We start from the raw sequence: 71,736 nt of genomic DNA, 5'->3' as shown, positions 1-71,736 counted from the left end.
GTGCTGACATCAAAGACTCACAGCATCACCTCAAGGTTTCCTGACACTTTCACCAGCGACTACAAGGGGATTTTCTGTCGGGTGTTTTCGAATGCAATGTTTCCAAAAAAATCGCAGCAGTTTCGTTATGCACCTTTATTTCAGACAATATTAGTCCATATCATAAAAAGAAGAAAATGTAAACAAGTGCTTTACGTTGCGCCCAGAGAAATCAGTGCTGCACATTGAATTTGTTACACAAATTTCCAACAAGTGACACAATTTTGAAGCAGGTGTAGATTTAATGTGTGTTTCTCTTTATTGGTAAAATAAAGTTTCGGTGTGGAGTTAACGCTCATTAATGGATGTCTAAAATGACAAAACCTACATTTCCACCGAACACTGTTCGGTTATTTCTTCAACCCAAGAAATGAGAAAATTTTAACCAAATAGTTGGTCTGAAATTACAACCAAGTTTGTTTTACATATGAGACCAGAACAAGTAAAAAAAAAAATTCCACATAAACATCAAGAGCTACATAACAACATGACCAGTCTTTACTGGACTTATTTTACTTGAAATAAGAAATGGCAAAACTGATTTTTTTATTTTTTTATTTTAGGTTTTATGTTATGATTTCACTTAGGGACACTCATGAAATTGGAGGATTTTTTTTTCTTTAAATGAGTAGTTTTAAATAGCTAAGTGTATCTAGTTTTATTTAATTTTGGGAGGCAAATGACAGCTGATATTATGTATGTCTTTTGCATTTTCTGCCAATTTTTAATTGTCATAATTTTTACCAATCCTAATTTTATTTTCTGTTTTATCATTTATCTACCTTTGCTGTTGGGGTTGTTGTGAATGTCCTGGGTAAATAAACTTTGATCTGACTTCAGCTAAAAATAGGCTCCACCCCTTTTATTGAAAGAAGAACTCATAAGAGTGGGTATAGCATGGTGAGAAATATTTGTCAGAGCTTTGGCTGCTGATTTTATACTGACAGTTTGCAGCAGGGAGAAATTTTGAAACATGGCATGCAAAAAATTCAGCTGCTTAAAAAAACGTGCGTAGGCATCTCATTGCACGTTACCTTTGTAAATCCGGATTTGCGGTGAATTGGGTTCAGCTGCACGTGCATTTCAAGTGACTCAATTGCCCCTAAATACATGTAAATACCCGGAAGGCTACCATCATGTGTCTGAATAGTAACAGCCCCTGCTTGTAGTCTGTTTCCGACTGCTAATAATAATATGGCACACTATGTCACCTTACAGAAAATAAAGCAATAACATTCAAAGCAAAGTTCTTACCTTCGAAGGCAAAAAAAAATTAAAAAATTTAGAGAGTGAAATTTTACTCTGAGGCGTTGCTCAAAGTGAAAATGCTTGTTTGAATTGACGAGTTTTCAACCAGAATTTAAAAAGAGACTCCATAGTTTCAAGAAATCATGTGTTGAACCAGGCTAACATTTATTGTGTACATTTTTCATCACTTATAAGTTTCACATTTACAAAACTGTCATTTTTTTTCCTATTCACAGAAGAGCATTCACTTACAGGTGGTGCAGTCGGCATCTCTGATCATTAAATTAAATTGCAATTTCATTTCTGTTGGCTCAGCTGCAGGGTTAGAGATATGAATCCGGGAAATGTATGAATGACAGACATATTCCTGACCGTCAGCCGTTTCCTGCTGACATGCTCTGGATTAAAAGAATCCCAGCATAATGACAACTTGAACCAGCATTGGTAATGAATGGCTTCTTTAGTTCCCCTCCACAATGCTGGGCCCAGGTCTGCACAGAGCTGCAGGGTGATCACTCTGGGCAACCTGAAGCAGACCGATCTTTGAAAATTAGGTCCCTCTGAATCATTCCGGTGATATCCTCCATCAGAGTCAAAGCTGCCATCGTTCCATAATTATATGTAGTTTTGCAATATATGTGTGGTTGTGATTGTCTACACCTTATCCAAAACTGGCCTATTTGCAGTTACCGTGTGCGATTTATGTCTGTGTTTTCTTTGAGCTTCAGACTGAATAGCATTGGTTGTAATAACTGGGGCTTTAGGGGTCATATGTATAAACTCATAAATTTTCTGTGTTGAATTAGTCGAATAACGTGGCTTTTGTCAAACTTGCTGGTGGCAGTAAGTCAACCACTACTTTGACAGTCAGGTTGTTTTTCTTCTCAATTTTGATCTTTCTAATAGTTCATTGTTCTCTATTGCCAATGAATTGCATGTGTTTGTTTTTTGTTGTCTTTTAGATGTACAAGTAATCTATTCATAAAAAGAATGTTTGAAGTAATACAACAGAAGCCCCCGCTAGCAAGTCAAACCGAACTGGGCTGTTCTTAACTCAGCAGATCTTACACAATAAAAATCACATTTAATATAACAGTAATAAGATTCAACTGATAAGAAACACATGGAGTTTTGGTACAAAGTCTATAATATCCCTCTGGTTTTTAACCCCATAGATTTCTTGGTTTCTTCTTGAATCTTTAAGAATCTGCACTATCTTGTTTTCTTGTCACATCCTAAACCCCTTTGTTTACTGCATACAAAGCAAAAGCATCTACATGATGAAAAGTGAGTTATCATTGGTTTTCAATAAGGTGCCGGAATGAAAGGCTCTGCCTCGGCCCTTTTCTCTCCCACACTGCTACGTTGCGACATGCCACTCTGTCCAGCTGCCCTGGTGCACTAGGCAATGAAAGAAAAGATACCTACGAGGTGAATAAAAAGGGTAATACCCACTTCAAACACCTCTTCCCACTAATCCCTACATGCTCTCAAACTTCACACAGCGAAAGTGTATAGCGCTGACACCTGAATGCTTACGCTACCCACTCAGAAAGCCTTTCCAAAACAGACTTCACTACTGAGGAGTAACTAGAGGCTTGAGGGAGAGGAGATTATTCATTCAGGGGGAAAAAAGGAAGTATCTGTCGGCACTTTGGCCCAGCGTGTGATTCTCCACAGACACGAGTGCTTTGAAAAACCAACTTCCCGTACAGACGGATGCAATTGTTGCTTACCGTCATCTGATGCTTGGTGTTGGCTGCATACAATGCAGCTTTGCACCGCTCAGTGCTTGGAAGGCTGTGTAGGCATCCACTTACACGTGTCAATTTGCAATACGAGCAAATATTCCTTTAAAGTGCTTTTAGCATTTATTTAATAAATCATCATCTCGGCGTAGCAAGAAATGGACAATACTACACACTATTAGGGCCCTCAGAAAACTCAGGATAAAAATACCAAGCCTATTTTACAGTGCAACAATAATTGTTTCATCTACTAAAGTCTTACAACCATTTGTGAAAATTAATATTTTATTACAGTGTAAAAGAAATTGTTCTTAATATTTTGCCTGGTAAGATAACAGTTTAAACACAAAACCTACCTTAACGACAGCCTGTTAAAGAAAATCTGTTTTACCTCCAAGATGACAAAAAAACACACTGCCTTAGTTTTCTGGTTTGAAAAAAAAATCAATTTTTTTTAAGATACTGAGTTTACTGAGTTGTCTTTTACACACAGGTCTTATACATAAAAACATATATTTTTAGTTTTCTGTTTTGGAAAAAAAAAACATAAAAAATGTTTTTCAATACTTAAGACATAAGTCTATGTGTCTTTTAGTTTGCTATATCTGCTTAGAATTAGATAAAATCTTTGGTTTATCTTGTATTGTAAACTACAACTGTGGACATTTGTATTCAAGATTAAATCCTTCAGGGTTTTTTCCTCATTTGACGCAATTGAGACACAAAAGCATTTTAATGAACATTTCAAAATATCTCCCCAGAAACACAAAAAACCTACCACACTGTAAAATGCTTTATGTGCAGTGTTCTCTATACTTATTGGCACCTCTGTTAAAGTAAGTGAGCAGGTTTTGTGTTTTTAATAATCTGTTCTCTCTGCTCCAGTGAGGTCTTTCTCTTGCTGGTTTCTGAGATTCAACTTCTCTTTGTGAAAGTTTGCGGAAATTCCATAGAAGAGTTCAGCTTTCTTGAGATAGTTTAAAGGGCAATAACCATGACGGCTCCTCTTATATCGATACTGCAAATGTTGATTGTGCTCCCCTTCAGCTGCATTCAGGAGTCAGATTCTCGGTCTGCCTGACATTGAGAAGCGCCTTGTTGGAGAGAAATATAAGATGAAAAGTTCTACTGACAGAGAGAAAAAAATGTGCAACCAAAAAATAGCAACATAAAAAAAAGTAGTTTTAAAGCAAAGCAACAACCAGCTTGTTAGACCTTCAGTTCAGATTTGTATGCAACGCTTGAGAATCTTTTATCTTATTTTACTTTGGGGAATTGTTTAACTTAGCCATGTTGAAGGCTTTTTGAGCATGTGTACGGTTATGCCACAGCAATTCTGATTCAAGTCTAGACTTGATCAAGGCCAGTCCAAAACATTCAGAGGGTTTTTTTTTTTCTTTCTTTCTTTTTTTAAGCCATTCAGTGATGGAGTTGCTGCTGAGCTTTTGGATTCTTGTCCTTCTGCATAAAACAAGTTCAGGTGAATTTGAGGTCACAAATTCAGAAACTGCTGGACTTTCTGGTAAACTATAAACTTCATGATTGAATTGATCCTTGTGGAATTCTGCAAGTGTTGATTTTCTTCATTTACAAATAGTAATTAAAATAAGTTCTACCACAAATTTATGAAGACAGCCAGGTGTTAGAATTATGTAATATAATTATTGTCAAAGTTGGTGAAGAATTGAATTATCAATACAGTGTTATTTTCAATAACCAGATTGGTGTGTATCCGAAAAACAATTTTGAAAGAAATACATAAGTAATTGATAACATATGACCTTTTCCCAAAAATGTCAATGTAGCAATTGCTCTGTAGATGTCAGATAATGTGTTAATAATAAACATATTGACATTGCATTCTAGGACTTTCAGGAGAACATACCAAGAAAAAAAAGAAAGTTCCATTATAAACATTGCCTATGTTTTATTTTTTGGTTGTGGTTTTGAAAAATTTAAATAAAGCAAATGACTGAGGTTAGGTTAAGCTGCCACTTAATACAGGTCTACCATCTTCATCTTCCTCCTGTTTGGATGTTACAATGATAACATTTAGAAAAGAGTGGATAATCCATCTCACAAATGAGATGAATACTTAATCTTTTTTTTTTTATTCAGGAAAATCGTGTTGCAGATTTAGCTTCCGCGACCTCTCAAAAGCTGAGGGAGTCATTCATTTCATTTCTGAGACCCAACTTCTTTGCCGACTCCCAACATGAACCCCCCTTTGATCATTCTGGGCACGCTTCACTTTACTCACTCCTCGCCTGATTCCATTTTCTCTCCGGTGCCCCTTACAGGAGCTCCTGTTGCTCTGAGGGTCATCTGGGTTCACGCACCTGCTTCTACAGCAGACCAGGATGCAGCTTAACAAACATGGTTGTTTATTCACATGTCTTGGTAGAAGATCTTAGGTTTGATGCCGTCTAATTGGACTGGATCCTGACGCGAACACACGCAGCACGGCGCTGTGGTGAGTCGTGGGGAGTTGCAGCTTGGGGAAGTGGCCAAAACACAATCAAAAAGGATGAGGTTCTTTGAGAGGATGACAAATTTTACTCTTCAACCCTCGGCTCCCATCTGCTGCTCCTACCCAATGGTCCTCATTTGTCAGAGCATTCATAAATGTGTGTAGCAAACGTGTAAATGTAATGCGATGTGGCAACAGCAGCCTTGCATTTGTCAAACATTTTATGTTTCTATCATGGCCAGGCGCTGAGAACACCCACGTAGACATTTCCCATGTGGGAAATCCTGTCACACAGAGGCAGAAAAATTAGTTCTCTGAGGCAGGAAGGGAGACATAAATGATGGTGTTGATGCAGAATAAACAATTATCATTTAACAGCTGACATAATGGGGTTATTAGAGGCCGGTCTATCAACTGTTGCGTTGGCGCGATGGATAGATGGAACATGGACACTGATTTGAGAATTTTTGAGGCAGGGAGGGGCAGATTTCAATAAATCATGATCGACGCTATAAATCACTCTCATAAGTCAGGTCATGAATATTAGCAACAACATCCCATACTGCACCATTTACTGCAGAGCTATTCCGCTCAATAGAAACCAAGCATAATATTGAATTGTTTGCATCAACAAAGGACAAAAATGTTCCTGTTGAAGTGATTGGTACTTGTTGACAATTACAACTTGAAGTCTCTGAAATAGATTTGCGAATGGCTCTCTCCCATTGTTTATAGCCTATTGGAAAGTTATGAATCATCAGTTTAAGATTATCAAAGACACTCTTGAAATAGAGTTGGAACTAATCTTTTTTTTTTTTTTTCTTAATGCACTGTTTCAGACATTTCAGGGGGAAAGGCTATTCTTATTTTCTCCCTACTTCCATTCTGTCCAGTCACATTATGATAAAACGGATGTGGATAATCGTTTGCAGTTTAGAAAGAACCTCGGCTGTATTCTCTGACATTCTTCTCGCCATAAAAACAAATCTTTGATCCAAGCAAAACATACACCAGACAGACGAATAGGCGAGTCTCGCATGCACATGTAGCCACACGTCGCAGTCATTGGGACAAACATGTGTGTCTCTGGCTTCTGCTTGGACCTTTGAATCTCCCTGAACATTTGAACCTTGCTTTGTTTTGATCCTTAAGCGTCCATTCGGGCTAATCTGCTTGATTTTCTCCTGTGATGGATAAGAGGATGAAACGAAGTCATGTTTGTACTCCAAAGACTAAAATGATTTGGATGGATTTTCGATTACCATTTCTTTAATTTCAAGTGCAACCAGAAGAAATGGTCTGAATAGAACAGCAGTAAATCAATGCTGCCCTCTTGTGGTCGTCCTTTTTTTTTTCTTCCCCATTTCCATCCATCTACAAATCTCTTGCCACAGGCTTGCTGGAATGATGATTATGATGCTGGTTTACCAGTTCAGTTTTCCACAAGCGTAATACTTAAATAAATAAGGGTCAATAAAAAATAAAATAACGACACTATAATTCTGTCAGTAACTTGCTGCTGCCATGCCCCAAATGTTAAAATGTCGCAGCTCAAGTGCTTTAAGTCATTCATAAACACCCTCCAAGGCAGCAATTAACCCCTGACTCTTGACTCAGTTCCTTTAAAACCTCCTTTATATGTAGAATTTTTTTACTGAGGTCCGAAAAGGTAATTTCCGCTGATATATTCCACCTCCCCGTCTACCTCTGTCACCCACCCCGCATATCGCTCTTAAATGACATGAACCGGCAGACAACAGGGCAGAATTTTCTCTTTCTGTTTCTTCCAAAACTGTAAGAGTAAAAGAAAAAAAGAACAACTTTCTTTTGAGTGTTCACCAAAAAAAACAAAATTAAAAAAATGCCTGTCAGGTTCAATGTGTCTGTTCTGTTTAAACTGCATGTTCATTGAATACACAGTGAGAGTTCTGTCTTATTTTCTACGGCTCTCACCTTCTGGAGCCTCTGACTCTTTGACCTGGCAGATGCATCGGGTGGACTGGCAATTTCAAGGAAGAAAAAAAACAGCAAGCAGTGTCTGATCTTTGCAGCTTTCTCACGAGGGATGTTTTATTTCAGAAATTTTACAGTTGAAGTCCCATGAAAGCTTGATGACAAGGTAAAAGTAAGATTTCAGATCAGGTTTTGCACCCTAGAAATGGGGAATTTTCTTATCTATTTAGGTTTTATGACCTTATTAATATGGTATTTTTATATCCTTTCAGAAATCTTTGACTGATTTGAAGTCAAAATTTTGGTTTGGATGGAAAAAGCTGAAGCATAAATGTGCTGAGTATTGCAAAATGGCCTTCCCTCAATGCTTTGTCTTGGTTAGCATGTCCGTCAAACTGTGAGCCGTGTTTTTCATCTGGGATAAAACCTTAATATTGGTTTTATAAATCGATGGCATCTCATTCTTCAGTGGTAGAGTCCACGTTTACTTGGGTTCAAGTAAAGCAGAAGGCTTTTGTACATTTTCACTGAAATGTCTGAAATCACTCAAAGCTCTATTCAGCAGTAAGACCTCTTTTTGCAAACAGACATGATAAAATGTGTGCTCAAAAACAAATTCACCAAGTTTTGCTTTTGATGTGACGTTTTGGGATGTTCTTCCAGCCAAGGCAACCACATCCAAATATTCTTTGTCCACCTCTAACAATCACATTTCTGTCATTAGCAAATAAACAAACGGTAGCAGTTTGTATCACTGGAGCCACTATCATACAGAAGAATAAGCTAATTAATTCACATGACAATTTTTTGGGGGGGGGGATTGCACAAAACGGGTGTTCAGTCCAGAATTATGCTAAAACGATATCAAAGAGTTGTGTACATACAAAAGATATGAAAAAGCTTCATAACATTTGGTGAACCATCTTATTACAATGTGAAAGTGTTTGCAGTCTATCCGATTTAGCGCCAGCCTGTGGCCTTGCCAGGGTCATCATTTATTTAAACCCAGGCAGCTCTGTGATCTAACATGGAATTAATGAATTTATAAACAGCAGATGCAAGTTTCCAGAGTCGTCTCCCAGATTAATGTAGCGCTGTTTAGTCTCTGTGACTGTTGAACACCAGCAAACATTTTTATGCAAATAAGTGCTGAATGTAGATAGGGTGTCCTCGAGTAAAACACAAAGTAGTGTGATAAACTGCACAAAGTGACTCCCAAGTAGGCCTTCATAAAGCACTAACGGTGCACTTTGTCTTTTGTTGCAGTCACATTAATAGCGAGCACACAGTGCCCACAACATATTTTCCTGAAACTATTTCACATTTAGTTTTGTTACAGCCACAAATGCCGGTGTCTATTTTTGTAATTGAGCATAATGCAAAATTATGCACAATTTGTATTTCTTGCACATTGCGCATAATTTATTTTCACTTGCAAATCGTGAAAAGAAATTCCGAATTTCTTTTCAAAAAGATTTATCAAATTATAAATGAAACAATATTCGTTTATATCTGTCCATCTTTACTCTTCGACATAAAATTCTACTCAGCTAATTGCCGTCAGGTCAAGTCGGGGGTACAGTTGGGTAAAAAAAGGAACCTCATGCATCACCTTGAACATAAGTTAAAATTTAGTGTCAGTATCATGCTGTTGGGATCCATTTCTTTAGCATGGACATGTGCTACCTGATTGAGACTTTGAAAATCCTAAAGCATTTCGATCAATACAACAGTATTTTAATCAATGTGATAGGGTAGAATAGTCAGCTTATAATCTCAGGCAAAACTTGAAAGTTGATCACATATTTTCTCCATCCCATGTGAGCGACCATAAAAGAACAGACAAAACTTGTCTCTCTGTATGCAAAACTGGGAGCAGCATAGCCTGAAATACATGCAGCTATAATTGGAAAGGAAAAACACAAAATGTAAAACTGCAAATCTACAAAGTATTTCTGGTCTAATTTCTGGTGCAAATGTCTTGCTACAGATGAAATGAGAAAACTAACTCACAAGTAACTTTTCAGGAAGATATAGGAGATCGTTTTAAGTAAGTAATTCCCCAACCTCAATGAGAGAGTACTAGTTCCACTGCTAGATTAATTCAAAACATTTTTTCCAGAAATCTCTTGTTATCGGTGAAATGACATGCCACTGGAAGAAGTAGTTCACGTGCAATAAGGTATTTTTACGCGATAGAAACTAGACCAAAAATACTTTGTAATATGTTATGACTCTGCAGTGTTTTAAATATGTGAAGTCACTTAGAAAACTCAGATTTGCGGAAACTGTAGTGATTGTGGTCAGGTTGGGATAAAAATGTGTATTGAATTAGTATAAGAAAAACCACTTTCTCCAAATGAATCTGGTGGAACTGTGCTACTTCTGATCTGTATTCTATTTTAACTTTGTTTGAAAATAGATGTTTAAAAGCTGCATTAAAAAAAAAGAAAGCTGGCATATATAACGCTGATAGTGATGTTGCATGTTTATTTTGTAAGGTTGTATTTAGTTTACCTACATATTTGACAGTCTCATTTGTCATACTGTAAATTCTGTGTTATATTTTTACACTGCTGCATCTAACATTTATAGTCAAAACTGATTGTTCTATCGATCAGTTTTGACTGTGTGGCATTAAAAAGTAATGAAAGTAGGAACATGAACTTGAGCGAAGCTTCGAAGAGCATTGATTTGTTATCTGTGATTTCAAATATCAAGTTGCAGGCGTTTTTCTAATTCCTCCTCAGTGATCGCTGGAATAAGGAATCCATCACTTACAATCAGCAAAGCACTTAAAGAAAAAAAAACAGAATAGACACATAATTGGAGAAATTACTAATTTCTTTATACCTCACCTCCAAGGACTCAACAGTCTTTGTGATCCAAAACAACAACAACCATTTAATTGTGATTGACAGTTTTCCAGCCTTTCTGAATATCTTTCAGAAAATGTCGGCTGTCATTTTTTTGTGCTTTCAGTCCAGCCTTTGTTCCAGACTAAGGCAGCATATTGTGGTGAGAGTGCGCCAAAAATGAGAGAGAAGTGAACATGAGAGAGACAAAACAGAAAGTCATTCCTTTAAAAAAACAAACAAAAAACATCCACAACACTTTGATGAATTTTATTGAGACTATCTGTGAGAGGACATATTTAGAGCAACTTTTCACTTGTAGAAATTTGCCATTAACTTCTTTATCACACATATAGTTGGAATAGATATTTTATTTCTTTATTTCTGGCAAGGGTGGATGTCATTTCACCTTATCTATAAATGTAAGGGCTTAGGGCTGAGTAATATTTTATTATTGCAAAGAATTGCTGCTCGTGACTCAGAAAAGTGGTTTTTCCATTGCATCAGTAGCGGTTTAATTGCAGTAGCTCCCTTCAGTCTCATTTGTTCCCCTGCGAGGTGTTCCAGTTAATGAGCACAGTGATTGAGTGCTGGTGACATGGACACCTTAAGATTACTGTATGATTCATTACTCCTTTAAATTTTCGACAAGAAGAAATTAGATTAATATACTTCGCTCTGACTTACTTCCTTTTTCAGTTGTGCATTGTGTAATACAGGGAGTATTTTTTTAAAGAGGTGTAGCTGTAAAGTTTAATTTTACCATAAACCTGAAAGACCTATATTTTGGTATTTTTTATTATTATCTTTAGTTTCATCAACTTTTTTCATTTCCAGGTACACTTAAGTAATTCCAGTGTTTCCATTAGCTGTACTGTTTTTTACTCGAGTTTTTTTTTTCTTTTTACGTAAGTATTTTTTTTATTTCAATTGATCTGAATTAAGATCACAGTATGCCATCATTATATGGCATATAATGAGTCTGTGGATATAAATTTGGCATCCAGGAATAAAATGAATGCAAAACTCAATGTAAAACTAAGTACAAACTAAGTTAGAATTTTTGTTGTAAAATTATAAAAGTATATTAAAACTCCAATGTAACAGAAGCTATTTTTATTTACTAAATATATCAACGTGCTAAACGGTTAACGGTGTAACATAGGAGTTTGATCGAGAGTTTTTATTTGTATTTTATTTAGATATAAAGAAAGCAGGTCGATACTTGTCTTTCTCACTTCATTTCATTCTTAAAGTCTGCCTTCTTTGTGAAGCGTTTTCATTTGTCTGTGTCATGAATGGGTGACGCCCTTAATTTATGCAGTTTTATTATGCTCCACATGATGGCGAGCGCCAGCGTGATAAGCGTAAGATGCCTTGATTTACTACTTCAGCATCAGTTCCAGCCTGAGGACAGGTTTCTGTACAATAAAACCGGAAATTAGATGCTTTTACCTTCAAAATAAAAGGCTTGCATCAGCTTATTTTGACAGGAGAGAACGTGTGCGGAGATGGTAAGGTGAGTATTGGACTTATGTAAACCATTTCTGGTCTTTTATTTAACGTATTGTTGTGGGTGACTCACAAAGATAGAAAAAACACTTTGAGTTTCTTTAATGACAACAGATGTAGTTTGAGTCTGACTAAAGGCCTATATAGACCTCTTAGAACTAATATTAATCAGTATCTGATAGCAGTAGGGCTTTATAGTTTGTTTCAATTTTTTGTGTTATTCTATGTCATAAGCATTTTTCTTGCCTCCAATTTAAGTTTATCTTGTAGAATGTGACTTGATGTTATTTACGTTTTATTTTTGTGTATATGTTTAGAGTGGCCAAGTGTACTTTCTGTTATATGTTTATGTGAAAGGGGAGTTATGTTTTGCTTTTGTTTGTTTGTTTGTTTGTTTGTTTGTTTGTTTTTCATCCTTAGTACACCTAGTCCCTGACTTACTTTGAGAATGGTGCTGCTCATTTTATTCTGGTATTCCAAAATGGCAATCACATCTAAACAAGAAGTGGGTGGTATGTACAAAGAGTAGGAAGAAAATGGTGCCATATTATGTGAGAGTAAAAGGATCATTAACCAATAATTGAATTACAAACTGTTATGCTATTTCTATAACGTCGTTTTCTAAAATAAAAACAACCTACATAAGTTATTAGGCTATCCCTAATTATGACTGCAATATTACCTGCAACGTTCATGTTTATAAATAAGTGGAACGAATGTTTAAGTGTAATTAGTTATTAGGTACAGTACTTTATTTTGAAAAGTCCGGCCGATGCCTCGTTTTTGATTGCGTCACACTTGACGCCGGTGCCGAGTGGCCCATTGAGCCCAATCTTTAAATAGGAATAATACCCCTGCGTACAGTTGCGGCAGCCTGCTGGCCCGGATATTTCAGCATTTTCTCTGTCTCTGAACCTCAGCAATAAATTCCAGGATGCCTTCAAATAAAAACATGCAAGGTAAAGAAGAAAAGCGGCTCGGAGTTGTTTTTTTAGACATATGCTGGTTGTCTGCCACTAGCTAAAGCTTTGAATCTTTACAATAGAGTGTCGCAGGCCGACTGGCTCCAATTCAAGACCAGCTCGAAGCGGCATTATTGCACTTATCGCTGGAATAACCTTCACTTCTTTCTGTGTTTAGGTGGGAAAGCTTTCGGTCTGTTGAAGGAGCAGCAGAGGCAGAAACTGGAGGAAATAAATAAGGTAGGAGTGTAGTCTTTCTGCGAGCCTCTCCAACAGCATCTGAGTTAATGAGGTCGTGCTCACTTGACTTGGCATTGGCCTTGTTTCTGAACGTGCAGCGGCCCCGGCGGCTCGCCGAGGATTCACGGCAGAGGCGCCTCCTCGCCGCCCTTGTGATTGATGAATTCCTCAAACATAGTTCATATTTGAGTGGAGCTGGCCGCTGCAATAACCGTAACTCGTTTTTATTGATTTATTGCCGCCTCGTAGTGTCTTGGCACTTGTTGAATGGCCGCATACCTTCGCACATGAATGCCTTTGGAAACTGTTTCCCTCTGACCCGATGGCATCGATCTGTTGTAGCTGCTCTTGCCTTCTCCCTCCTTCCCATCATGGGAGAACAGGTGTCCGAGTGGGCTCTTTGTTTCGCGCCGAGGCCTGTTCTCGTCAGATATCTGCAGTGGCCCCTCAGATTAACCAGATTTTCCCATAATCTGTGCTTCCCTCCTTTGTACACCCTGGCCTGTCGCCTGATATCAGCTCACCGCTGCAGCAGCCGCATGGAAACGAGCCGCTGCACCTTGTTACATTTTACTGCATGGGACTCCTTGTTCCCGTCATCTGGAGATAACGCGTTCTTTGTTTGGTAATTAGAGAAATGGGAGGTGAGATGACCCCAGCGTGCCCAATGGTTCTTCCTTTTGGGGTCTGATAATAACGCAAAACTAGGTATCTGTCTCAATCTACAGTACACATAGACAAATGTATTAGGATATTCATAATGCCTTCCAGAAGTGTTCATACTTTTTGTTTCAACCAGACAAAAATCAATGTCTGGTTAGTAAGCTCTTATGCAGTAAACCAACACAAAGAAGAAAAGGATGCATGTTTTTTTGAAGCTAAAAGTATGCCACTTGTCCTCAAATCCTCTAAGTCAAAGCTTTTGCTGTATTTACAGCTGCAACAATTTATTGGATATCCCTCTACAAGATTTGGACACCTAACTCTGAAATGTTTTCTGATCTTCCTTGGAAAAATGCCTCAATCTCCTGCAGATTTCATAAAGAATGTCTGTCAACATCAATAGAGATTAACTTGACTAGGTTTTAATCAGACACAATATGATGCTTTAAGTTCAACCATCCCATGCCAGGTTTTGCTGTGTGATTAGACTGCCTGTTCTGCTGGAAAGCAGGCCTCCAACCTAGTCTGAAATCTGCCATCGCCAAACTGGTTTCCTTCCAGTGTCGACTTTTTTTTAAGCTCCATCCATCTTCCTGTCAACTCTGGCCAGCTTCTCCATCATATCTGAAGAAAAGCTTCCCCACACTACGATGCCGCCTCCATCATGTTTCACCACAGTGGTGGTGTGTTTAAGATTATGTGCACTTGGGTTTTCTCTTATGTGGGACGTTGTCCAAAAAGAGTGGAAAAATTCTGGTGCATTTGCGTCCCATCCGACCAGAGCTCATTCTGCCACATGACTTTCTTGTCTCCTACTTTGCCTGTGCAGAACTGCGAAAATATTCTACTTTCATGAATGGCTCTTCCATAAAACCCACCATTTGTGAATGCATTACTTGGTGATTTTGACATATTCTCCCACTTGAGCTCTGCATCTTTGCTGCTCCTCTAATTACCATTGTACTCCAGACCGCTTCTCTAGATAATTAACATTTTTATTGTTATTTTATAACCTTGCTTTATTACAAACCTCTCCCTGATTTGTCCAAGTTGTATAGCAGTCTTCACGTGTTTATGAACTGCTGTATTTACACTGAAATTAAAGTTCACAGAGGTACGCTCAAATTGTTAAGTACTATGTATGCTCCAGTAATACATTCTCAACTTGCAAGAGACACTGTGGGCAAAAACACAAACTTTAAACGAACTTGTACAATATGAGGTTAAAATATTCAATGCATCAGAAGATACATCCTGACAAGTCTTGTTTGTTAGATTAAAAATATCTTTTAAAATTGCCTTTAAGTAAACGTTAATCACACTTTTCATTAAGCTGACATTTTTGTTTTGAAGAATTTCTTTTTCTGATGGAATATTCTAATTTTTCATTGTGTTTTTAAAAAAATCACTATGATTAAGAGAAATAAGGGTGTTAAAAAGGAATCAGACAATCTAATTAATCCATATAATGTGTTTCACCTGTCGATAGTTACTAAAATAAATGCACTCAATAATCAGTAATATTCTAATTTATGAATGGGTTTGTGTGCATTTAGAATAATGCAGTTCAAATAGGAGATTCTAATGGATTCTGATAAAAGTTGCTTCTGATACAGAAAAGAAAACCTGTGAAATAGAAAGCATGTATTCTATTGCCCAGAATGTTGCAAAAACTGCAGCGAAACTCTAGAAGTGCAGAATTTGTAGAAAATTTTGACAAGGGGAAATCTAGAGAGAGCTCTCAATAACAATCTTGAGACAGAAGTACAATATTTTTGTTTTGACTCATGTGAGGCATTGTCGGCAGAAAAGAGATTTCATGGTACGATGTACTTGTCGGGATGTGTTTGCATGCTCCTGTCTGTGAGAAGACTTTTCTGTGGGAGGGCTGCAGTCAGCTGAGTCAGTCTGCACTGATAATCATCCAGTTGCGATGGTTATCCTCTTTGATTGCAAGCTTCAAAGTCGTGCAGAGGTCAACGCAGAAAAACAGACTCGCTCTGTCTTCCCTGCTCTGTGTTTGCGGTGGTGAATGACTCCCACATAGCATATTGCACCATTATCATTTTATTAGAATGGCTCCCTTCAGGCACTCCCACTCCCTCATGAGGTGCCCCAGTAATGAAGTGGTGACAAGGCAGGATGAAAAAACTATGAGATAAGATACAATTAGATCAATGCAATTTGTGAGTACCTGGTAAAAGTATTAAGGTTTTTCAGTTTCATCATGATATGTGAAAACTATTTATCCCCTCCCCCTCCCCCCTATTTTCCTTCAGTTTTATCACCTCTTCATCTTTCTCAGGAATACCTGGAAGACCAAAAATACAGGGACGAAGAAGGCCTGGCAGAGAAGCTGGAAAGCTTAAAAAGTGAGTAAATCCACTTCTCACGTCAGCTGTCCCAGTATCTACAAGTCTGATCGTCCCTTTGAGGAAGTGTGCTTTTCTTCTGGTTGCTGTTGTGCCTTCAGCAGTTGCTTAGTCGCAGCACGTTCTGCGTCGGCCCCTTTGGTCATGAGCATTTTTGCTTTTCTCTGTGGGAAAGATGGACTGCTGTGATTTCCAAAAAGATTTGCCGGGCCAAGTTCTCAGTGGGCTGAGAGGAATGTGCCGGGGCGTTCCTCCGCTTGTTGTTTCAATATTCAAAACCTTGCTGTGCAAACTGAGCTCCTGGGAACAGAGAAAACATTGCTTCTAGCTAATTACAGAAACAAAGTTACATGATTCGCAAGCACCATCCCACTCCTCCACTACACATGTATGCATCTGGTGTTGTTTTTTCCCCCCTCTTTGCTCAATGTAAGTTCTGGTTATAATTTAAAAGTGACTTCTAGTTATTTAGCCTAATAAGTTTTGGAAATGGGGAAATACGACGCAGTGTCCTACTTAGAGCCTAGGCCTGCTGGAGGAAATGGAGCAGTGACATATAAACAGCATCCAGGTCCTGGGAGGTTGCTCTTTTTATTTTTTCCCCTTCCTCCTCTTTTCCATACTGTCCCAGTGACCCAAAGGTCAACACCCTGACAGCTATTGGCAACCAGTAAATTTCCATCAGTTCACATCTTTACCACTTTGAAGCATCCTTCTATACATTAAATCTGCACTGCGTTTCTCCTCATCATTTGCATGCATAATTGTTAACTTTTTTTTTTTTTTGTGGCATAAAATATTTGTTTTGACGTGACAAACTTCTTTTTAAAACAAGTGTCCTTTTGGCATTAACTCATAATGTGTGTGTATGCAGGGTTTCCCTCAGAAAATTTGTTAAGCCCAGTGATCAGGAAACCGAGGCGGCCCACCATGTTTTTGTACTAAAAGATGTTAAGTTGACAGGAAAAGTAAAAATATTACTGGATAATTATATGTTATGGGAAAACATTGCCAGTGAAATGCTATTTAAACACACAACTAGTCTTAAAAACAACTAATCAAAAAATACAATTCAAATGAATATCAATTATTTGCACTTCTGTTTCATCCAAATTAAGTCAGAGGGTCCGTCAGGCCCCGCAGGGCTTCAGGGTTCCCATAAATGCTAATATTTTAACACAGACAACAGATACATAAATGTAACATTTCTTTATTGACATTATCAATGCTGCTAAATTTGATTTAATGGTTTCAGCATACATAAATTGAAAGATTTTAAATTATTTAACATTTAAATTTAAGATATTAAGGAGTTGGAAAGTTGACTTTGTAAAAGTTCAAAGAACAATCTTAATAGCTAGATTGTTTTGTTACCATAGCTACAATCTGATGCTGTGAGTTTAATCTTTGAGTTTGAGTTCTGTTTTGTTCACAAATACAAATTAGTAAACTGCATTATAGTTTATTGCTTTTCAGGTTGGCCAATTAAGCAACTCCCCCTCCTAATAGAGGTGCTTATGTTTTTAGCAGAAAAAAGGGGCCCTAGGTCAAATTCTGCTCAAGGCTTCATACAGCCTTGGACTGGCCCTGCACGATGAGTCAAATCCGTTGCACTGCGCTAAGAGATGCGCAATAAACGGGAGATTTAATTGAATGCTGCTTATGGGGCTTTAATAGCTCTTCAATTTATGTATTTTGAGTTTTTCATAAGGGGACAAAAAACTGTTCTGGCTGTCAAGTTTGTTGCTCGAGTTTTTCTGATCTCCGGGCTCATGAACTCTGTCTGACTAAGTAGACAAAGCATTTGATATGGTTTGATAAAATTATACTGATAAATGATAAAATAATATAAAACCAGCGTGAAGCATGACTACAAGGAGAGCACAAAATGATCTCCTGTGTTATCATACCGCTTCAGATATTTTATCAGCAAGCCTCTATAAAATGGAAAACTTCTTCAAAGTATGGACGGGAGTAAACTCACTAATCAAAGTACACCTCAGTGACGCAAAATGTTCAAATGAGCTAAAACTAAAGTCATTGCATCACATTAGTCATTTTGTTCCAGTAGTTGCTTTAGGAATCCATAAAGGAGCAACAACTGAAGGTTCGAGTTGTGTTGAGTTGAGCCCCTTTCTGAGGCTGCAGATGATCAACAGCCTGCACTACAACAAGTGGTCCTCTCAAAAAGTCGTGTGTGTGCGTGGAGGCCCCTCCTGAGGGTTTATGAACAGGGTTGGCATTGTCCTGTCCCTCTTCCCCAACGATTCACACAGTTAACACAGCACCCCCCTCTCTCTCTTCCAACACACACAGAGCATCTATTGTGGGACAGAAATAGCAAGCGTAATCTGACCAAAGGGGTCTTCTAGGGAAGTGGAAGGAGGGAAGAAACACAGAAATGCCTCCTTGCTGGAGTGTTAAATGTGACGTTTTAAGGCAATGCAAATGGAGTTAAAAATACCTATTGACTAAAGAAACTATGAACAACTTCTAAGTTTCTAAGTGGAGCTGCACATTATACTGAAACAGAATCATCATCACAATATCAATGTGTGCAATATCAGTATCGCAAAGGTCTCTGAATACAATATTTAGTATTCAGATTCAGATTCTTACACAGTAATATATTGGGACTGTTGAATGGACTTTCTTTGTACTCCAATCTTATACAGTGGATGAATATTTTCATTGGCTCAGACACTAAAGCTCACAAACAGTGGTGGTCCAATGAAAGAAAAATATGTTGGTTAATCATAATAGAGAATGTCATAAAAGTTAAGACTTTTTCTTAAGCACTTTTTAAACTTTTTGAAAAAAAATTTTGTCATTCCAGATCCCAACCTAACACACAGTACTTAAGCTCCCCAAACTCCTGCTTTTGTCATCTGCTCATGGCTCTGCCTTTGAGATGTTCACTGTCAGCAGAGTCTTAAGAGTGTGACCCATGGACAGTGTGTGTCAAGAATTTTGCTGAGAAGTCAAATGCCAGCTCAGTTATTGTTGTTTGTACTATAGGATGTGGAGTGTGAGGTGAGATTGAACTCCCACTGTAAGTAATAATTCCTCTGTGTATGTTTGTTTTGCAGATAAATATGCTGAGTTTGACCTGAATGATGAAGGAGAGATTGGTGAGTAATAACCAGCTATAAAACACCTGCCGCCCTCGCATAACAGTTGTCAGCTTGGCTGACCAAAGTGCAGTGTTGACAGAAAGGAACAGTAATTAATACTACATGTTTGCTGTGTGTGTCTTGTCTGGCCTCAGAGAGGCTCATGTGTCACAGTTGTGACCTCGATGTAAAGTGAGACTCCTTCAGTCGGCCCATAGCAGATGTGAGGTGATCAGGTGTTGAACGCTTCCAGCTTGTCTGCAGATGCTGATATTGTAGTTCTAACTTGAGTTTTTTTTTTCCTGTTCACATCTACTGCTGTGGTAAACCCAGATTTTGGAGATGTGACTGTCGCTCACAGCTGCCATGCAGCTGATCTGGGATGGCAGCTGCTTCTTCTAGAATGACCCGAAGAATTGTGTTGCTTTCCATGCAGTTTTACACCATAAGCTTTTTATTTTTTAAACATCTCAATTTAATTTTCATTTGAAAGTTTAGTCTAAATGCTATTTTATTCTTGCTGTAGGTTAGACTAATGACTCTCTAATTACTACAGCTTAATGTCAATGGTCAAACTTTACTTAACTTTCTATTTGTTCCTAATTTATGAATCTGATACAATAAATGACCTGATAATTTTTAGTGCAATAAATGTCTATTCCTTGATTGTAGGTTTGAGACATCTAATTTCTGAAAAGCTCGTTGTGATATTTATGTACAAGTTGTATGCTTACACGTAACAGTAAAATGTTTTCTATCTTGCCAAGAAACCTTGTTGTAATAAGCAATTAATCTATAAAAGCATGTTAAATCTTCCAGGTCCAGTGTTAAGTGTACTTTGCAAAATTAAAGTTTGTTGGTATTTGAGAGAGTGAACTTGTATTATTTTGCCAATATCAATAAGGTACTTGAAAATGCTCAAGTACCTTATTGATAAGCACAATAATATTATAATTTATCGCAATAATTATTGGGACAATCTATTGTCCAGCACTACCTTAGAAAAAAATACCTGTATTTTTTTTCCTTCAGTTGTATGAAACACTGGTTCTATCAGTTTGAACCAGTTTGTTTGGCATTTTATCACAGATCTTCATCTCATGTAATTATTTTTCTTTCATCTTCTCAGATTTGATGGGGCTGAAGCGAATGATGGAGAAGCTGGGAGTGCCCAAGACCCACTTGGAGCTGAAAAAGATGATCGTCGAAGTGACCGGCGGCAGCAGCAACACCATCAACTACAGGGACTTTGTCAAGATGATGTTGGGCAAGCGATCCGCTGTGCTCAAACTGTAAGTGAATGTGTGAATTGGTTGTGAAAAGAACGACTTGTGCTTCTCTGCAAGCTGTGATTAATCTACCAGTGATCAGTGCGTGTTATGTCTGAGAGCAAGGTCAGTGTTGACATTTACCTGCTTCATCCATCTGCAAGAGGCAGTGGGATCAGGCATGATGAGCAGTGATGTCACTACCTACTTGCATAGCAACAAAACCCATTTGGAAAGCCTATCCACAGTCAACACCCTTAGCTTTAGCTGCGATTAGAGGCTTATGTAACTGAGTCGAGGCTGATTAACCGCTGACAGTCGAGTAAAAGCTGAGGGGAAAAAAAACCATCAGAAACTCATTGGATTCTTTTTTGCTCTGTTTTCAAATGGGTTAATATAGCTGGTTTAAACATTTTAAAGCAGCTGTGTGCTGGGTCAGCCATGCCAAACCAGAGCTAGAGTGGCTGCTGCATGTCAGTAAGCTGACTGGACCCCAGAACCCAGACTAATCTCATAATCCCAAAAACATCTATCAGAATGAAAAACTTTTCCTACTATGCCTTCAACTGTTTGGCTTTTCTTTCTTGTGTTTTTGGGAGCGTATCTCATAATCCCGCCGAATCCCACAGCATGCTATTTATAAAAGTCTCATTTCCTGCTTCTATTTTTCACTCGTTTGTATTCTAGCAAGATAAGCTCTGCTTTCCAGAAATCCAGTTTATTTATGCTGTTTGTAAGAGGGCAAAACTAGTAAATAAATTTTCTTTACGAATAGTAGCCTGACATAAATTAATAGCAGGTTAAATCTGAGCTTTGACAGGGTCAATTTACCAGGAAAATACCACTTTTCATGTGTGCTCTTTGAATAGCCTGCAGCCTACTGGAGTTGCTGATAAGAGTGATTGTTTTACAAAGCCTTTCTTTGTCATGTTGTTTTAATCTTTTAAGGTAGGAAGTATGAGGGCGAAGCTGAGGGTACAAATTTATAGCAGATTTTTTTTTCTTCAAAGCATTTGGCAGAACAGCAAATTATTTAGTTCCCGTTAGAGAAAAACAATTGCAGGCAGACTCCACAATAATGCGTAGTTAGCAATAGGGCAAAGGTCACTGAGTTACTGTCGTTCGATAACAGCAAGTGATTATGTTAGATTTTTTCAGTTTGAGATTGTTTGTGCACTATTAACACATCTGTGCATCTGTTTTGGCATATTACTATCCTGGACAATAGAGATGCTATCAGTAAATGCTGAGAGGAGAAAGAAAACACACAAGTGAAAGTAGTGTCGGTTTACTCGTTTGGATCATTGATCCTTGTGGGATTAGTGGAGCTTTGCCGAGTTTTCCAGAAGAGGAAATTAAGGCAAGCATTCACTCTAAATAGCTCATGTCAGATCCTTTTCTGTGTTGTGTAGAGTGGAAACTGCTATCCTCTTTGTTATTCTAGGTTTCCATTTATTACTTTCACTTGTCATCATATGAGCCTTGATGGTAGATTTCTATAAATCCATTTTAAAATTACATTTATTTACATTGACAAATTTTTGTATTTGAAAAGTTTTTGATAATCAATTTATTAATTTTTTGAAGCAAGACAATTAGAAAGTTTGTTTTGTTGTGTTTTATTTATTGAGCAGTGGACATACATCATTTTTGGTTCCAACTTGTTTGACTTTAAAGAATTGTATGGAAAATGTAATCTTCAATTATGTAGCATGTGATGTAAAAGAACAAAATATGGTTATTTCAGCAGATTTTTGTATTTATTTATTTTTGTTATTGTCCGTCTCAATGTTAAGATACAGTCTGGAAAAATATGGAAATATATTTGTTTTTCAGACTTTGAAAAGTACACAAGTCTCATAATCTCTAATGCATCTCAGAGATACTATGAAAACCTTTTTCTATTTTCTACTTTCTGTTTCATCCCTTTTTTTCTTTCTTTCTTTCTCCCCATCAGAGTTTTGCTTTTTGAAGATAAAGCCAACAGCACCCCCTGCAAGCCAGACGGACCCCCTCCTAAACGGGACATCACTAGCCTGCCTTAAACTTTGATGTCAGTCTCTGCAGAGCAGAGGGACATTTTTGTGGCTGTGTGGAACATCATGGAATTATTGTATTATTGTGCAACCAGGGATCAAGGATGATGTTTTGTGAACAAGTGGTGTGTGCAAGGTTTCTGTCATTTGGAAGACTGAGCCTAAAACTCACTAAAAGATGTTTGACTGTGAATATTCATGTTTTGTTTTCCCTTTAATCAAATGTAGCAGTGATAGTTGTATTTGTAATCCAACTGATTAGTTACATTTTTTACTAAGTGTTTTGTGGCTGTATTTTTAAGGGAACATTCATAATTCTATAAAAGTTGCATCTCCATCTTTGTTATTATTATTTTTACTTAATTTGAGAAAATCATATTTAACAATGCAAGATTAGGTCACTTCCGGAAAATTGGATAACAAGAAGCAGTTTTTCCCACTGTCCTCAGTGGTGCTACATAGAAAAAAAACCTCCATGCAGTGCCAGACAACACCAGCCCTGATCATCAGACCCAAGGTACTTCCACCTTCCTTTTGAAAATTCCCTCACATTTGTTGGTGAGATGAGCAGAAAGAGATTACTCTTAACTGGAAGAGTTTGAGTTTTGGCACATCACCAGAAGACCAGCCTGTTTGTTCCAGTTTCAGATGAGGTTTAAGCCGCTGCTCTTTTTGGACACCGTTTCACATCCGGGCACACAAAGCAGAACAAATGCACAAAAAAAAAACAAACAAAAAAAATGCTACATAAAGTACAATCATGTTCTTTCCAAGTGCCTCAACCTGCAGATACTGTAAGGCTTTAGCCGTTCCAGAAAAGAGGAAGAGCACACATGCTTTCATGTAGAAACACTTTTAGCTTTTTAATTCCAGGAAATTGTGAATTTATGTTTATTAGGGATGATAATATTAATGATAAGTGATTGCTTTATATTCATGAGCGAATGGTATTTACAGTGTTAACTTTTGTCCTTTGCTTATTAACCCTTGTTTTCTATTTCACTAAGTGTGTGATCTGTCTTTGATTTGTCTGTCTCCCTTATATTTTATCAACCTTTCAATTTCTTACTTTTTGTAAAACATTTTCTGTAATTTGTGCCTCTGTATCTATCCGCCCATTATCTTATCAATATCCCGCAAAACTATTATGAAATTGGTAGTTCCACTCATAACAGGGTTTACACATGATTTGCTTTCAGTCTTTTAGGAGTGTCACATTATTTTAATATTAAGATATGCATTGTTTGCAGACACCAAAGGAATTAAAGTTTCTTCATACACTGGCTTGTTAAGTTCTTGCATTGCTTTTTTTATTATTATTATTCATTTATTTATTTATTTTTTCAACTTGGAGATGTGCGGCCTGTGAGTAGTAGATGTATGTTTTTTGCCGTTTTAGCTAGCTGAAGTCAACTTCTATTTTCAAACTAATTTCTGTTGGGGTTTTTTGTCATATTTTTCTCCACACAAACATTGGTGCTGCTGCTGAGTTTACGCCAACTGCTGACATCTCCTGCTCCTGTTTAGCTCAGTGTTCTTGAAGTTTTTCCGATTGTCAATGGGTTCGTGCAGATTTTCCACAACATATCAGTTGTTTTTGCTGTATTCTGCTACCTACAATTTGTCACACAGGTCAGAATGTTGTAGTTGAAGTGGAAAAAGCCAGTGGAGTCGCTAATTGCGGACCCCAGTGGCTGTGCTCCTCACAGTTAGTAATGCAAGCTGATAACATGTTGTGCAGCGTAACCATGTAGACCACATGTTGATTCTTGAAACTTTCACAACGGTAACAGCCATTTTGAATCTCATTTTGTGGTTGGATAGGACCTTCCAAGTCCAGATTTTGACTTCTAAAATGCATTTTATTTGTTTTCAAGTATAAATTGACAATAGATCCTTGTGTGTGAAGAGGGAAGGACACTTTCTTCAAAGGGCACTTTCTTTTGAAATTTACAAAAACATAAACAACTTTCACATGCTAAAGGGTTGCAGACACAATATGCACGTTGCTAAAATTGTCCAGTGGGTTTGGTGGTTTCATTGTTTCTAACAAACTCTGTGTCTATTTTGTACTCCAGATTCTGACTTCTGAAACTGACCACAGCCCCACTTTGTAGCAAATATAACACAGGTGTGCAGTACCCCTTTAATTTTCACATTTGTAAACTTTGACAGCTACCTTTATTTATTCCGTGACAACAGTGTTTACTTTTATGCATTTTTGGCAGTTTTCTAACTGTAAATGTAAAACTAAAGCGATTTCAGCAAAATGTCAAGCTGCACATTGCACATTTTATTTATTTTACAACAAAATGTCTTAATACTGGTGCCCTCTAACCTGATTCAATGGTATGCTTTAAATTTATTTTTCTTTTGTGCAATTTTCCTTCAATGTGTGTGAATGATAAAGCAATAAATGTCTTCGTGTGAACAGCACAAGCTGCAAATAGTCCTTTAAATTGGTTTCAGTCTTCTTTATATTCTGGATGGTATGTAAGGGCCGTTTATGCTGCCTCTCATTTGGGAGAATTGTTGCTGGGGTGTGGAACAGCATGGAGGATAATAAGCAGGACTCTAACAAGCCTGCTAACAGGCGGGCCTACTGGGATTATATTAAGCACCTCTGTAATTAAAATGATAACCACTGTAGCATGTAATTAACTGTCAGAGGCTTATAGAGCCACTCTGGACGAGAAAATACCGTGACACTGTGAGAAAAGGTAGGAAAAAAAGCAATCCTGTAAATAGCAATTGCCTTAAGGTGAATGTTGGACTCAAATTTATCTAATAAGTTTCATAGAGTTACTATTTTACTATTTTTTTCTTTGAACATTATTAGCTAATTTCTATTTTTAAACTCTTTGTTTTTTTGTAATCTTAGTATTTTGCTCTTTGTTTTCAACTTTTTAAACAAGATTTATTTTGTGTTTTTGATCATGAGCTATAATTAATCATCAGCTATTTCCAAAATATCACCATCCATGCACAAGATCAGCCCTTAAGAATTAAAACTAGATTGATATCTTAAAATTATTTATGTGTACAAACATTCTGCTCAAGGAAGGCCAGTGACACCTTTGCCTGTTTTTAAAAGCCATGCATGGACATTGCCATCTGCTGGACACTCCAAGCCAAAGCATCGATTTTGTGTGATAACAGAAACTGTGCCTTGCAAGATTATTCACACCTTAAACTTTATCATCTCTATCAATGTATTGTTATTGATACCCCCGTGGATGGATGGATGGATGGATGGATGGATGGATGGATGGATGGATGGATGGATGGATGGATGGATGGATGGATGGATGGATGGATGGATGGATGGATGGATGGATGGATGGATGGATGGATGGATGGATGGATGGATGGATGGATGGATCTTCTGTGAATGCCTCAGAGGTTTCTTAGTGTAGATTAGTGAATAAATATTATCGTGGAGACAAAGGAACAAGTGGCATGTCTGCCCCTTATCCAAGCGTGCCACAAAGAAATACATTTTGAACTAAGAGCTATTACAAGTTTGAAGTTTTGAGGGACATAAAAATGTGGATGAAAGTGTTCTGGTCAGATGGGGCCATGATTCAATTTTTGTGGTCAACATTAAAACGAACACAGAACAGCATGCTGATGACACCGTCCCTACAAGAAATGTGAAAAGAGGTATGAATACATTTACAAGGCCCTGAGCCCCCCTAATGCTCAGCTGTTTGGTGGTTTGTTGTCAGGTCATGACCTCCAGAAGTTGATGATTTCGCTCATAATTCATGCTTTTGTTGCATTCTGGTTTATTACCTTTTAAATTATTACGCATTTAAGGCCTCGCCCATTCTCCAGTAACTCACCTGCAGGTGGTTTAAAATGTGACTGCGAGGATGCTGAGCAGTACAGAAAAGAGCTCATAATTCCAGTGCCGTCTGCCTGCACTGGCTCCCGGTTCACCTTCAATTTCAATTTAAAACTTGGCTGACTGCCTTCGTGGCTCTAAAGAACCAAGCTACTTCCTTTATCACAGGACTTCTTTGGCGACGTTTAGTCAATCGAGTAGCAAATCACTGCTGCAGTTCTCACATCCCAATTACAATGAAAAGAGCAACTGTGCACTCGTATAATTTTGTTTTTTTCTGTTCAACTTTAGCAGTGATCAGAGATGGTTCAAAGAAGGCCACCATTAAATGAATGTGTTGCGTATAATAAGTTCTGGCAATGAAACCATAAAGAAAGTATTGAGGACAAGCATTATTGATAACAACGTGTACAATAAGCATAATCTTTTGCAAATTGCTGACAGAAAGAAACCAAGTGCAATCAGAGGTAATAGAAAACATAAAATGGCCAAAGAGATGAGCTGGATCTGAATTGGAACAATGGGATCTCTTAATGGTGGCGGATCTAAATATTTATAAGATTGATATACCACAATATTAATAAAAAAGCAAAATGGATAGCTGAGCTATTCCTGCCTGTAACTTAAATTTTTCACCCTGTAAGAAATACACTGAGGTCTGTCTTTTAATAAACAAAGATTTGATGCAATTATCTAGATTTCTCTTTGGCAACTTTTAATTGGTTGATGTTGTGAATAAAATTTGCTTTCTTTGATTACCTTTCAAACTATCTTTCAATGTAAAGATATTGAACTTAGAGTAAATTTCATAAAAATTTTAATGTGATGGAATTGACAAAATCATCATTGTGCTTCTTCCCCAGTACTTTCAGGTCTATAGGGGGATACATGTGGATAGTTGTGTATCAAATGAATGCCTGCAGCATACTGGGAGGTGGTGATGTCCATAGTTCAGAAACAGGTCAGCATAGAACAATTGTAGATGCAAACACAGAGCAGAAACATCCGAGGGCCTTCATTTAAAACTCAGATAATATTTGAGTTAACTGTGTTAAGGGTGTTCCATATTCTGCAAGAAAGTTGTTTTCCCTTCCAGAACCACAAGAACAAAATTACATCATTCTGTTCTTGCCTTTGGTTCTTGCATATATGTTGGGTAGAAAAATTTATTTTCTTGCAGTGTATCCAACAAATACAAGTGTTCTCAAGTGTACATGGAGAACACTTGTAGGGTTAGATGGACAGGAGCAAGCAGAAATGAGGCTGCTGGTTAAGAATTGTGACTAACCTACTCCAAAATGTTGTGAGTGGCCACTTGCACAAAAAAAAGGCCAATGAAGAAATTCAAGGCAATCCATTTGAAAGAAGCAGCTGTGCTCATTGATGGTGATTCAAAGGTCAAAATCCTAATTTAGTGAAAAGGAAAATAATGCGCTTGCGCCCTCTGCTGGACAAAATGCTTACAGCAGGTGATCTTCCATCCAAGTACTAACCGGACCCGACTCTGCTTTGCTTCCGAGTTCATAGATCGGGCGTGTTCAGGGTAATATCAGTGTAAGCTACTACCTCCATGAGATGGTAGATTTCTATTTGAGGAGCATTTCTGGAATGTTGCAAAACTATCTTGGCTTAAGCTGGACTTAGATTTCTTTAGGCTCCCAATTCTTGTTGCAGTCTTGTTTGTCTACATCTCCATATTTTAATTGATGACAATTGTCTCAGTAAGCAATATTGAAATGTAATGTTTTGAGTTCAAAATTAGATGAAAGAAAACACAACAAGCTAATTAAATATAATTACTAATTTAATGGCTGCACGTGGTTCATTTCTCAAATGTTTGTCTGTCTGTATTTATTGATAGAGTTTGCACAGATCAATATTTGTTGATCAACATTTATGTGGCAGAAGAGTTTGCCTGTTCCATTATTATAAGAGCTGGCTAAGTGCCAGAATATTATCAATGTACACAAGTATTTATTTATTTGTTTATTTACTTATTTTGTTTGTTTTGGGGTAAACAAAATGCTTCCTCTATATGTACATTTGATGCACGTCTGAGCTAAATTTGTTTTCAGATCAACAGACAGTGTGAGTTGAAAAACAAAAATGGATAACTTGCTTAGATAAGTATGCAGTCAGATACAGGATACATGATTTGAATGCTTCACGTGTGTATTTGAGAGACAACTGGTTTAACCTATTTTGATTTTGCAAGTGAAATTTCTGATGCTGTGTTGCATGACCTTGGTCATTTTCATGCCGTTTTTATGAGCATTGATGTATGAAGTTTTATTTTGTAATTTTTTACAACTGGTTATAGACAAAGTTTAACTTATAAATACTTTTAATAGTTGTTTATAGTTGTCTTTTAAAGCTGTACAGTTATGTTAAGAAGTTATACATGCCATCACTGGCAGAAAAATTATTTGTCAAATGAGACAAAAACCGGGCTATTTAGTCACAAGACATGTGTCAGAAGTAGGCAGACTTTTTGGTCAAGTTTTCTGTCTTGAAAACACTACCAAATGTGACTTATGTATGTATGTATGTATGTGTGTATGTATGTGTGTATGTATGTAGATAGGTAGGTAGGTAGTAGGTAGGTAGGTAGGTAGGTAGGTAGGTAGGTAGGTAGTAGGTAGGTAGGTATGTATGTATGTATGTATGTATGTATGTATGTATGTATGTATGTATGTCTGTATGTCTGTATGTCTGTATGTATGTATGTATGTATGTATGTATGTATCTGAGACTTAATAAAGAAATGACTTAATAAAGAAATTTTTCAGGTTTCTAATATGTAACTGAAATTTCGGAGTTTTGTGCGTGTCGTGAAGGCAACACAGTACCACGCCTACGGGCTTTGACGAATCATGCGCGTGCTGGGGTGGCTCTCTTTCCTCCGTGCGTCGGGGAGCGGATTCGGAGCCGCTCGAGAGACGCACTCAGAGTTCGGTCCGTGTCTGGCTGCTGCAAGCTAACCCCGCAGAAAGGCCACTGCGGGAAGATGGCGACGGAGAAACAGAAACACGAGGGAAGAGTTAAAATCGGACATTACGTTCTCGGTGATACTCTTGGAGTCGGGACTTTTGGGAAGGTTAAAGGTATGTCTCGTATGTGTTGCCGTCTGCGCGTCTTGGCGACTGAAAGATGGAGGCTTTTAGCTTATCTGCTAACTTAGCCTGCTAGCGAGCTAAACTGTCGCCACATTGGAAATGAAACGTTTATGTTGTCATGTTCTGGCTTTAACAACTTTGTGAGAAACTAACATATTAGGGTAAAACAACTGAATGATTCAACAGAGCGAGCAAGACTTCTCGATTATTTCTGACACGATAGTATTAGTTAGCGGTAATAGCGCTGTTAGCTAACCCAGTGATCCACAAGTCGCTGTTGGGACTGAAGTAAAATCTTCCTGACTGATATTGATTGGTCTCTCTTTTCCTGATAGCAAACATTAAAATCACTCTTGTGACCTTTACGGCTGAGGGAATGTTAACTCTCCCAGGTGTGTTTGGAGAGGGGGTGGGTCAAAACCAGTTAAATGTTCGCCCAAGTGTTTTCAGAGGACTACCCATGTAGTAGCTAAGGTCATTAACAGAGGTTACCTCCTCAGTTTGGACAGAAGTGGGATTTGTAAGCTGTAATTTATGCGTCCCCTCCCCCGACACACATTATAAACCTGGACCTATCACCCTCTCCCAACAAACAGCCGGTCTGTTTATAGTCGGTTCATTTTCAGTGACTCATCTCCCTGGTACCCCAGTTCCTGTAGCTGATGAAAGGAAAACACGGTGTTATTGGAGCTGCTGCCCTGTGTAAGGGTATTCAGATTTATGCAGTAAAGAATGATGTTCACTGACAGAGTTGCACAGAGTGTTATAGAAGTACAAATAAATCTTTTATTACTGTGTCTGCCTGCCCAAAAATGTGTCAGGCATATTGGATTTTGTGATCAAGGTTTGTGTGATATGGCCTGTTTACTTAGGTGGTAGTTGCTGTAAAATGGTCTCAGAATGGCTGCTTTGTTTATACAATGTTACAAAAAGAGTTATCAATACCAACATTTCCAGATCCTTCTTGTTTTATGACGGGCTGAGAGCAAAAGCTCAAAAGGACCAAAAACTTTGCTTTCAGTCTTTCCTTGCAACTTATGAAATCCGCTTTTGATTAGTTCATGTCAGTAGAAATTAAAGCGCTGTGGTATTCGCTGACTGAGAAAAAAGGAATTTTTAAGTTTCCAACTCCTCAGTCTCTTATCACGACTGGCAAAGTTGACCTGGCATTTCCTCTTTATATCTCTTTTATCAGCACATCTAATAAAGGGAAACTTTGAGCATCGACTAACATAGCAAACTACTCTGTTGTTCCACTATTGGTCAGTTATTGAAATGGAATGCTTTTGTTTGCTGTGATATTGGAATAATCCTCTAGCAGCAACTGACGAAACAAGATTTTTGCATTAAATTCTCCATTGAGATATCCGCGTATCCAAGTTAATACTTTCTACTTTGACATTAGCAGTGTGTTGCAGATCACAGTGCAATAAAATGTGTGCATGTGTTAGTAGCAGTAAATCTAATTCAAGCAAAATGCCACAGCAAACATCAGCCATAAAGAGTCGAGGTCAAGAAGAAACAAAATACGACTTTGAGGAGCTGCACAGAAGATGGCTTTTAAAGGGCTGTAAACTTTGAACTTTGATTCCTCGTGTGGCCTGTGGGGATGAGTCCAAATAAACAATTATTGATCTCTGTCTACTGCATTTAAATAAGACAAGTTGCACATCTTTAAACACAACTATTGTAGCTATTAAATGTTTAATGTTCTGAAATTATTTTCTTATTATGTTATGGAAGATATGCCAGTTATTGCCGTTCTTGCAAACATTCTTTGACTATTCAGTCTATGAACAGATATCCATGTGCTTTTGCTTTCTGATTTCAATTCTTCTCCCCCTGTTATTTGCTTCTTGTGCAGTGGGCCAACATGAGCTGACCAAGCACCAAGTGGCTGTGAAAATCTTAAACAGGCAGAAGATCCGCAGCTTGGACGTGGTGGGAAAAATCCGCCGGGAGATCCAGAACCTCAAGCTTTTCAGGCACCCTCACATAATTAAACTGTAAGTCCTGGATTTACACACCCACTCACCGCTGCGTAATCCCCCCCGCCGCTACATTAATGCCACCCACTGAACTACTTCCAGACTTTAGAAACGGTGCGTTCCAGGATGCATCCGCTAGGGTGATATCGTCTGACCCCGTGTCCCTTTCCATCAGCGCTCTCTGTCTACGTTGTGCCGTCCCCCTCCCCCTTCTTGTTGTGCATTTTAATGAGCAAAAAGTGCATTATCAACGACCCCAGCCTTACTGGGCCGTGTGACCTCTTTGTCCTGAAATAATTACTTGACGAAGAGCAGCTTTTTGAGCCAGTAATCACGTTGCTTGCCTTGCTTGAAATGACTTGTGAAGTTTCTGACAACATTTGTACCTGCTATCGTGGAAAGATGACAGATATTTTCAATGAGTCATATTACAGTTACTGTCGGAGCCGAGTGTCACACTCGTGTTGCAAAATGTCCTGCGGTTTCGTAAAGGAGTGAACCTTATGAACCTTTTGGAGTAGACTATTCCAAAATCTATTTTATTCAGCAACATGCTGCTACAAACAGCAGCGATACTCTGTTACTTAGAGGAGCACTGATCTAAATACAATGAAGGAAATTGCTGCAGTACTTCCTGTTTGATGGGTGAATGTCTGGGTTAGTAAATAGAGCACAAGGTGTGGCAAATGTCTTGAATATCAGCTCCATGTCATTCATGCATGCACAAGAATGTAAACTTTGTGTGTGGGATCCGAGAGCGAGCGAGAGAGAGAGATGTCATCTTTTCCAGAGGGCAGAAGCAAATTGACCAAACTCTGGTGTGGCCTGTTTAGTCTCAGAGCAAATGCAGCAGTGCAACATACTACTATGACAAAAGTATGGAAGCCCATTTTCGCCATGAAGGCAAAAAATAAGCTAGAAGATATCCCAATCATGAGTTTTGAAGACATAATTGTGAGAGTTAATCTCAATACACTACAAGTTTTGAAGTTATAATTAGCAGAAGAAAAATTGTGATTATGACTTAGAAGGACTCTTATGTTCTGGTTGACGTTGACGCACCAGCATTCAGCCACAAAGCAACAAAACAAAATTCATTAATCACAGATTTTGAAAAAGTTAACCATATAGACTAACTACAAGGCTTAGGCTCATGATTCTAATCAAGGTATTTTCAAATTGGATCGAGAGTTGTTGACCAAGTTTAGCTCTTGATTTCTGATGTTTGTCAACTATTTCTGATTTGTTTTATTTGCTTCCCAGAACTCTAGCTTGATAGGCAATTTCCAAGGCCACTTGTACAAAATCACAGCCTATTTTCTTGTTCTTAGTCATCCAAGATGATCAGATATTCCCTGCTTTCCAAGACACTTTTATCTCTCATTCATTTTTGCAGCATTTAGAACAAAGTGCCACTTATGTGAAGCAGGGCAAACACCTTCTGTAAATAGTGTCCACATAATTAACTGGAACTGAACTGAAATATGTTGCATGGCAAATTATCCTTGAGTCATATCAAAACAGAGAAGAAAAATACAAACATTATATCGGCATTCAGCAAACTGCTTTAGAGCTAAGAATAAGTTTAGAAAGATTTGTATGTGTATGTATCAAGACAACTGCAGAAACTTGTTAGGAGGGAATAACAAATGTCACACTTAGTGTCATATCAGTTGGTGTTGAAAGGACATTTGTTTATGCTGTTCTTTTTATTTTTGTTTCTTTTTGCTTGCAGTGTAAATTCCACATCAAAGTCGTTAAAGATTTTGTTGCTCCTGCTCTATTAAAGCCTTTTGATTTTAACTGATGTTTTTGCGATTAAACAGCATATGTCTAAGTTCAGAGCGTATTCTGGGAATTCAGCACAGCTTCTACTTAGAAAGGAGCTTTGGGAGCTAAAGGTGACAAAACCATAGTTTAGACGGGGTCATAGATCATTACAACACTGTGTGTGTATTTGCAAAACGGTCACAAACCAGGTGCTGGTTCTCACCTTATAAGCTTTGATCTACCATTAAACAAAAAAAAGTTAAAAGTACAGAAGTCACGCTTAAAAGATATTAAACATAATCGATTAGATTTAAATGCTTTCATCTTACAATTTCTCTAATATTTGATTGCTCAAACTCAGTTGTAATTATATTTTGATGTGTCAAGTCAAATACTCATGTCTGACTGATTCTTCTTTGGTACGATATGAAATTAGGTTCGTGCCATCTGAGCTGTTTTGAGTCAGTTCTGCTCCTCAGCTGTTAATAACTCATGTGATTTTAATCTTTTTTGATACTGTTGTTGCAGGTATCAAGTTATTAGCACCCCTACAGATATCTTCATGGTCATGGAGTATGTCTCAGGTGGAGAGCTCTTCGATTACATCTGCAAAAATGGAAAGGTAAGACATGACAATACAGAAGACGATCTTAAGAGTTGTAGATCTATGGGTCGTATATTATGTTGATTGGTCTGTGTGAATGCTAACGTGTAATTTTTGATCTATTAGTTGGAAGAGAAGGAGAGTCGGCGACTGTTCCAGCAGATCATATCAGCGGTAGATTACTGCCACAGGCACATGGTGGTGCACAGAGACCTCAAACCTGAGAACGTGCTGCTCGATGCGCACATGAATGCAAAGATCGCAGATTTCGGTATGTACGCTACACTTCACCTGGCAGGCTGGATAAGAGGCACCTTTGTTGTTATAGTAAAAGAATAGCCAGTGAGGTTTCAGGTTACTCTGCAAGTGTTTTCCAGTGTGATGTTTTTAAGAGCAGGCATTGTTTGATATGTGTTAGTACAGGAGCAGTCATGAATGCTGAAATAGAAGGCACAGGTAGGCTTTCCAGTTATTAGCAGTACTGGCTTGTTTACCAGAAAATTGGCTAATATGTTGCCTGATCCTAGAAAAGAGAGCATCAGTGCACAGTGAGAGTAAATGTGAAGTTAAACTTGAAAAAAGTTCTGAATATGTAATAAAGGAAGGTGAATTCCTCTTCGTCACAGGAAAATACTCTCGCTAGATGGACAGATAGTGTTGAAGCTCGACCTTCCACTTACACCAGCTTTACTTTGTCATTGCATTTGTTTTATGTATGACTCAGATTTACTCTTGCTGCCAACAATAGGAGATTTTCTCTCCTTATAGGGAGCCTAAGCATGAGTTGTAATGATGAGGTCAAATAAACGCTGGGAACTTTACTACTGCTGTTTGTTTGGCAAACAGAGCCATAGCATTACTGTCTTTTATGTTCATAATGCCATGAAGAAGAACAAGTGACACAAAAAGGTGAAGATTGAAGGTTGATGTTTTTTATTAGTATTCTGAGACATATAAGGAATAGCGTGTGAGTCCTTGAGTAAATTTTGATTATTTTAAAATTAACTGCAGATGTGCCTTTGAAAGTCCTTTGAAATGTTTCACATTATAACTCTCAAGTTTATTTTCCCACAAACTCTCAGGGGTCAGCTCCCCTGAGCCTGCTGGAAGAAATGTAGAAAGGGCGGACTTGTACTTTTCTTTTTTTTATTTGTAAAAAATAATGCATTGATTTATCTCCAATTGAAGTTTGTGATTCTAACATGACCCCAACCATTTTAATGCATTGACAATTCAAAATTCTGTGCAGGTCTGTCAAACATGATGTCAGATGGAGAGTTCCTGAGAACAAGTTGTGGTTCTCCAAACTATGCTGCTCCAGAGGTCATCTCAGGAAGGTAATGAACCAGTTCTCAAGTGGAAAATTAGCTCTGAAAATCAAACTTTGCATCAAATCTTGCATATATATTTTTTACACCTGTCCTCAGGTTATACGCTGGTCCCGAGGTGGATATATGGAGTAGTGGTGTCATTCTGTATGCGTTATTGTGTGGGACGCTCCCCTTTGATGACGACCATGTGCCAACGCTCTTCAAAAAGATCTGCGATGGGATCTTTTTCACGCCGCAGTATCTGAACCCCTCAGTAGTAAGCCTCCTTAAACACATGCTGCAAGTGGACCCAATGAAAAGGGCAACTATTAAAGAGATACGGTAAGCCAAAAATACAGTATCATTATTGTCTCTGCTCTGTTTTGGTTAATAAAAATGACTTCTTGAGCGCGTTTCACCCCTTGATCTGTTTATTTCACTACTGTAGTGAAGACGATTGGTTCAAACAAGATCTGCCAAAGTACTTGTTTCCTGAGGATCCCTCCTACAGCAACAACATGATTGATGACGAGGCCTTGAAAGAAGTGTGTGAGAAGTTTGAGTGCACAGAAGAGGAGGTTCTCTCCTGCATTTACAGTCGCAACCATCAGGACCCATTAGCAGTGGCCTACCACTTAATCATCGACAATCGCCGCATCATGAGTGAGGCCAAGGATTTCTACCTTGCCTCGAGCCCGCCCGACAATTTTCTGGACGACGTGGCTGGAATCATCAAGCCCCACCCCGAGCGTTTACCCATCTTCGTGGCGGAGCCTCCTCCGAGGTCTCGCCACACACTGGACGAACTGAACCCCCAGAAGTCCAAGCATCAGGGCGTACGAAGAGCCAAGTGGCATCTGGGGATCCGCAGTCAGAGCAGACCCAACGACATTATGACCGAAGTGTGCCGTGCAATGAAACAGCTGGATTATGAGTGGAAGGTAAGGGGAAAAACATCCAACGTCGGCAATTTTTAAGGCCGATTCTGCCTTAATGTGTGTTTACAGTATTTAATTTATTGTTCTTTCTAGGTTGTTAATCCATATTATCTGCGTGTGAGGAGGAAGAATCCTATCACAGGAATGCAAACCAAGATGAGCCTTCAGCTCTACCAGGTGGACAGCAGAACCTACCTCCTTGACTTTCGTAGCATAGATGGTAAGTTCTTCCACTCAGTTCTGAATATTAGGACAGTATTAGTTTGTGTTTGACCTCATTCAGTCTTCCACAAAACAGCAAAAATGTGAACCTAAAGTTGCATTTTGCAAGATCGCCTGTTCCTGTGAAAAAGATAGCCAAATTTTTACAGAATCTGGAAACACAAGGGCCCACTTACACGAGTCATCACCTTGTGGACTTACTGATGAGTCAGATATGTTGGCTCAAATCGCAGCAAGGTGGCATTAAAAAAGCTTTGAAATTTGGTGTAAATTTACACTCCAAATGCTTGACATTTGACTTGGACTCATGGTTTTAGACTTGAGTGTGACAGTCTTGTTTCATAAGAGGTATCAGTTGGCCACTGATCACCAGTCAGACAGGGGAACATAGATGTGTTCTACATCTATGTAGAGCACTATTATCCTCGAGCATCAAAACATTAAATCCTACTCTGAGTTTTATGTCAAATCCACATGACATAAATCACAGCTATCACACGACATTTTTTTTTACCCATTTGCACATGTAGATTAAAATAAAAAATGACATGTAATGAAACAACCAGTTATAATTAATTAGATAGATAAAGCATTTAAACTTCCCCTTTAATAGAATAGAATATTCTCTGTTTTCAACTTGCTGCTGTGGATCTCACTCTTTTACCATTCAAAGTGCACCATTCACTTTTTGTTTAATTAATGCAACTAATGACTGATGTTTAATTCAGTCATTGGAAAAAAAAAATATTTGCATTTTTGAACATTTCTGCACAAAGTAAAAAAAAAAAATATGAAAGAAACTTTGTATGTTTGACCTTTAATACCCATGTTAAAGCATTTCCTTACTCATTAACCTTTTAAGATCTGCTGCAGAAAATGGTTTTCTGAAGATCTGGTATGAGGTTGTGCTTCCTTTTAAAGTACTCATCCCTGTGTTTTTCTGTATTTTAAATTTTTGGTTTTTATTGAGCTAATTAACTCTGTTAAAAATATAGCACATTAATGGCATGTTTCTGTTGACCTACATATCTTGGCGAAACCTGACCTGTATATATTTGGGTTGTTTGTCTGACTTGTGTCCTGCAAAGTGCTGCTCTAGTATAGACTCCATCAATAATTGACTGAAAATGAGGGCTTTTGGTTGTCTGGTTGTACGGACTTGGCAGTAACTTCAAACGAAATGTTAGGAGTGTTTTTGTAGGCAGTTTGATGTGACACAGTCGTGCTGTTTAAAGGGGACGAGGCTAAAATTTGACCCCAGCTGGCCTGATTTGTTAGCAATGTTCAATTGTAGATTGTGCCAAAACAAATATGTTGTGAAAGCTTAATGTTTTGAAAGCAAAGAGTAATTTTTATAAAGTTATGTGTAGTCGGTCTTGTTTGGATTTTTACAAGGAAACCTCTTGTGAGATTTATTGCCTTTGATTGCCATCAAAGGATGCTACAAGACCACTAGGGAATAATAAAAGCTGACCTCTTGCGAAAGACTCAAGAAAATTGCTCTTGCAGCTTAAAAATATTAATTGTTGGTTATTTCAAAAGATGTAGGGACTAAACTGAATGCAAGTGCTGGTTATTAGAGTGATATCTATAAATCTAGGTCACAAGATTCACTAGAACAAAATTTTAACAGTGTTTTTCTAGAAAACTAAGCCTGAATGCCATTTTTTTCGTAATAAGCAAAAACGAAACTAATTTCTGTTAAGATGTATACAAAGAAAATATCCTAAAACCCAGAGAACCCAGTGAAACATGATTATACAAAGTTTATAAAGATTTGAATACTTCAGTATGTTTGCTGTCAGACCACACATTAGTGTACTCCAAGCATATTTCAGAATTATTATTCCTTTTAAAGTTTGTTATTTTAAGACAGTATAAGACATACTATCTGTTTATATTGGTGTATTGGTATAACATTGATAAAAATCCATGTACTTTGTCAATTAGGTTTAATTCAAATCACGTTTTTGTCCCAGCAAAACAAAAAGTATTTGCTGCAGGTCTGTTTACACAACTCATATGGGCATGTTAGACCATATATATTTATGTAATAGAGATTGGTGAGAACTGATTATGCTGCTTGGAGGAATGCTTTATTTCTCAGTAAAGTATTTGAACCACTTCCTGAATGAAATGCCAAGAGATAGAGGAAGGGGGTTGATAGTGGTAGGGAGTGTCCTAAATTTAACCCGTTTCTTTGTTTTCACAAAAAGAAGATTTTTACAAACCTCACAGTAATGTTTTATGACTGATATCGTTACACTCTTGCTACTCAGTGCTGTTAATCTCTCAGAAGAATAGTTAAATCCTTTGTGTGTGTGTTTGTAAGTTTTTGTTGTTAATCATAGTCTTTCTTGTGCCATTCAGATGATATGCTGGAGACTAAATCTGGAACTGCCACCCCTCTCCGCTCTGGGTCTGTGGGCAACCACCGCGCCACAGTAAAGAGCGACGCAGAGGGCGCAGACGTTTCAGCCACCTCCAGCACTGTACAGCCCACCAAGACCACAGAAGGCTCCCTAGGTTCCTCTCTGACCTCGTCCGTCGACTCGTCGGGTGGTGCTGACAGCACGCCCGCCCCCCGACCGGGGAGCCACACCATCGAGTTCTTTGAGATGTGCGCAAATCTTATTAAACTACTTGCACGATAGCTTGCAAAACAATCATCGCTAGCCTTTTTTCTCTCTGAGTGTCTTTATAGCAATAAGCATGCAACCGATTCATGGCTCACTTTATCCAGGCTGAGGATGAAGTGATTGTTCCATGGCACTGATGCAGGTTGGCGTTCCCTGACCTGTAGGGGGAGGTATACCGAGCTGACTGGGTCTGTAGGAGTTGAAGAAAGAGGAATCACATGCTACTTAACTAGGACAGAACATTTCAGAGGGAAGGGTAAGAAAGTGGGGAGGGGGGGTTCTTGAATTTCCAAATCAGTCCTAACAACAGATGCCCACATCCCAAGTACAACTATATGCGGAAGTGATTACACTGAACGGTCTGTACTTATATCCAGTAAGGCGCACATTTCAGTACAGAGAACAAAATCTTGTTTTTTTTGGCCTGCAGAGGAGGAAGCCACAGGTTGTGGGGGTTGAGAATTGAGTGGCAGTCATAGGAGGCAGGAAGCACTTTTGCACAACTTTCTTTAATTTTCTGCTGCTTGTATTTTCATTTTTAATTTTTTTTTTTTTTTGGGTAGGGATCAGAGAAGTGTTGCAGATGTATCGGGGCACTGTACTATTTTCATTGCCGCTCACGTTCAGTTGGACCCCAAAACGTGCAGTGACCCTTGATGTCTGCAGTATGTCAGGGACAAAAAAAAAAGGATGCTTCATCAGATTTATGTAGGGTTTTCTTGTTTCTGTCAAATAATGTTCATGATCTTGTCCTCTTTGTAAAAACAATTGTTTCAATTTGTTTGTCCCCCTGGATTTTTTATATATAAAGGCGTGAACATATTTATCAATGCATTAAGTGGAGGAGGTTTTAGTTGTAATAGAATTTGATTTTTTTTTTCTTGCATTAAATTCTACTGCTGGATATTAGACATATATAAATATATATCCCTTTCCCTCTCTTTTTTTTATTTTTATTTTTTTTACTGTTTTTAGGTCTTTCAGTTTTGTTGCCCTCAATCACAATTATTCTGATACTTGATTGTCTTTCTGGATAACTAGCTTGCTTTTCCAATTTAAGATGTGTTTTGTTATGACACACAAATCTACAAATGTATCATTTTAAGTGTTCATGTATTAGACGGACAAATTGATTTGGCGTTTTTATGTTTTTCTCTGTTTGGGATAAAGTATAGAATATGAGTATGATTACTGAGTGAAATGCCTTTGGCCTACATTAATTTCATAAAAGCCAATCAGTCGTGTATACAGACCTCAAGGCCTAATTTTAAACATATAGTAGCAGTTATAGCCGATATGTTGAAATTTTGTCGGTGAATACATATACATCTTTTTTTTTTCTTCAGATTTTCATTTTTTAATTGCTCTCACATTCCTTTGAAATTTTACATTTTATTCCAGACTTAACTTGAATTTATTTGGTACTGTAAATTGTTAAGGATGGAACATTTTTGGTAAGATGGTAAACATGTGACAGATTTATATTTGATAAAATTTGTCAGGACATTAAACTTGCAGAATTGAAGTCACAGGTATGTTTTTAAATAGAACACATCTCATTCCATTTCCTGTTCAGTCTTAAAAGTTTTGAGTGGTAATTGTTTGGCTGCCTTATCCTTATTAGTACTGTTCGTGAGTTTTTATGCTTGCAATTCGATTCCAGTGCTGGTCAGAAATATTGGCACCTTTTGCAGTTTTTAAAAATTGATGTCCATGCCCTATGTTGTTAGTCTTACACATTTAAACTGGTTTTAAAAAACGTAATACTTTCTTACTAAATCAATAAAAGTCTGACCTCAAGTTTGATTTTGTTTTTTTTTTTTGTTTGTTTGTTTTAAATTCACCCTTTCTGAGGCTGGAGATTACTGGTTTTTAGCTTTAAACAACGCTGAAATAAGTTCAGATTATGATTAAAATTGCAAAGTGTGTCAATAATTGTGATCATGTCCTCTCGTGGTGTATGAAAGGTTTCCACCCAAAAATATTCAGTTCATATTTGACTTTGATGTGTCAGTTTTTAAACCACAGGTTAAACAAAAAAAAAGGGTAAAGACAGTTTCTAGTGTTGTAGACATGGTTTAAAATAGTACTTATTTTTAAAGGGTTTCTTGAAAGTCTAGATTATCAAAACTTGTCATGCCTTACGTGATGGGTTTTGTAGGAAAGATGAATGTGTGCAAAAAACATATAACTCTTTGAGAGATTATGGAAAGTGTCCTAGAAGACTGTTCAATACAGTCTGGTTGAACCTCTTCAATATATTGCTCTATTTTTGTTTGGTGTGAAGGGAGTCCCTACCAGATTGAGCAGTGTAACTCTAAATGGAAAGTGTTGAATCATTTGTATACACAACTGGCTAATAAACTGCTAATAAATTGCATACTGTTGTTTGGAAGTGTTTGTTTTTTTATTTTATTTTATGTAGCTATTCTGAATAAATGTTTCTTTGTGAACTCATTCTTTAAATAATGGCAATTAGATTAGGTTTGATCTTTTAAATTGTATAGCTCTTATTCAAATTATGAATAAATTATTCTCAAATTATCTTTCAGAAATATTACAGTGGGAAAATGTTTAAAGTTTCTCTAAAAAAACATAAAAGGGACAACATATTAAATTAATGAACTGTAAATTGAAGATGTATACCTAAGATAATGTAAAAGTATTTAAATTTGAAGCATTGTCAGAAGTACTGATCATCTTTAAATTTACAGGTTGCTTTTATTTTGAAATAAGCTGTAAATATCTTCCGGGTGATGCTGCATTTACGGGGGAATCGAAATACCACTTTAAATTGATGGTTCTGACATCTGTCCAGATTGCTTCATGTGAATGTACCTTTATACTCAAAATAGAGAAGGGGAAGTCATTTTTTAATAATTATTTGCAAAAAGAAACATGGAAAATAAATATATATTTTCTTATCTTGTAAAATAATGGCGAAATGACAAATTCTGGTTCTTCAATGTACATTGAACGCACCATTAAAGGTTAAAAACAATGGCTGACGGCTAGGTTTTGCGTATTAGTTTTTATATGCGGGACAGCTGTAAATGTATGTGTGTGCATAGCTCATATAATTGTTTGAACATCACTCTAAAGGCTCTAGTTTAATTAATGCTCAGTCAGAATAAAGTGTTGTTTTGCTAAGCTAATGTCCTTTGTATCGGAACTGTAACATAGCAGCTAGGCTATCAATGCTAATTAGCTAAAAGCTTTTTGATAACATAAGGCCTCACGACATGTTTCGCATTGTGATTAAATAAACCAGTATCTACCGCTTCAAAACAGCTGAAACACGTTGCGCATATCAGCCACGTTGTTTATTGTAACATCAACATATTAGCTTCTTCACGAGCATTTCAGAATAAAAGTCTTATGTTTCAGGATGGCCTCATTTGGGTGGAAGAGGAAGGTAGGCGAGAAGGTGTCAAAGTCTGTGGTCGAGCAGTTTGAGACTGAGGACGAGCGAACTGAAGGTGATGGTGAGACGGGTCAGGACGAGGAGGTGGACTGGCTGCACGCCATCAAGCGGAAGAGGGAGATCCTGCTGGAGGACTGCGCCGCAAAGAGCAAGAGGCTGAAAGAGGAGGGGACCCTTTTGGCTGAGGAGGGCAGGTGAGAGCACCGGTCTTGTGCGAAATTCGGTTCCCCTGTGAAAATCTGTTCCCCCTGCGTCGGGAGCGCGCATTACAGCCAGAGAGGCGAAAGAGGCGGATCTGATCATTTTCACGTCGCTTCTGATCGATTTCTCGGTAAAAAACAACTAATACAATCATGTCAATGTTGTAACACTCAGTTTAATTTGCAGCTGTTGTTTAAAAAAATTGTAAAATAATAAATAAACGAGGTCTTCTGACGCTGTTTTGTGTTATTGTAAACACCAAGAGAATCGCCCTTTTCTCACGTAAGTCTGGCAGAAATAAAAGTCAGTCACCAAACACAGTTTTCCCAACACGTAGTGTGTATGTAAAGGTTTTTGTGAATTTGGAAAGAGTTGTTATTTATTCCCCAAGTTATGGAGTAAGGAGAGGAAATAATGGATGATTCAGCAGCCTGAAATATTCTGTTCCCCTCCATAAAATGGGAACAAATTATTTACCTGCAAATGCTTAACTGTGCTTATTCCTCTCATCATCAACAATAAATACTGTGAATTTGGTAACATTTGCTCCTACTTTGCCAGAATTATGGGGGGGAACCAAATATTTTAGCTGTTTTACCTGACTGAAATTATCCGTTCCCACTTAAAAACATGGAAACAAATGTATTTATCAACAGTAATCATCAACAGCAAACTGGCTGTTGGCAAACAGCAAGTTTGAAAACATTTCATCACTATTTGCTCCATCACCATCTCCACCTGCTGCAGCACCTCCCCCTGCTCCAGTCCCTCCACCGACTCCATCCCCACCTCCTGCTCCATCACCGTCTTCCTCTGCTCTGCCATTGACTCCTGTCCAGTCCAGAAAAAAACTCAAGCTGAGAAATGTAAATTTGATTTCCAATTCTTATAAATATATATCAATGCACATGCATTTCAGTTTTTATTATCATACATATATGTCTCACAAAGACTTTATGTCTTTGTACTGATATGCTTTCATCTTATTTTAATAAAAGGAATATTTCAGTATATTATTAAACAAAATGATACTGAAATTATTCCTTTTATTAAAATAAGAGGAAGACGGTGATGGAGCAGGAGGTGGGGATGGAGTCGGTGGAGGGACTGGAGCAGGGGGAGGTGCTGCAGCAGGTGGAGATGGTGATGGAGCAAATAGTGATGAAATGTTTTCAAACTTGCTGTTTGCCAACAGCCAGTTTGCTGTTGATGATTACTGTTGATAAATACATTTGTTTCCATGTTTTTGAGGGGGAACGGATAATTTCAGTCAGGTAAAACAGCTAAAATATTTGGTTCCCCCCCATAATTCTGGCAAAGTAGGAGCAAATGCTACCAAATTCACAGTATTTATTGTTGATGATGAGAGGAATAAGCACAGTTAAGCATTTGCAGGTAAAATAATTTGTTCCCATTTTATGGAGGGGGAACAGATTATTTCAGGCTGCTGAATCATCCATTATTTCCTCTCCTTACTCCATAACCTTGGGGAATAAAGAACAACTGTTTCCAAATTCACAAAAACCTTTACATACACACTACGTGTTGGGAAAACTGTTTGGTGACTGACTTTTATTTCTGCCAGGCTTACGTGAGAAAAGAGCGATTCTCTTGGTGTTTAAAATAACACAAAACAGCGTCAGAAGACCTCGTTTATTTATTTATTTTACAATTTTTTTAAACAACAGCTGCAAATTAAACTGAGTGTTACAACATTGACATGGTTGTATTAGTTGGTTTTACTGAGAAATCGATCAGAAGCGACGTGAAAATGATCAGATTCGCCTCTTTCGCCTCTCTGGCTGTAATGCGCGCTCCCGACGCAGGGGGAACAGATTTTCACAGGGGAACCGAATTTCGCACAAGACCGGATGTCATTGTGACTGACTGCTTTAAACGCACCACACAGATAGAATATTGATGCTAATCAGATGGTGAAATATTGTCATCCTATAAACTTGTATTTTAAAAAGGTTGTGCACATTTCTGATTAGTTGTGTGAGGATGTCCTAAAATACAACCGTAACAGTCCTCTATGAAAGTAAAATGAATCCAGAAACATTTCTTTCGTTGCATACCTTTTGCTTACCGCCCCAAACAAAAAAGGCAAACAATTCTATATTAGAGGAGAAAGGTGTGCTGTTGCCATTTGTCCACGAGAGGGCGGCATAGTACACAGCTAACACTGCTCTTATTTTATTAGCCATAAACTTTAAAAGCAAAGGACAAGAAACAAGAGATTTAAAAACCTGTCTGTGAAACTTCATTCTACCACCTGATGTCGTGATATTTGTGTAGCAACAAAAATGGAGAGGAAAAATGTCGTTATTTCTGCCTTTCCTGGGAAACTTGATGGGATTTGAACAAAAATATTAATATTTAATTTTTAATTTATGGTAACAGTTATTCACTTGGCATATTTGCATTACTTTGCAGGGCCAAGTTCAGAGGCCTCTTGATCTTTCGTATGCCTCTAACATATTAAACTCGTTGGCCTTTTTCAGTCAAAAGAACAATTGCTTTGTACAAACCCTGTTAGTGCAGAGGACGTGATGTTGTGGCCTTTAGTTGCTGCCTGTAATCACGTTTGCCCAGAGAAAGTGGATTTTGCTTGGAAATGATGCCACGTTGGTGCTGCCTAATGGCTGCTGAGAGATTTGAGGTTGTGTCTGTTCGGGGATGTTGGTGACTGTGCATTTTTGTCTCCAGGAACATTGACCTCTGGCGGGAGTTTCTTATTACAGAGGTTTGACTGTTCCTGATGTAATCACAGAGCTCCTTGGGCCTTGCTCCTGAGCCTCTGGGAATCTTTCTGTAGATATTTTAATGTACTTTTACTACCAGTGAATAGTTAATATTTAACTCGATTTAATGTGAGCGTCTTATACCAGCCGTTACTCTTTATTTGTTGAGTGCACCATAATTTACACCCAGAGTGTCAGCTGCTGTTCCCTGCCGTGAAAAAGAAAGATATTTACAGCCTAATAACCTGCTATTAATGCTTTTCATCATCACTGGACTTTGTCAGACTCACATGCTTTACACAGTTTGCCAAAATCTTTGGCTTACAGCTTTCATCTTGTGGTACTTTTATTTGGTATTTCTGACATCATCATCAGGTTTTATGAGTTATATCTGCTTTTCTGTTTACTTGTTTTCTGACTTCAACATAATCAGTAAAAGTACAATCCTTTCATTGTGGCACACAGTATTATAAAGATGTTTTTAAAAAGTTGTATAACACCATATGCTTTTACTTAACAAAAAGCAGCTTGTCAGCAAGGTTATTGTCTGGGGTAATGAAGGCCACCAGTCATAAAAAAAAAGGTTTGTCAAATGAACATTTTTACATTTGATAGGTATTATAAAATAAGGATGCAATGTGAGGTGTGATTGGTTAATCTACACAGCAACTCAAATACGGAGCAGACATCTTGTCTGTAACAACTTTTTATATGTTATGAAGCAATTATTTATTTCTATAAAAACATGTAACGAATTCTAGTTTATTAATAAACTTTTTTTTTACTCCTTGCCAACTCACAGCTTGCCAGTTATAGGTTTAAAAACGCCTTATCTAAAAAGGAGTGACGTTGTCTCCCTCGTTCAATTCAAGGGGAAGTGACGTCCAAATGTTTGACTGCTTTTGCTTCTACAAAAGCCAAATTTGGCGACATTCAGGCTTTGAAAGAAACTTTTTTAACTCCACCAAACCTTTCACACTAGTAACCCTCGTACGACTCATCATGTGAGGGGAGAGCTTCTCTTTTTTTTTTTTTTTAGATTGTTGTGTTGAATTGTCACAACTTCCTATTTCTTTAAGGTTTTCTGTATTTAGATGAGCTGCAAAGCTCCTGATTTTTGTTTTTCAAACTTTTGTTTACATCAGTAAACAAAATGAGAATTAGTGCTTTCTTTGCAGCCTCCTTTATGTAATCTACTTTTGACTGATAAACAAAGATATAAGATTCATTATGAAAGGCATTTTTTTGTTGTTCCTGACCTCATGTGCTCCATTGCTTAATTTCCTCCTTTCCTTCATGCAGCAAAGGTTTCTGCACTCCCTCAGTTTCTAGTTCCTTGTTCAGCTCTCTTCCCTATAATGAAATGATTTATGAATATATTGTTTCACCTGATCGATGTTAATTGCCTCATTGTGTGGTCTTAATTGCTTTCGGATTTCTCGGGCCATCCGTCTCATTTTGAAGTGGCAAAAGCTGCTGACATGAGAAGGTCAAATTAATGACTCCGCCTCAGTCTTTGTTCCCCCGTTTGGGAAACTTGTTTTGAGTCAATACTGACCCCAAAGTGACGCTTTTCACAGATTGAACATGTCGATTCGGTGGATCATAAAGTGAACCTGTGCTGTGAAAACGAATGTATGCAAAACAGCCGAAACCAGTGGTGACGGCTGCTTGGATTGGGACTTGTTGATGTGTCTTACAACCAAATTTATGAAAATCCTGTGTATGTTTTAGTGGTTTTTCTCAAGCGGTCGTCAATCCGGTTACCTCGCAGTCTCTGACTTGCAGCCTGTTTAAAACTGCAGTAGCCTGTCTGTTTGTTTAAGGCTTTGCAGCCTTTGTTACCTCTGCCATTCTGTCAGGCCAATGGACAGGTGTTGCACAACGCAGATTGTTCTGGGAAACTTTTGACATTAAAAAAAAAATCAAATAAAAAAATCTACTTATGGCTCATTTAAGCAATGAGCTCTTGGAAATCCTGACTTAACTGAAACCAAGACATAAATGGGAAAATAAAATAAATAAAAATAAGATCTGTTGTGGGGAGAGGATCAAATTAAACTGAAGCATGACTCAAATGTGTTTCACAAATGTCTGTTTGCTGAAATGATTAGGGAAAATCTTCTCATTATATCCACAAAGCAAACTGTGTTTTAGTTACATAACGTATATAAAATCTTTGAGCTGAGACAGTAAAACAAAGCCATGCTGATTACGTATAAAGTGTCTTATTAGTGTAGGACAGGCATGGTTGTAAGGAATCATAGAGATGAGTCTGTGTGTGTGTGTGTGTGGGTGTGTCTGTTGTTTTTTAGGCACTGGGAGGCCATAAAGAAGTGGGATGAGGCTATTCAGCTGACTCCAGACAACTCTCCGTTGTACGAAATGAAGTCGCAGGTATATATTTACCAACTCATTGGTTTCTCAGTGATGTCGCTGTTGCTGCATTCATGAGGGTTTTGTCATGTCCCATTGATGAACTTTTATGTAAATATTTTAGTGCATATGTCAGAACTCGACAATGCAGTATAATTGGGAAGTGAAACCAAAACTTTTTTTTGTCCTTTTTTTTTATTTTTTTTTATTGAAAGCCTGAAAAATGTGGTTTGCATTTGTATCCAGCTGCCCTGAGTCAATACTGCTTTGAAGCAACTTTATCTGCGTTAAAGCTGCAGGACTATGCACATTAAACTCTTGAATGTGCTTCAATCAAAATCACTGCATGTTTAGGTTTAGGGTTTCTTTTCTTTCTTGTTCTTCTTTACGAGGAAAATATGGAAATCAGAAAAATAAGAATAAAGAAATAAAAATAAATTTATGGTTCTTTAGCCTTTAAGCAAATAATATTTTAAAATTGGAATTTCTTTGCCTTGTTTTTGAAGGGTAGTGTTGCTATTGTGACTCTAAAAGGTTGTTGTCTTTTTTTTTACAAGTAAAAATAAAATAAAATGCACTCTGACAAACTGCCTGGCCATCCATCTTAGCCAGAGGTCAGTTTCTTCCACGGCACAATTATCACTAGAGGTTGGTCTTTCACATAAAATCCAAAGATGAAATGTTGAATTTTTTTTGTCGTAATTCAACATGTAGAGTCAAGTGGTATGACTGTTCTTACAAGCCATAGTGAGAGCCACATTTCCTCTCATTTATGAACTATCACTTTTAATCGTCACCAAGCCAAAGGTGTAAATGCTTTTAGAAAGCTGGATATTCTCTGTTATCAGCTTGAGATTGAATCTGATTTTGATGCCAGTCTTCCAGACTAATATATACTGAATCTGTAATGAACTCAGTTTCTGTGCTTTTGCTTCTTCTTCTTCTTGTCTGGCTGTTTTCTGTCTGTTTGTGTTTGTTCTTTAGCGTCTGTAATTTATGTCTGTAATTTACTCTCTTGTTTATATTCAGGAAAAAAGAAAATAGTTTCTGAACTCAGCAGGACAGTCTTGAAGTTGGAGGATGCAGTCGGGCAAAATTGACCTCTTCCCGTTATTTATCCATTTACTATAACTAATACAATATAGGCTAACACAATCAACCCTCTCTTTGTAACTGTAGTCATTCTCATCACGTCGAGTATTCAATGACTAATATAATATTATCCATTACAGGAAATTTGAGAAGGAAATCATTAGTGGACCAGGCCTGGAGAAACTCTACCCTAAACAGTTTTTGCGTTGTTTTTTTTTTTTTTTTCTAAGTTTACACACACACTGACCTCAGGTTACTTTGACTGCTTCAGCGTTTCTGGGTGTGTTGTGAGCGACGCCGGTTAGTTATTCTACTTGATGCTTCTACATTCATAAAACGACAACAAGCCGACATACCTCAGATTCGCACCATTGCTCGGATGACATATTCTCTTCTTCCTTTCGATGCTTTGTGTCCGTTTAATTGAATCATTATTGTGCCCAACACATCCGGCTTCCTGCACGTCTAAAGCTGGCATCATCTGTACAGCTTTCACCTCCTGGTCTTATGTGTTTCCATCATACAGTGGAACCCGCTGTTACTTAGTAGCATGAAGTAATTTGCATTGGCGATGATATAGTTTTGGTGAAATGTAACTGGCCTCATTTGTAGGGCAGCTTGTGGTCACTGAGTTTACGTCTTGGTTGAGCTTGCTTGCTCCTTTTTAAAGAAAATGTTCTAGTGGTGCACTGGCCCTGTCAAGTTTGACTGAGATGCTGTCGTGGGATGTTAAGAAGTCTGCAGGAACTCAGTGAACTGAAGTGGTGTTGCAAAGAGGCGGGGGTACGCGATCCCTCTGGGGTGATAGACACCGATGAGGCCTCACAAAATTTCATCTCATTGCTGCTAACGTTTATTTTACAAGCTGCTAAATTAAAGGTTGCTGTTAGTTTGTCAGATACGGCTTTTGCGGTTTGGTTTCATCGTTGTCTCATAAATAATGGCTGTGTAAAATCCATGTCATGACCCTTTACACTCGAGAGTGAATTGCTTCAGAGCCTACGCAGTATCAGATGGATCAGTGCCGTCAGGATATGTAAAACCTCTGGTTTGGAAGAGGGTACTTTTCTTTTTTTTTCCCCTCCTCAATCAAGAACTGTATAGTTAATATATCACAAACAGAAATGTAGCTGGTAAGCTCACACCAGCGGTGTTTAAGAGTTTGAGTACTTGAACGACTTCATTTCAACCATACGTGTAAGCTAGGGTCAGGGGAGACGTAAGTTAACTCCAGGATGAAATTTAAAGCCCATGATGGTGCTGCTGCTTTGCACACTGCTCCTTAATTTCATGTGGTTAATTATATGTAACCTTATAGACTCTAGGTATGGAGCCAAGTGCTTTATATTAAACGACAAAACATTTTTGCAAAGAAATGTTGCGAATGTTTTGTCTTTTATTGAAACGTTAAAATGAGACTGAATATATCCCTTCCTATTGTGGCAGGTGGAGAAAATCCACCTGATTTTAATACCTAAAATTTTAAATCACATATTGATTTATGTTATATATTTATTCCAGATTTGTAAAATGGAGCATGCTTTTAAAATACGTATAAATAAACTTCTCAGGAAAGAAAAAAAAAACTGAAATTATTTTTAAACAGAGGCTTAGAACAGATACACTGTGTGGATGTGCCATAACTGTGTCCAGCTGAGCAGAAACAAAATTGAAGTTGTTATCTTTGGACCTAAAGAGGAACGATCTCGAGTCAATGCTTCTGTTATTACAGCCGGAAACCAGCGATCAGGCTCAAAATCTGGGTGTAGTGATGGACATTGACCTGAACCTTCAAAGCCACATAAAGACGGTCACAAAGTTGGCCTTCTATCACCTGAAGAATATTTTCAGGATTAGAGGACTAATGTCGCATTAGTCGCATTGATTACTGCAACAGCGTCTTCACAGGTCTGCCTAAAAAATCAATCAAACAGTTGCAGCTGATCCAGAACGCTGCTGCTGTCATTCTGACTAAAAACCAGGAAGTTAGAGCACATCACACCAGTTCTGACGTCTCTACACTGGCTCCCTGAAGCTCAGAGAATAGACCTTAAAATACTGTTGCTAGTTTATAAATCACTGAACGGCTCAGCACCACAGTACATTAAAGACCGGCTGCTGTCGTACCAACCTTCCAGACCCCTCGGGTTTTCTGGTTCTGGTTCTGCTCTGCATCTCGAGAACCAGAACCAAACGAGGAGAAGCAGCATCCAGCTTCTATGCACCACAAATGTGGAACAAACTTCCAGAAATCTACAAAACAACTGAAGCACTTAGTGCCTTTAAATCAATACTAAAAACCCATCTGTTCAGAAATGCTTTTGGACCGCGGCAAACGAAACACAAACCAACATTTTGATGTGTAATGACGGCTCTTGGAAAAATGTAATGTTTCGATTGTTGATTTTTATGTCTTTCTGATGTAAAGCACTTTGACTTGCCTTCATGCTGAAATGTGCTACATAAATGAATTTGATTGATTGGTTAACGTTGAACATTCCCAGAAACTTAAGTGTTTGACTTTATTAAACATAGCAGTTGAAGGGATGCATATGATGCTTTAATGTTTTCTGGTCAATTAATTGTAAATCTCTGCAGTCAGTCAACGCCCTAGTCTTAGTGCCACTAAGTCGGGCTGACAACAACAGTCTTTTGTGTAGATGATGTTGCTGAGTCAGCTTTTTTCAGTATCAGGTAAGCGTTCAGATTTCCCACAGAGGACGAGCACGGTGAAAAGAAAACAGTTATTCTACGACAGACATCTCTGCGCATCTCAGGCTGTGAGAGCGAGAGAAAGCAGTACTTTTCAGCAAAGAGGCTGATTTTTGTTTCTTTTTTTGTTTTTTGCTAAAGAGTTACTGTGTTTTCTCCATTGGAGCTTTCCACTTCTGCCTAGATTTGGAAATATTGGCGGCCTGTGGAAAACCTCAGCACCAGCCTTAGAAAAAGCTTGCCATGCTGAAATAAGGTCTGATTTCAAATGCCATCTCATGCCTAATCATTTTTGCTTGTCTTGTGATTTTCACACTATTTGTAATATAAACAATTGATGATCCTCTCTGAGGTAAAGACGTAAAAAATGTTTCAATATTGAATTGACACCTCTAAGTAAAATTTCCTCCAATCAGACGCCATGAGAGTTCACGTTTGCTATTAAATCTCAGTTTTTTTGTATGAATAGTCTAGTAATAAATTAAATTATCAAAAAAAAAGTTCACTAAAAAGAAAATGAATATTATTGATTTACTATTATATTTCCTGTTCATCAGTGAGTTGGGTTCCTATCTGTTCCTTGCTTGGTTTCGGTGTCCTATGTGTGGATCCGTATTTTCTCGATGACCTTGCATACGCACAAATATACATGCAGTCCTTTTTTTTTTTTTTCCATGTGTGTTTCCTCTGCAGGTGCTGACCATCCTGCATGAAGTGTTTCCTGCTGTGAAGGCAGCAGAGATGGCCGTGAAGTTCAGGCCGCTGTGGTGGGAGGGCTGGCAGACTCTGGGCCGGGCACAGCTCAACCTGGGAGAGGTGGACCTGGTGAGTAACGATGGTTTCTTCAGAGGGTGAAAAGTTTGGTTTAAGAAAGTAACAACTGATGAGTTCAAATAAGCCCTTTTTTTAATCTGTGTTAACAGCATCTAGAAATGCTGTTAAAAAGATTTACAGTAGGAGCAATGTTTTAGATTGAGAAGCATTAGCGAACAAACTTTTATTTGTTCAAACTTGATCTTTTTTCTAGTTAACAGGCTTCCAGGCTTCCAAGAAATAATGTTTTGTGATAAGGATCTTGAAAATTTTAAAGGAATATGACTTCATTCAGGCATGCAAGTTGTTTTATAAGTCACAGCCTTGGGGCAAATTTCTGTGCTGCAGTAAACAATAGCATTTACGTTTCATAGCTTTAGGCCTTTTCTCTATTGTAACACCAGTATGGATCTGAATTACTGTATACCCAACCAGTTCATGATCTGGGTTGAAATATTCATTTGGTCTGCAATTAACCTTTTATTTCGTTATGCTGAACTCATCAGCGTCAGGTTTCTGAAAAACTGCAGGTTTCTTCTGTGGTTTGAAGCACTTTGGAAAAGTCTGGAATTTATTTGCCAGGTTTCATAAAGCATGAAGAAGGAAAATATGTAGTTCAAGACTTTATTCCCGGCGGTATCCGTCCATTATTTTTTCCATTTATCCATTCAGTTGTCCATCTCAATATTTGCTGATCCCATATTTGTGGATGTTTTGCCAATATCTGAAACATGTGCTTGTATTGAAAAAAAGAACTTTGAGATCAAAAACGGTGTTGGAAGATACTGTAACACATTAAATAACTCTATTTCCCAGTTTGTTTATTTGTTTGTACGCTTCCATCCTCTGATCTGATACATTTCATATGAAGAGCACCCAGGTGCCTGCGGCCGAGACGATTGACTAAATTGCCTCGGAACACGCCGGGACTTGTGTATGTGAAACCTTTGGATCACAGTAACTTTATTGCCCCCCTCCCAGCAGCCCAGCAGCCTTGGTTTAAGACAAAAAAAAGCCCTTCTGGTTATTTTCGCTCATGCATGCTTTAAACCTGTGCTAGAGCCCCAAAAACAACAATGGGAAGTGTTGAAAGTTACTTAGGCTCAAACAAAACTAAATATAGACACACCTCCTCACATAATGAAGCCTTTTGGTATGACAGAACAAATATCTATTTTTAGTACAACTTGTTCTGTCGTGTTTTAGAACATTGGGTGTACCAACATGTTCAGGCTGTTCAGGCTACCAGCATGTTTGGCAATTCAGACAATCTTGATTTATTTATTTATTTATTTTGTCTTCTTTTACTTTAATTGACTTTTCTGTTCTTTAATTTCCAGTAAAGTCAATTCAGGGTAAAGAGACTATGCAAAAAATAAAACACGTCAACAATATGTTGGCATTTATGGTCTCTTTCACAAATACATTTGTCATCTCTGGATTTTTATTTTGATGGGCATTGAAAATTAAATGTATTGACCTGTTTTTTTTTTTCAAAAAAGTTTTTTAAATTGCAAACTCAAGTCTATTTTTGCTTGTAAAACACAAACCAATCTAATCCTGTCCTCTGCTGTACTCTGATGTGTTGACCTGCTAGATGCGTTTCCCCCCTAACAACAGTTAGTATGGCACTGTGAAAAATAATTTATAACATCCAAGTTCATACACCTGAAGAATTTACTCCTGCAAATGCTGCAGCTTTTATTTCTCTGTTCATTTCAGGTACAGTCATATCTTTTTGAGATTTTTTTTAACCGTGTTCAGGAGTTTTTAGTTGGTAAAATAAAAAGCTGTGAAGCCGAGGAAATCGGTGTGTCCCTCGATGTTGGACTTGATTCAGACCTTTGCTTTGTGACTGTGAGGAGCTGCTTCTACTTGACCTCAGCTAACCTATTTAATTAAAGCTTTGTGTTTTAAAAAGGGATCTCTAATAAAACGATTAGCAGCCCTAATGTCGTCTTGCACTTATTAAAGTGTTGACTTGTACATAGTGTTCCATCTCAGGATAATTTGCTCAATAGCATTCTGAGATGACATACTGAACCTCAAAAATCCAATACATATCCAGCCAGTTAAAGCATAATATCTATTAGCTTGAGAAGATTTAAACTCAACTGTTTTCAATCATACTGAGATATTTAAAAATTAAATACATGTAAGAAAGCATTTGAAAGACAATTGTATTTGCGATATGCAGACATGGATGCTGTGCATTTTGTCTGTGAAAAAGAGAGAAAGAGCAAGACTTGTAGAAAATAGCAGAAAATCAAAGTAAAAATAAAGTAAACCTTAGCCTTACGTTCTGTCTGTCATGAGACAAATTGGATACAAAGATGTTGGCAGTGTTTTAGAAATTAACGAGTAAATGTAAGGTCCTAGAATCTGTAACATTTGATGCCAAAAGGCAGTTTAATATGTGAATGATGGATTGTCTTTACTGTTCTTTCAAGAAAAGGAAAGCCTATGTGAAAAGAAAACACTGTACTTATTAACTTATTTTGAACAGTTTCATCTAAATGTGTCTGATTTTCATCTTATGTCTTCTGTAAAACGATTGAAAATGCTGACATATATTTTCTTTTAATCTTCATTTTAAGCCCCAAAAATTTATCCCAAAACTTTTCTTCAGGTTCTTGAAGCTGAAGAGCCTCAGCAGCTGATTTAAGGAACTAACCTCTGCTGACTTCCACCTTATTTTCCAGCTCCGTAGCTGTAGCAGATGCTCGAGAGATCTCTGATATTTGTCAGAGTTGATTTGTAAGCTCATCAGTCAACTTTATTGGCGTGTCGGATGAAATCGATTTCACCATTTAATGGGGATCAAATGGTCATTCGTCAAGTCAGGCGCCTGGTTGTGTGAAGGACGAGAGACGCTTGAGATTTTTGTTGAGTGGGACTGCAAGTTTCAACGCAATTTTCTAGTCATGACTCAGCAAAGAAATATTGATCTCATTTCATAACAAACTACAGCTGTCAAGGGTAAGAAGGTTAGGATCATAATCCCAGACACGCATCTCAAAGACTTCCAGCTCTTTTCCTGAATGATTGCCCCCCCGTATTTCACATTTTCCACTGCTTCCTCAAAACTTTCCTCCTATTGGCACTCTCTCTGCAGGCTGTGAGGTCATTCCAGATAGCCATCCACCTGTGTCCCTCTGAGCGCAGCCTGTGGCAGGAGGATCTGAAATGGGCCTGGGCCTTACAGAAGCAGCAGCTGGCCACCAAGGAGAAGCTCAGACAGGAGGAGGAGACCAGAAAGCAGATCCTCAATGCCCCGGAGCTGGAGCAGAACTACGACTTTGAGTCCGATGAAGTGCTAGCGGCCTGTGTGGCTGTCGCCGACAGGCAGACGCAGTACGAGGAGCTGAGGAGGACCACAGTGGTGGTAGACGCTGAGGGGAATGTACGAAACGTAGTGAGCGGGGAAGAGGGATCGCGGGATACGGACACGCCAGCAAGCGAGCAGTTTGTTAAAGCAAGAGGACTCTGAACTGCTCTCATATTGAACTGATTATCCCGTGCAAAGCGTAAACTTAATATTAGACACAAAGATCACAGAAAACCGAGTTGTTGCAACTCTTTGTATTTAACTATCCCACCTCTTTACCGTCAATTATAGTTAAATGTGAACGTTAAGTTTTTATATCTGTTGTGACTCATGGGGCTGGAAACGAACGTGGAAAGATCAGCCTGGGGAGTCACGTTTCAGTCAGTGAAAGTCGGTTTGATGTTGAGCTAGAGGCCACTGCTCCCATTTATGCAGAAGGGATCCAGATGCTCAAATATTCAGTGCGTTGATAAAGTTTTTGTACCGGTTAAAGTGTTTCACAATTTGTCACATTACAACAACAAACCTTTTAATGTATTTGATATGACGGACCAGAACAATGTAAATTTATATTTGTTTTTCAACGTTTCCATGATGAAAAAAATATGAAATGTGTGGCATGCTTTTGCATTCAGCTCAGGAGTGAATGCAGGAGTGTCAATCTTTTAGGCTGTATGTCTAGCAGATTTGAGCTTATGATCTATTTTTTTTTTCAGGGCTGGAGACCCCTGGTAGAGAAACAGATATTTTTTTGACAGATTACCCCACCTTACTTGTGAATCTCTGCTGCTCCTCCAGAGTTCCCAAAGGTATCTTCTGCTTCTCTGGTTATAGCTCTAATTGCCCATCCTGTCAATTCATATAGACATCCAAAATATGTTAGATAAACAGTAAAACGTTCAAACCTTGAGATTTTTTTAATAAACTAACTTCACTTACAGTTGTCTGTTATGTTCCTTGATCATCGTGATGATCACTTGTGTTTTCCTCTTACAGCTAGACCGTATTTACTGGAGAAGGGTTAAAGGTAAACGGCTGCACTGAGGTTCCCATTCTTATCTGTGCAAGATAAAAATGTATTGTTTTCCTTCCATAAAACATAAAATTCCAGAAAAAATATATTGATGTTACCAGTTTTAATGTGACAAAATGTGTAAAGATTCAGTGGGTATAATTATCTTTGCAAGGCACTGCATTAATAAAAGAAAACCAATTTGTTTTATTTTGAAATTGGTTATTATTGTAGTGTCTTTTGTTACTTTGATGTGTTTTATTTACTTTCACACAGTAAAAGTTTTGGGGGTTGTTTCTGATCTGAATGCAAACAGTAATTATTCTTTGTATGAAACTTTCAACTTTTTGATTTGTACTTCTAAAATGGAAATTATTGTCATTGTGAGTACATGCTAAGCCGTTCCTTTCGATTGCAAATGTCATAAAGTGAACAGATTAAGTTTTAACATTAAACCAATCCTTTAATGTTTTAACCTCTTGAGAGTTTTTGTAGTTTTTCTTTCAGTTTTGTACATAAAATTTCATTTACCCTTTCACCTCTTTTTCCTATCAATCATGATAAAAAAACAGATTTCCATCAAATAACAGAAAAAATATATAACACAAATATGTGATTGAATACGTAGTCGCTGCCTTTAAAGTGAATGACTTAATTCAACAGAGGCCCGGCCACTTGGTGCTAGAAGTCGTAAATCGGGGTGGAACTGAGCAACGAGAGAGCTACAGCTTTGTAGAACATTTATTTTCCAGGAAGACGGCGACACAAAGCATCCAGCTAAAGCTGCACAGAAGACAATGAGATGGATGTTCTGGAGTGACCTAATCAAAGCCCAGACCTCAAACTGATAGAAAAGTTGTTGCAGAACTTGAAAAGGTTCTGCAACAACTTTTTTTTTTGTCAAAACATAAAAACATTTGTTGGTCTTGATTGATTTGCAAGCACAATAAACATTGAAACATCCAAGTACTTCCATCAAATCTGTGTGATGTGGAAAATGCTTTCTCTTATCAAGCCAAGAAAGTGCAGTGATGTGTAAACCTAATTAAAGATGATGAATTAAGATTGGAAAACAAATTCATATTTTTTGACACATAATGCAGAACACTCAGTCCCCCCCAAAAAAACAAATAACAACCTTCAAAGTTTTGCTCCACAGCTTGGGTTTAGGTCATGTCAGAAACTGGGCCTCAGAAAGAAAAAAAGGTCAACAAACAGCTCAATATATACTGACAATCTTAATCATAACTCAGTTGGAAGACATTCCTCCAGCATGTGTCTGTTGACTTACATGGTTCAGTCAGACTAATCTAACATGCGTCCCACAGGGCTGAGGTCAACTGAAAGAAGACGCCACATGACCGATAGCAGGTTCGCTTTCTTCTCCGTGTTGTTTTTGCCGAGCACAGATGTTGGGATCTGAGTCAGCCAGTCGAGCATTTAAAGGCGCGGTGTGATGGATGAAGACGGGAGGTATCCCTGTTGATTAACAGTAATAAACTCCTCTCCTGCTCCTCTTTGCGGTGATTCCACTGAATCCATCCGTCTGATAATGAACATAAATAATTCAAATCGCTTTCAGTGCTCTTCGGATAGGACTCGTTTTACTTTACACTTGTATTTGGGGAGTTTAGGAGTGGCTCAGCTTTTTCAAACGTTTCCACGCAAATGAGACGAGGCTTTCTGGACGCCTGACACCCGAGGACGAGTCGTTAAACTGACAAGTTTGCTGATGAGCAGTTTGGCATTTCACAGAAAACAAATCAGCCTTTTGACTGTTTTGAAGCTTTGTGTCTCCTTTTCAGAGTGAGAAACATACCTACATTGGATTTCAAATGATACTATGCAGGGTTTGTAGATATGATGTTTCGCAATATAGAACCTTGCTTTGTTTTTCATGATGTTAGAAAGTTGTGTTTTAGCATTAGCTGAAGGAGGTCTCAAGTATTCAGACATTTTTTTTTTAGGGTTAGGGTTAGAGTAACCCTAAAAAAAAAAGATTAACCTTTTTGTTTGATAAAAACAAAATCAATGTTTTTATTGATTTTGTTTTGTTTTTTTACAAATATATCTGCCATATAACAAATGTAAACAAGACTAACAAACGCCCTCTTGGATACATAACTGCAGTATTCAGACATTTTAGTCTTTCGCAGGCGCCTGTGACCCCTGTGAACTGCGGGGGTCCACTGCCTCTATCTTCCCATCAACTCGGACGAGCTTCCCTCTCCCCCGCAGTGGAGAAACCTCCCCACGGCATGATACTCCCACTACTATGTATCACAGTATCAATGGTGAGTTTATTGTAATATACAATGTTCCTCCACTTATAGTCTTTTGCATGTAGTTGAGAAATTGTGTAATCTGACTCAGACGCATTCTTCCACAGATTTGCCGTTTCTAAACTAGGTTCAGTCTATGATGGCTCCCTTCTTTCCATTCCTCTGTACTGCGACTGACCTGAACACGTATGTTTGCTCAGATTGACAGAATTGCCAGGAAAGCACAACAGACGGGCAGAAGTGGGAGTTTCTATTATGCCGAGAACAGATTCCGACCTCTTGTACGTATAAAATATTTAATCTGGATAATATTCTAGTGTATCACCGTACGTATAGGGAAAACACAAAATTGCAGTAGCAAATTCCCAATGATAAAAAGAATAAATGATAATGGGAAAGAAAAAATAATGTTTACTCCTGATTATGTTGTAGGTGCAGCTGTTATTTTAGGATCTTTTGGTGAGATAAGTGGCGCCAACCTGTGTGTGATGAGGATGTGTCATCTGTCTCCGTGGTCTGCATATATCCCCGCGTGCAGATGTGTGTTCATGTGTGAGAGGAGTTTGGTAAGAAGTTCCTCGTCGAAATGTGTGAGTGGATGCCTCGAGAGCACTAAAAATTATTTGAGCTACTGTTAGTGAAGCTTTCAGGATGCAGGTGGAAGACAGTACAGACTTCCTGCATGGTCTGGAAAAGTCTGGCATTGAAGTGTAACAAAAAACACTTCAGTTCCAGTTTGGGTTGAGCATGGAATAATATTTGTCTTTCCAGACTTTGTTCCCCTGCTCCATTGTCTAGATGGTGTTTTCTTCTTTTTCTTGCTTCCTTCCTTGTGTCCATCCTTTTTGTATATACTATTCCTTGTTGCGCCTTTATCTTCTGTCTTGTAACACCCCTTTCTTTCATACAAAGCATCCATGCTTAATTTTCTCCTTCTTTGATGTCTTCTAATTCAATTTCAAATGCCTTGTGTATGAACGCCGTTATATAAACAAACTTGCTGTATCTTGCTTTCTTACCAATTGCCGTTCCGCCTGCTCTTTGTGTCTTCCTTGTTCCCCATCAGTCTCCCATTCTCTCTACCATAAAGCCTGCCTTGTAGGAACATTTGGAGTAATAAGTCAAAAAACACACAGATCAAAATAAAGGGGCAGAGAGGTGGCTCTACAAACCCTTCAAAACCCAGATAGGCAAAACAGTAAGGAATCGCTGCTGCGAAGGCAAGGAGCTGATGATGAGTCAAACGCAGTGAACCAGATTTAGAAAAGAGAACATGTAACATGTGGGTGTTAAAATGCAAAAGATAAAATCTAAAAGAAGAGGTTTTAAAAGGCAAAATGCCCTTACAGAAACCCACATGTGAAAAGAAAATGAACAAAGCTGTTAGAAGCAGCACAGAAGATTTTGTGAATAATCAAATACAAGATGCCCCACTTAACATAAACCAAGATGTTAAATATGAGGGTTTTTGTGAGTACATGACTGATTGTACCAGGGAAGTCTATATGGACAGAAGATACCAGAGCTCTTAGATAACTTGTGGTTGTTTAATAGTTTTTTTTGTTGTTGTTGTTTTTGTCTTTGTTTTTTTAACAGAGCAACTTCTTCACTGTTATTATTAGGATGGAGCACAGGAATATGAATTGAGTCAGCGGCCATGCACATCTGCTTTGAACTGAAAATGACTTTGATATATGCTTATGCAAAATAAGAAATCTTTTTCTGGGAAGTGTTTTTCAGTTTTCAGTGTTCGGTGTGAATGGAGGTAAAATATGTGTATGGAAAACCCATAAAGCTCCCTGATAAAAGTTTTAGGATTACTGGAAAACCTATTTAAACCCATCTCTCATTGTCAGAATGCAGTTTATGGTCCAAGTATTGCCGTTTGAACTCATGTCAGGGTGGCCAAGATTGCATAAAAGATGGAATATAGTGAAGCAGGCTTATTTAAATATGGACACAAAGTATGGAGAGACCAGCAGAAGAAATTTATTCTGTTTAAATACCCATCTGCAGTGCTAATAGACCCATCCACAATGTTTTTTTTTAACTCATTCTCTAAATGTCAGCTGTTTTTAGAGCTCTAAATGTCTAAATGTCTAAACCAGCTTTTCTTAAGTGTATGACTAACCAGGTCTGATGAGGTGAGAAAACAATGCAAGTTTCCAAGAGGGATCATTTTTCATCTGCTAAAAATCTTCCTTTGGCTGTTTGTCAATCACAGCTTCGCGTCTGTGGAGAGACTTTACAGCCTGAACAGATCTCTCAATCTGAGGTCGCAGCTCCCGATAAAGAGCACTCATCCTCAGAGGGGACATTTAAACGCTCCCCGAAGGCTCTGGACGGGCGCCATGTTGGGCCTGGAAATCTTCGTGAGGGGATGATGATGATGATGAGGGGGTTGAAGAAGCAATCCACCCACAGGTGAGCGGGACCGTAGAGTTGTCTGTCGGTTCCATCTGAATGGCTGTCTGCTTTAACTGCTTTGGTCATTACTGCTGTTATGGGAAGAGGTGAAGGGGATAACATGTGTTGCGCATTTTAGAAATGATCCTGCTGACAAAGGAAAACACTAATGAAGACCATTTCTTAAAGGGGAGAGTGTAGATTTCCTTGCACAGGTATTCTGTGTACTTTTACTTTATATTAAGATAAATAACAAAATTGTTAGTAGACCATCATTAATTGCAGAGGCGTTAAGTGAACACTTTTCCTCAATTGGTAATTCATTACCAACTTATTCATACTCTGAGAGGAACCAGATTCAGAACAGATGTGGCTGTTCTTTTGCCTTCAGAACTTCACATGAGCTACTGCTGACAATCACTTCAGACATGTGCTGGTTAAAAAGGTAAGAGGTGGTTTGGTAGAAACAGATTATTATTAAATTTAAGCCCAACTAAAGTCCTGGTGGAAGGTACAAAATGAATGTTTAAAGTGTGGAAATCTAAAGAGTTCATGAAAATAGGTTTCTTGCAATAAAGTTCATTTTAAACAAACTATCAAGACGCATCTCAGTTCTCAGTGAGGTTAGATACATCCATGGATCACAAATCACTGCACATCCTCTGCCGTTCACTGGTTTTACAGTATTTGATTTGCTGTGCAGAGGTTTTGCGGCGATACTTACAAATGTGCAACTCGGTCACTGGATCAATGCTACAAAAAAGGAGACGTAACAGATAATTAAGCAGATAATTAACACTACCTCCATCAGCTACAAAGATCATACAAAGTTTTAGATTTTTTTTTCTCTAAATCAAAAACATTACATTTTCCTGTCCTGGTTGATTCTCAAACAGCACAATGTATGTACCGAGCCAGAAACAAGCTCCTTCCTGGAAATATTCTGAAATTGTTTTACAGTACAGAAGGGGAAATTGAGGGAGGAAATACAACCTAAAGCATCTCCACGTCTCTGCAACATTTAACAAAGTTTCGTATTTCAATATATGGAGACAGTAGTTTTCACAGAGTACAGGAATGAGGGGCTTTGACCATCACCAGGTGTTTCCACAGATCATTTGTTCCCTTATTTGCAATATGTTTAAGAATATGTGCATATACTGTATATAATACACAGTCTGAGGGGGCATGGGTTGTTTTTTTTTTAGGGGCAATGAGAACGAAAAATGATAAGTATATGCTTCTTCCGTCCCTTTTGAACATGTTATTCTGTTTTTGTTGTTGCTGAACTATTTTGAGTGTTGCTTTGCTTTACTTTTGTTTGTTTATTTATGCATTTGTGTCTATTTCTGTCATTTTTCTCATGTGTGAAATAAATCACACTAACTGACATTCAGCAGCAGCATCTTATGTTTTATCATTTCCATTGTCTGATTTAATTTATCTTTATAAACTGTTCAAGCATTGTGGAAATATGCTACAGTAGCCACCATTTATAAAGGACGAACCCTCAATTATTAATGACATAGCAAAAATATTTGAAACAATTATTTTTAAACAACCCTCTAAATATCTTGATGAACAAACCTTACCTCCACGCCGATCTGGATTTAGGCCAATAAATTCAACAATCATCCAAAGCATTGATTTGGTGTCATGTTCACTTGGTCCAAATTTGGCTGAATGTCTATGATCATTGCATATATAAATAGTCTTTCCATGTAAGCATCGATGTGTTTGCACAATACCAATGGAACAGTGAGAAAAAAAAAATGGTTATGTCATTTTTTGCAGCGTCTCTGAACATGTGGTTTCAACTGTTACTGTTATTGAGGAGCCTGTTGAACGTTTGTATCCAACACCCTTTAAACTAATAACCAGCACAGCAAATTGCATTTCTAAGTAATCTGAATAGAAAAAATCTGTGAAGGTTAATCTCTAAAGATATTCTGCGAAGATATCAGAGATTGTTGACTTGACTGGATAAGATGAGGTTGCCACCAAGGTGAGACGGATGAAATCAATGTAAATACATTTGTTCTGGGTTATTCTTTATCTTTAGCAAAGGGCAAAAAAATGGATAGTTCTTCTTGTTGCTCCTGTTTTTTTTGTTTTTGTTTTTTTTTCTGTGAATAATGCAATTAAAGCAACATTCTTAAGAATCATTTTTTATTATTATTTTCATTTGAGAAGTTCAGCACATTATGGCGTTTGGTCAATGAAAAACATGTGGTGCATGTGGACTTTTATCGAAATAATGTTGTTAGCAGCACAAAGAGAAATAGTGTTCAAAAACAATTTTACCTGTCAGGACACTTGATGTGTTTTAATCACCACACAGTCGAATTACATAGGACGCCCTGCACTTTACGTAAAGCCGAAATAAGATAGGACTCTTTCAAAGTACTGCGCTACAATAAGCAAATGAATAATGTTGTAGAATAATAGTCACATTAAGGTTTTTTTAGTCATCTTCTAGTGTATTTACCATGGAAAAACCACGATATAGCTGCCTTTTGGTATGAAATGCTGAAAAATACTATATCTCTAGCAATGTCAGGGATGCACTTTGAAATAATGCAACCTGTTTGCAAGTGTCAAGGCATAAAAGGGGAAGAAAAAAAATCCAAACACACTATAAGCGCATTCATCTTTTGGAAATGCAAAATGGCACAGAAGTATTGAAACCTTCTCACAGAGAAGACATTAGCATACATTTTCACACTTTAAATAATTTAACACGCTGTTCACATTTTAACATTGACGCTATACTGTCGTTGCCTGTCATTCATGATGGCCAAGCAGTGGTTCAAAAGTTCAAAGTGCAACAGAAAAGCTCCTCTATGATGTCCGTGGATTTGTACATTACAACTGCGGTGATTTGAATAAATTGCGGGGAATTAATACTGAGGAGTAATACAATGATAATACACCGAGGTCATGACGACTGTTATATGCATTTTTCCTGCGTGTTTGCAGCATTGTCTGTGAGAGTCATGTGCAGAGCCGTGTCCTTAGGACAGATAGGAAGGTCGCTTTGCACCTTACATGCCTCGTTGTCCTCTAGCCTCGTCTGAGACTGCGGCTCCTCCTGTGTACACTGTAATGTCTGTGCAGTCGCTGGACAGGAGCCGTCCTCGGACGCGGTCTTAAATAAGGCCAGCCCCAACGTGTTCCCATCACTCGGGTACAGTACGGTCCGAAGGGTACTGACTCTTTCTCCCGGCTCATGGGTCATCAATGAAGGGGAATCCCTCGAGATGATGGAGGAGGAAAGGGCGCCGTCTGCACAACGAAAGCGTCCTCTTCCCCGCCGTCCCCGCCCACCCATTTTGCAGAACAGACACTTGATCTTCTCCAGGACTTTGAGAACCACTGTCTTTTTCAGGAGAATGTAGAACCAAGGGTCTAGGATGGGGTTCACGGAGGCCATGCGGATGGCTACGAGGTCCTTGTTCAACCCAGAAGTCTGCAACGGTTGGTTCGAGAACAACTGGTTTTCGAAGATCCTCAACTGTTGATAGAAAACAGAAATAAGTTAGTTTTAAAAGGCAGCATTCCAAACTACAGAGGGATATCATATTCCCCAACACATATTTGAACTTCTTAGATTAGATTTTGTATGCTGGAAAGTGTGGAATTAAAATGAAAGGACATGAATTTTTTTTGTTTTCTTTTTGTTTGTCTATTTGTTTTGGTTTTTGCAAACTAAATCTGAAAAGTGCATTCAGGCTTTGCTTATGACAGCACTGACTCAATGCACTGTGTAGAGGTGGTCTCAAACTCCAGACCTCGAGGGCCGGTGTCCTTCAACCTTTAGATGTCTCTCTGATTCAGCACACCTGGCTCCAATACCAGCTCATTAGCAAAGCTCTGCAGAGCTTGACTGCATGCTAGTGAGCCAGTTTGACCATTTAGTTCAAGCGTGTAGGACACATCTGAAAGGAGACTTCAGCTTAAGACCACTGCTGTACCTTTGCCTTCACTTCCAGCTGCGAGTCCTCCGGACGTTACAGGCGTAGAGACAAATTCATGCGCGTTCTTTTTTGCAAAACAGTTCAAATTCAGCTGATCTGATGGAGAGCATCTGCAAACATCAACGTTTAAGTATTGCCTTTGCACCTCGACTGAATCTGGCCTGGACTTTGACTTAAATAAATCTGGTTGCCTTCAAAATGCCTTGCCTGATTTCCACAAAGCAGCACCGTTCCTGGATCAGGTGACAAGTTCGGTCAGGGTGGAGATCCGAGCTCGTTGATTCGGGGACATAAAATCGTCACCGCCTGCCCAGCCAGAGTTCACCTAGTGGTATAAACACACCAAACTGCACCAACCCGTGCCACACCACGCCCGTCCTACCTCACATAAATTCCCCCAAAAAAGACTGAAAATGTTGTTGGCAGAATGTGAAAAGTTCTCAGGAGTGTAAATCCTTTTATTGTACGGCATATTAATGCCATGTAAAGAGCAAATTCTTAATGACTCCTCACAGATGGCAAATTAAGTGTGACCACTGTGGGGTCTAAATGGAAATGGGCCATCAGAAGCAGTTCTCGCTGTCATCAAAAATGAGCCTGCAGCTCTTGCTTCCCATGAGTGTAACCAGCACTCATTTCTTAAAGCCAGAGGCACAAACATCTCAGTTTTTAACATAACAGTCTTCTTCCCCCACCCCGTTGTTTTGTGAAGCTATTTTTAAATTTTCATCAGTGAACACATTTAAACTCTGTTCTGGCCTCGTAAAGTCAATAACCTAATTAATGGTTCCATTACACCTTCTGGTTCTAGTCTAAAAGATGTGGGGTGAGGCAGTTCTGTTGCTCCGTTTACCCCAACAAAAAGGAACATGGCAAATATTGAATGTGTTTGATGACTGGTTTTATGGCCCTGTGTAAAACGTTGATCTCAATATGAGATATAAAAAGATTGACATAAAGGCAGGCAGATTGAGAAGTAAATTTTATATGAAATCCTTTTGTCTCCACAAAGTAAAGCTTTCATAAATCACAATATGTGTCTTGATGAGTCTATAATGAGAATAGTAAATCACTTTCAGAATTTTTTTGCAACATAAATTTCACCTCAGATTTTACATGTTTAACCATTTTGAGACTCTCTTGGATCATTTATCTCCTTTTAGCCACTTTTTAATTTTTAGCAGTCAATACTTTTAGCCATCAGATTGTTGATTTACTCTTAAGTTACACATTTAGTCGCATCAAAGCTAATGCAGGAGGCCTAAAGAGAGCACCTTTGTTTTATTGTCTTGCATTGCTGCAAAGAAGTTAAATCCATTATTGGAAACAATAGTTCTAAATAAACCTTCCACACAAGTAACTCATTCTGCACTTCATAATTTTTAGTTTGTTTCTTAAAAAATGGACGTTGCTGTAATTACAAAAAAGTATTTTTTTAAGCAAGTAATCCAAAATGCAGGACAAATTTGAAGTTTTGATTAGGACTGAACAGGTTCAAATACTTAAAAATGAAGGCAGAAATAAATAAGTAAATTAGCAAGTACATGCCGAAAACAATTGTATTATTTTTTTAGATAACTTTTTAAGCAGAGATTTTTATGTGTGTGTGTGTTTTCAGCTTTTTCAGGTGCAGGGTTTTGCCCCAATATATTTTCACATTTGCACAATACCAGCAAAATGCCAGCTTCTGAGGGGGTCCTGTGCTTCAAAGAGGGGTCGACTCGTTAGACTTACGCCCTTCTCATAAGTAGATTTACATAAACATGCGGCTAGAAAATCAACAGCAACCGTGTCAAAGCTTTGGTTTACCAACTGAACTGAAAGAGAGCGCGCGCGTAACCACACGTGCTCCAGACATGCCTCATTTGCCCACAAAGATCTCAGATAAGAACACAAAGTTCTGGACGTCCGCGGTGGGCTCATACATTTCAGTTCCTGTTTGCTTTCAATGTAAATAAAACTGTGTTTTGTTTGATGTCGATGCTTTTTTAGATCGTGCAACCTGTGACGCTATAACGCGCGCGCACAGACCCAAAGTTTTGCAGTTTGGGCAATGATCACCCATCCCATACTTACAACTAAAGGTATCGAGCAGATGAGGACCACAGCGGAGGTTCCGATGAGCACAACCACCATCTGGATCTCCACTCCGGCCAAACGCCTGAAGTTCCGCCGGCGCCGCAGCTCCGCGATGCGCCGCGGGTCCGTGCCCAGCGAGGTTCGGCGGATGAAGCGCCTGTGCATCAGGATCAGCGCTCCGCACACCATCACGTTGCAGAAGACCGTGGCCAGCACAATCACCGAGTTCACTCCCGCGTAGATCAAGTTGAAAGTTCTCACCGCGGTCTTGTTGCTCTGCCAGTCGATGAAGCACCACGACTTCGGCTCCTGGACCTTCACCTCCCCGATCCCGGCGACGGGCAGCGCGCAGAACACGAGGCACGACACGTACACGGCAAAGAGCGTCAGCGCGGCCAGTCTCTGGTTGACGAACTCGTTGTAAAAGTAGGCATGGTTTATTGCGAGGAACCTTTCCACGGACATGGTGAACACGATGCTGAGTTGCACCAAGAAGAAGTAGAGCAGGATGAAGCCCGAGTACTGGCACAGCTTTCCCTCCAGCGAGTTGTTGTTCACGTAGATGAAGAGGGTGACGGGGCTGGCCAGCAGGGTGCCCAGGAGGTCCGTCACCGCCAGCCCGCACACCAGCGTGTAGAAGGTCGTTTCCTTCTGCTCCTTCCGCGACAGGCGCAGGACGACGATGGCGATGACATTTCCAATCACCCCGATTACAAACATGATCGCCGGGATGGTGAGCGAACGAGAAGGCGTCTGTTCCGCCGTGGCGTTCATTCCCGCGAGCGACTCGTTCACAGCAGACATTCTCCTCTCGGTTCCAAAGGACAGACACTTTCCATCAACGCGCCCTCTCCATCGCTGAATAGCGAATCCATTGCGTCCACCGACCGTTCACTTTTACGCACGGCATCAGACATCTATTTTTTTACCACGGAAGAACTAGAAATCCTGAGAGAAAAAGAGAGAGAAAGAGAGAGAGAGAAGAGAGAGAGAGAGAGAGGTCTAATGACTGGAGGCTTGCACCTTCACGTCCTCATCACACCCACAAACTTGACAGGGAAGTTTGAGTTTGAACGGCAGCTCCTCCTATACGGGTCTGGTTGTTGTCGGTGTGTGCGTCCAGGGCGCACAGGCGAGGAGGCGCAGTTTGAGTTCCAGCTCGCAGTTTCAGATCCTCCTTGTGCTGCATTTACGACCATCATCACTTTTCAGATGACATCGACCGAGCGGTCAGGACAGCAGTGACTTAAAGCAGAAAAGCATGCATGTTTTTTTTTTTTTTTTTTTTAATTAAAAATTAGAGGTGGGAAGGAGTTATAAAGCGTTTCCCTTTTCTCTTTGACCTCTCCTTCATGATCGACATAAACTGTTAGAACTAAAAGTAGCATATGATCATCCATTTAACAGTTTATATTAAATCTTATTTAATTATGTCAGTGTAAAATGAATAGAGAAAATTGCAAATATTTATGAAATTGTACTTACTCAAAAAAAGAGAGAAAGAAAACAAAACAATAGAAACAAGTTACAATTTGATAGATTTTTTAAAAAACAATCTAAATTAAATTCAAACAGTTCTATTTTATTTTGATTTAAACTTAAGACACAAATGGTAAACTTTCCAAATTAAATTCAGTCGGGAGTGCAAAATATCTCATGCGTATTTTAAATGTCTTAATACAGAATTATGCTAGTACAGCACTGGTCACTTTATTAGGTACACCTGCTCAGTCGTTTTGCACAGAAAGAGCATCAGCCAGCTAAAAACGTCCCACTCACTGGCAACAACATTAGGGTTGGATACAAGCTTAAATTCTTCTACAGACACAAAACAGGCCTTAACCACAATCCTCACAACAATTACTGATCTTTGCTATGTCATTGTTCCCCATATAAACAAGTGAGGCACATCATGGTCACTTATGACCAATTAAAGTCAGAACTTTTGCCACAATTTACTGGTGACAAAGATGTCGTGGCCCGTCTCATTAGCAGCCATCTCATTTGGTGACTTTTGGGAGAGCAAAAAGTGACTTTCCTCGCCAAGAAGATGGCAACATTTTGAACAAAGCAAAGTGTAGAACAAGGGGGTGTCCTTTTTTTTATGAGGCCAGCTGAACACGGTTCTATTAACAACTAGATGTTCACTTCCACTGTCATCACAATGCTTGCCTAGGAGGAAGGACTGATGGAAAGTCAGTGGCTCATTGCATCAGAAATTGGGTTTCAGGTTTTTTATTTTATTTTATTTTTTATTATAAACTAAATGCATTATCTTTATTGTAAATTAATCCGTAAGATTGGATTGGATTGACTCAATTAAACATTTCTGCAAAACGACTAAAACTGTTTGTTCTGTCCCTGCAGGCCGAGCAGAGATTGTTTCAACCTTCCTCTCCAGCTTCTGGTCATCTCCTACAATGCCTTTGTTCTCTGAAACTGTGGTTTCATCCACAAAACAGGAAATGGTTGCAACTGCAACAAGCCATACAGCTTCCAGAGAGCATTGTCAGGGCTGACCTTTCCTTCACCCAGCATCTCCACAAGTTTAAGGCCAGGTAAAGAGCGACTGACATCTCTGCAGACCTCCCACTTCCTGAAAACCTGCCGTTCAGACTTTTGCCTTCAGATTGGTGCTCCTTCAGGCTTCCTAAAGTAAATAGTTTTGTTTCTAAGTCTACATCCCGTTACAACAGCAAGCCTAATCTTCTTGTCTCAAAGTCCCACAAAATTGCTTTTCTGAAGTTGTTCCTTTAGAGTCAGATGACGTTTGTTGCACAGATCGTTTTGGCACTCAGTGGTAGTTACAAGAAATAGATCATAAAAGAAAGGACAGGTTCCTATTACGTCACTGGGCCTGCTATTCTTACACCACATAACCTAAGAGATTTCCCAAGCACGAAGCTTGAGCATTTGTAACATCTTTCTAAGTAAATAGAGCCCCCTTTCCTCCGAAATGCGTCAAATCAGCAGCTGATAAGATTCAGTATCACTCATTGATTAGAGAAGTCTGTGTGCAGTCAGGTTCCCAGGAGAACAAGCGTAATTTTATATAATCACAGTTGGTGTCTGTATTCATTTATTTATTTTCAACCTCAAGTAAATAATCTGAAAGTAACTTAATAATAAATGTTTTGGTTAAAAAGTTTATTTTGTCAGAAGTAGATTGCTGCTTTAAATGGTGATGATGGAAAATCTTAATTGTAGACAAAAACAAACTTTTTTTTTAAATACTAGATGCAAAATGCTATGTGTGGTAGAAAAATAAAAGTACACACCATCACAGTGGTGACACGGTATATTCCCCGACCAGTTATACAGTAACCCCAAACGTACAGCCAAAATGGGAACAGAATGGTGCAGATTCAAATTTATCCGTGTGGCCTAGTCAAAGTCCAGACCTAAATCTAATGGAGAGACACAATTCAGTAAATACAACTATGCAAAACTGGTGGTGCAAATCGCAACTGCTGTTTTATAAGACATGTCTATGTTGTGCAAAAGTATTTGTGTCTTGTAGCAAAATACACGACACAAAATGTCTCTGTGTTTGTGTCAAAGTAATACAAATGTAAAACAAATGTTTCAATTTGTGGTAGTCTGGTATGGAGGTATTTTTGCCTTGTAAATTGTGAAGTTGTGAAGTCAGAGGAAATCAATTTGATAGGATTTTTGAAATTGTAGATGTTTTTTATGTCTTTCAAAAATCCAGTTTTCCCCCTGTCACAAGACACAAGTAACTGCGTCTTGTAACAAAGCACAAATACTTGTGCTGTAAAAATGCCTTTGTAGTTTGTCCCACGACATTCTGCAATACATGCCCTTCAGGCAAACAACTGTAAACACACACATGCACACCTCAACGGTCGACCAGTCTAACATGTATGTTTTTGAGGAAGTTGCGGTACCTAGAGAGAAGCTACTCATGCGTGCAGAGAATATTCATCATTTATATAGAAAAACAAAAACTGCACCACCAGGCATTTTCAAAGGTTCACCATTTCGTTGCAACATTTTCACTACACACGAATAGATGCTTTATCGTTCATGAGGAGTTTTTTTCATTAGTCTAACAAAACATAAAACTAGTCCCTGGTGTAGCCGTTTACAGAAAATCATTTCCCCTGGCTAATGATGTGTTGTAGGAGTCTGTTGCTACATATTTGTGGTTGCCAAAAGGATGCAGAGTTTGCTCTCAGGTTCTGGACCAACTCTTTCTTCATAAATAACTGCAATGTGATCTCTCTCTGATCAGATTATCCACTCTGTGACTATGGATGAGTTTAAGCTCAGGGGAGCAGAGCAGCAGAAGATGGCAGTATTTGGAATGCCAGTCTGATGGGTTGATGTTTATTATTTTTATTGAAATATAAATAG

At 38.4% G+C, this 71,736-nt stretch overlaps 4 protein-coding genes across 4 annotated transcripts; 3 read left to right on the top strand and 1 right to left on the bottom strand.

Moving 5' to 3' along the window:
• The first annotated feature begins 12,649 nt into the window (after positions 1-12,649).
• aif1l (allograft inflammatory factor 1-like) lies at positions 12,650-23,762 on the top strand. Its single transcript, XM_055052670.1, has 6 exons — positions 12,650-12,784; positions 12,966-13,027; positions 15,996-16,062; positions 19,152-19,193; positions 20,305-20,467; positions 22,401-23,762. The coding sequence occupies exons 1-6, from the start codon at positions 12,760-12,762 to the stop codon at positions 22,486-22,488; spliced, it is 447 nt and encodes a 148-aa protein (XP_054908645.1). The 5' UTR covers positions 12,650-12,759; the 3' UTR covers positions 22,489-23,762.
• Positions 23,763-29,243: 5,481 nt separating this feature from the next.
• prkaa1 (protein kinase, AMP-activated, alpha 1 catalytic subunit) lies at positions 29,244-41,293 on the top strand. Its single transcript, XM_055052667.1, has 9 exons — positions 29,244-29,430; positions 31,307-31,448; positions 33,729-33,822; positions 33,931-34,075; positions 35,054-35,141; positions 35,232-35,456; positions 35,563-36,055; positions 36,146-36,272; positions 38,645-41,293. Exons 1-9 carry the CDS (start codon positions 29,334-29,336, stop codon positions 38,926-38,928), a joined length of 1,695 nt encoding a protein of 564 aa, XP_054908642.1. The 5' UTR covers positions 29,244-29,333; the 3' UTR covers positions 38,929-41,293.
• Positions 41,294-41,892: 599 nt separating this feature from the next.
• ttc33 (tetratricopeptide repeat domain 33) lies at positions 41,893-57,090 on the top strand. The gene is made up of 5 exons (XM_055052677.1): positions 41,893-41,968; positions 42,301-42,531; positions 47,598-47,679; positions 52,156-52,287; positions 55,391-57,090. Coding segments are annotated over exons 1-5 (822 nt in total). The 5' UTR covers positions 41,893-41,966; the 3' UTR covers positions 55,766-57,090.
• A 6,374-nt stretch (positions 57,091-63,464) lies between these two features.
• On the bottom strand, positions 63,465-68,354 carry ptger4b (prostaglandin E receptor 4 (subtype EP4) b). The gene is made up of 2 exons (XM_055052700.1): positions 67,357-68,354; positions 63,465-64,817 (listed from the first exon to the last, which is right to left on the bottom strand). The coding sequence occupies exons 1-2, from the start codon at positions 68,161-68,163 to the stop codon at positions 64,254-64,256; spliced, it is 1,371 nt and encodes a 456-aa protein (XP_054908675.1). The 5' UTR covers positions 68,164-68,354; the 3' UTR covers positions 63,465-64,253.
• Between the last annotated feature and the right edge of the window lie 3,382 nt (positions 68,355-71,736).

The sequence above is a fragment of the Poeciliopsis prolifica genome, unplaced genomic scaffold, assembly GCF_027474105.1.
Source record: "Poeciliopsis prolifica strain line A6 unplaced genomic scaffold, Auburn_PproV2 SCAFFOLD035, whole genome shotgun sequence".
Lineage (NCBI taxonomy): Eukaryota > Metazoa > Chordata > Actinopteri > Cyprinodontiformes > Poeciliidae > Poeciliopsis > Poeciliopsis prolifica.
The sequence above is the reverse complement of the archived record's forward strand: the minus strand, read 5'-3'. Positions and strand labels throughout refer to the sequence as shown.

Coding starts and splice junctions, on each gene's coding strand:
- prkaa1 (XM_055052667.1), top strand. CDS start 29,334: ATGGCGACGGAGAAACAGAAACACGAGGGAAGAGTTAAAATCGGACAT. Junction 31,449..33,728: donor CACCCTCACATAATTAAACT/GTAAGTCCTGGA, acceptor CTGTTGTTGCAG/GTATCAAGTTATTAGCACCC. Junction 33,823..33,930: donor ACATCTGCAAAAATGGAAAG/GTAAGACATGAC, acceptor TTGATCTATTAG/TTGGAAGAGAAGGAGAGTCG.
- ttc33 (XM_055052677.1), top strand. Junction 42,532..47,597: donor CTTTTGGCTGAGGAGGGCAG/GTGAGAGCACCG, acceptor GTTGTTTTTTAG/GCACTGGGAGGCCATAAAGA. Junction 47,680..52,155: donor TGTACGAAATGAAGTCGCAG/GTATATATTTAC, acceptor TTTCCTCTGCAG/GTGCTGACCATCCTGCATGA.
- ptger4b (XM_055052700.1), bottom strand. CDS start 68,163: ATGTCTGCTGTGAACGAGTCGCTCGCGGGAATGAACGCCACGGCGGAA. Junction 64,818..67,356: donor TCTGCTCGATACCTTTAGTT/GTAAGTATGGGA, acceptor TTCTATCAACAG/TTGAGGATCTTCGAAAACCA.
- aif1l (XM_055052670.1), top strand. CDS start 12,760: ATGCCTTCAAATAAAAACATGCAAG. Junction 19,194..20,304: donor GAATGATGAAGGAGAGATTG/GTGAGTAATAAC, acceptor TCATCTTCTCAG/ATTTGATGGGGCTGAAGCGA. Junction 20,468..22,400: donor CGATCCGCTGTGCTCAAACT/GTAAGTGAATGT, acceptor TCTCCCCATCAG/AGTTTTGCTTTTTGAAGATA.